The sequence below is a fragment of the Labrus bergylta genome, chromosome 19 (genome assembly GCF_963930695.1).
Source record: "Labrus bergylta chromosome 19, fLabBer1.1, whole genome shotgun sequence".
In the NCBI taxonomy this organism is placed as follows: domain Eukaryota; kingdom Metazoa; phylum Chordata; class Actinopteri; order Labriformes; family Labridae; genus Labrus; species Labrus bergylta.
This window is the reverse complement of record NC_089213.1, coordinates 14963197-15024144: the sequence shown is the minus strand read 5'-3', so window position 1 is coordinate 15024144 and position 60948 is coordinate 14963197. Positions and strand designations below refer to the sequence as shown.

At 39.5% G+C, this 60948-nt stretch overlaps 1 protein-coding gene across 1 annotated transcript; it reads right to left on the bottom strand.

Annotated features, from left to right (window-relative positions):
* Positions 1-1083: 1083 nt before the first annotated feature.
* Positions 1084-45150, bottom strand: LOC136177149 (CUB and sushi domain-containing protein 2-like). The gene is made up of 4 exons (XM_065948457.1): positions 40122-45150; positions 35703-35910; positions 2231-2343; positions 1084-1112 (listed from the first exon to the last, which is right to left on the bottom strand). Exons 1-4 carry the CDS (start codon positions 40354-40356, stop codon positions 1084-1086), a joined length of 585 nt encoding a protein of 194 aa, XP_065804529.1. The 5' UTR covers positions 40357-45150.
* Between the last annotated feature and the right edge of the window lie 15798 nt (positions 45151-60948).

The following is a 60948-nucleotide window of genomic DNA, read 5'->3' as shown; positions in this document are numbered from 1 at the left end:
TTAAACATTTGTGAACATTTCTACATTTTCAGTGACCCAACTTAAAGTACACTTCTATAAACTGACCTACTTTGACTGCTTTATGATGAGGATAAAAACACATATGGAATTTCCCCCTTTGTAGAAAAACAATGTCTTCAATCTCATTAGTTTCTCCCTTGATAAGCAATGGTTTATTAGTTTATTGCACCCGATTAGTAAGAAATCCATTTTCAGTTTGAAGACAGTGTAGACAGCCACAGTTTGTTACTTACACACTGATATCTTGTGGTTGTTGTCCTTGCTGGGCAACATCTTCACACCTCTAGACTTCAGTTCTGTCATCTTCTTAACTGTAGAGGGAACAAGAGCAACAACAACAAAAAACACATTAGATAGCAAAAACTGTGATAATGACACCCACACCCAGTGTCTGCAGCAGATACAGTACACAACATACGTATACTGCACCATGCATCATTACCCACACCCACTCAAGCTATGTTCACAGCAGTTTTGAAACAATAAGACCAAAAGCATTTCTACACTGACAAAAAAGAAAGACCAAACTTTCACTGACAATAAAAGACAACTTTAAAGGCTCTACAACCTTCAAATGCTTTATTTTGGTCCATTAGTGGACTTCATCTAGTTTGTAAAGAAATAAATCATCAATCAAATATATATATATTGTTTTGCAACCCTGTGTGTGGTAGGTGGCAGAAAATAACATTAGTATTAGAAAATTAGGATTTGAAGGCAGGGTATAGAAGATGCTAAATCACTTATTTATATACGAGGAAAATACGAGGATTAAATTGTTAAGTTTTATGATAATTGTGGGGAAAACACAAACAAAGTAATCATAGCAAAGTAAGAGGCTCATCTAAATGCATATTTATTCACCAATTTCAAAAACACCATCAGCATTGTCTGTGCACCCCTTCACACTCATCCTATTTAATTACTTTGGCGCTTCCTGACAATGGAACTTTATTTCTTTTTCACAAATATGTTTAATTCTTTGCTCAGTTTCAGCTGCATTAAAATTCAACCTGAGTCACGTGTAAAAAAAGGCTCTTTTGAATATGTCTGGAAGAAAAGTCACAATAAAGAAGCTCCCTTCAGATAACCTGATCAGAATAAGAGGGTATAATCTTGTTTATAGCATAAAACCTAGCTCTTAGGTTTAGGGTTTTAAGTGAGGGGGCTGCCTGCTGTGCCACAACAAATGAATATAACTATGGAGGAAAATTAAACAAATAGAGCCAAGGAAGATCTCAAATTAACGGACATCTTCTCACTGGAGTCACCATTTTATTGAGTTGAAGTCCCTAGTCTCTCCCTTATAATGTCTCTGAGATATCCAGAGGATATCTGGAGCTGACCCACTTGGAGATCCCCTTTTATTTGTGGTGGAACTTATCATTTTTTCCCTTCACATCCCTTCTCAGAGCTGATTTCTAAAGCTCCAAAAATGGATGGGATGGAAAATGAATGCACAGAGGAGAGAGGGAAAGAGAGTGTGTGCCTAAATGTGTGCTTGTGCACAATATTGTGCCTGCAACAATGTTCCCTTTGTTTTCCAAGAGCAATCACAACTTGTCTGCCCAAAATAGTGGGATAGTTTCATATGGTGCCAGTACAGTTGTGATACTGTCTAAATATTGAAGTAAGGCATATCATAATAATTAGTGATATAAACTAATCTGCACTAGAAGAGAAAGGACAATGTTAGACAATGTCGCTTCTCCATCTCATACTGGACTTCAGACCCTACTGATGGTTTCCATGGTTAGTTTAGTCCGAAAAGAAAATATGGGTACCACTAAGGTCATTCCCATGCCATTCACGTAGGTATTAGTAGGCATACCTATTAGTAGGTATTAATGTGCAAACTGCGAAATGCATTACCAGATATGATTTTGGAACCTCCATGAGAGAACTTGTACAGTGTCCAATAGTGACAGTTCATCCTTTGGGGAGTGTAAATGTGTTTCATTTCATGGCTGAAAGATTTGTGATGTTTCTTGTGTACAGGTGGAAACATAATTCTGATTTTGGCACTAGAGAACAGATCAGTGGGTCAGAACAATGGAGATTCATCCCTGGGGTAACAAGAATATTGAAAAGAAATACCCTTGAGAATTGTCAATTATTTGCTTTTCTTTCTGTGAAGGCTAAAATCTGGTACATAATTCCATTTGTTGTGAAATTCCATTCAAAATAGTCGAAAGTCTTTTTGCATTACCTTGATACTGGGCGCTGAAACCTCTCAGCTTGTGGTTCCCATCCGATGTGAAGTGTAGTCGCAGCCAGTTCTTGCTGCTTATGATGGGTGAGGGGAGGTTGGGGCCAGTAAACCTGTGGACACAGAGAGTAAAGTGGTTCCGATTATTAACATCTCAGCACATTAAAGGTAGCAGCAAATAAAGTGAAGCAATGGATACAATGAGCCAATAGTACAATATGTGCCTGTGTGGGATGATACCCTATGGTATGAATCAGTAGAATTGATGCACACATCATGTGTACATCAATTATGTTTATCTGATGAAACTATTGGATTTCCCATTCATCTTTTAGTCACCGTTTCAATTTACAGCATTGGAAAGAACTGTGCTTTCCTGTGCTCCAGTTTTGTGCCATAAAGCAATTATGTAATCCATCAGATTTCCAATAAAGTCAAGTCCAACGGCTTACACTATATTATAGAGGCTGACAGAACCTGCCAGTCTTCCCGCTGATTGTCTTGTTTGTTTATGGTAATTGTACTAATGTTTCAAAATTAATGTGGCCATGAGTACAGGATGCTAAAATGACTCCCCTTTGAGATCTATTAAAGGGAGGGTCTGGTACTCAGGGGGAAGTTTAATGTTAACGACTCTTAACCAAACTGTGATCCAATAAAAAATGAGAGCTGGAAAGAGCAGCATTGGCATTTACAGGGGGGAAAAAAGAACAATCCGTTTATTGCTTTGAAAATGCAAAAGTGAATTATACTTTGCAAACACTTATATTGCCTCCTGATCTGTATGCTAATGAGGGCTGTTGCTTACTGGGCACTTCTGCAGTTGTTAAAGCCAAAGTCATTTGGGAATGCATTAAGTTTTATCTTGAGACACACTAAAACAAGTGTACTCCCACAGCCATACACACACACCTTTACACTCAAATGTGCATGAATGTGTGATAACATTTCCTAATCATGTCCACCTCATCTCCCACACCTACATATCTGCTGCACTCTATAAATACAGAGGTACTTCACTTCCAACCTCTCATTGGTACCTTTGCAAAATAGAAATGGCAGAAATGGGAAAGAGTGCAAATTAAATAATTGAATCAATGGAAAGAGATGAAAAGGAGTTAAACATACACTGAACTGCAGGACTTATAAGTCCTTGACAGCAAGAACTTTTTTATTATTATTCTATTGCCATGGGAGAAAAGTTCCAAAAAAAACTAAGCTCCAACTATAGAACACAGCTATGTACTATGAAGTGATATTGAGTCTTGTGGGGGTGTTTGGTGGAAATGACTGACGCACCAGAGAGCTCTCTTAGGATCAATTTTTAAAAAGCGTTGTTTTCGGGATGTATACAGAATAGCTTTACTTCTTATGAAAATGTTCAACTGTTCATTTAGTTCTGGCTGCAGTGGGACAACAGCCTCACGATGCGGCTGCTCACCTTCTGAGTTAGTCAGAACACAATTGACCTTAAGGGTCACATAGAGAGACAGAAAGAGTTTTGGGCAGCGGGCTGGATAAAACCACCAAGGAGAAATGAAACAGTAACAAAGACAGATTGAGTATCACATAGTCAGTGATTTTGCCTATTCAGCCACACTGCAAGCAAAGAGCAGAGGAAATAATATGTAACTGCTGAAATTCTATGTTTCCCCTGCCTATTAAAGCTTATTTTTAGTATTGTGGCTGCCATCCTCCCACTTGTAGGACAACAAAACCTTGACCTCAACCCTTGGTTAAGAGATTTCCATTAAAGGAGGATTCTATAATCAAACCAGATATGTGCAAGTCCAAAAAGGTCAGGGGTTAACCCCGTTTCCATAACCAAGCAAAGGAGCTCCTGTAAGACTGTGTCAGCGGCTTCAGTGAAAAAGGTCAGTGCATCGAGTGTGAAGGCGTGTGTCTGTAATGGTCAGTGTTGTGAGAGATTTTCTGCTTCTAATGATTCAAAAACAACTCACTTACCATGCACTATAAATGCACAATGGGCTATAAAGCAGAGAAATTCAGTGACCAGATAGTTTAAAACTACCCTTACCGCAACTGAAAAAAACAACAATACGGTTCTTGAATTCATTTATAATTTACTCTTCTCCTACATCAAACAAATAATGTAATAGCCAGAGATTGGTTGTCACTGTACCAGAATTTAAAAACTAACAATGTAAGTATTGAAAACGAATGCTCTTTCAATAGGAAAGTAAAAAATACCAAGGACACAAAATGTATGTTTTTCAAAAAGACGTGCACATGGTGCAACGGAACTGAACACATACCATCACTTTTGTAATAATACTAGAAGTATTGTAAAGTTTCCTGGAAAACAATGTATATGTCATTCAAATTAATTCAACAAAATCAGGCTCCTTAGCCCTTTGTTGAAAATGTGATTGTTGATAAGTGTTTTTGTTTCTTCGGAAACAGTTCTACATAGTATTATTTTAAACTTGTGGTGTCAAAGAAGGAACCCAAGTGCCCTATGGCCCAATACAATTTTATAAGAAACACTTTTTTTTTTGTCTTTTAATGAGTATTCCCATTTCTCTTCTGAATATATTAGTTATGTCACTGATCAACTGTGTTGCCTAGAAGCTGCATTGGAATATTAAAAGTAAGGCAGAAATGTGAAGCCTCGTGGTGCGACACTGGCCTTCATTTACAAGTGCAGGACTGATAAAGTGAGTTGGCATGCCTCGGGAGATTTTTTTTTTTTTATCACTTAAGAGAAAGGGAAAGATGAAGCATTAGAGAGCCTTTGTTATTGTCTGGCACATGTGCGTTTGGAGCTGTACGATAGGACGAGTGAGGACTAGGACGAGTGCCAGAATCACCTTTGGCTCTAAGTACATAACAAGAAGACAGCTTAAATCCTTGGTAGTAAATCTTGCTCTGACAAATTACAGAATAAGATCCGCTGTAGCAGTACCTTTGTGCACACGCAAGAGCCACAAAACACCAGTGCCAATATGTAAATGCAAACTGCTCAGTTCAGTTGTGTTGACTTACTCCTCTTTCACCACAGGGACAAATTAAAGGGAAATTTGAGCTGAAATCAACATACTTTAGCACACTATAAACACACTATGCACTGACTTAACTGCAGCAGTAGCAGAGGATAAGGGACTGATGGATATTTGCACTAAGAATTAGGCGTTGTACAGTGAATTTACACAACACGGGATGAGGGATGAACAGATCAGCTGAAATACCATATTGACCCAAAGTCACCTCTCCCTTTCCACAATCCTGTGTACACCTCTTTTTTTGCTGAGAAACATTAAAGTTTAAGGATGAAAGTGACCGTGGGGAGCAACAGAAAAAGTCCTGAGCTGGCTGATGGAGGTCTCCTGAAGGGTGTTGAGGCAACTTCTACGGTTCCTTTTTTCACCTCAGCCCTTCTTGCTGTATACCTCTCTCTTTCTCCCTCCGTCTGGCTGACCGTATTACATTTTATGCGGAATTGTCTTGAGAGTGCAGTGTTAAATCAGTTTCCATTTCCAGGCCCCAAAGCTCCCCTCAGTCTGAGTCAGACTTTTGATGATTGTCCAAGAAATGTGTTTTGGCCGAGCCAAGGTGATGGAGGCAGCCAGTTGTGATCTTGACACGGGGGACTGAGCTATAAAGCACACACTGACACGCAGACATATTTTGCACTGCTGCGGATCCTTTCTTTCCATTTACATTGAATATTATCAACTTTAAGAAAAGTTTAGGAATAGTTAATGGTGGCACAACAGCATTGCAGGCATCTATAGTCCAACATGTAAATCCCTATTGCTTATACCGGTCCTTTCACTAACAAATTATGATTGAGGGTCTTAGGAATACACAAAACCAGTCAAAAGTTAAGTTACATAACACCAGCACTGAGATACTTTCCATAATGATGTGTTATGACTCATTAAATTGTGAATGCCCTTCATGATTTTGCACAAAGGTTGTCATCATCAAGTAATTCAGCAACCCTTCCTCAGCAAAACTGATCTTTATCTCCTTTATAGTCATCATTTCATGTCATCTGGTTTTTGTTCAAGGGGCAGGGTTTCAAATTACTTGGTGCATAATCAGTAATGGGCGGGGTTTAGGTGTCAGAGGTGACTGACTCCACATTAGGATCAAACGCTTTAAATTACTGCTCAGCACATGAATTCATTGAGATCCGACATCTGTGTCCACGTGTGGGTGTCTGGGTGCTTGCGGTGGAGAGAGGGCCGATTCTGGACGGAGAATGTTCCGAGTTAATTGCAGCCACTCCGTCGGATCAATCAGAGCACTGCTCTGTATGCAGGTCCATGGTCGGTACAGCAGACCAGAGGTCACAGTGACTTTGCGAAGCCAAACTTTCAGCATGTTAATGAGGATATGTGAATTATAGCAAATGCTTCACCATCCAGATGTACATCCAGACACCCACACATCATCAGCAAACAGTAACAATTACAAACATGCATGCACATATCAGTTACGTCTCTCTTTCTCTCTCTTTCACACACACGCCACATCCTTTTAAGTTTAAACCAATCAGTGTAGAAGACCCTTAAGCCCAGAAAGGGAGTATTAGAGTGCTGGCTGAGCTGTAGCTGTGACCTTCAGATGTAGTTGAGCCCAGACGTACACTGGGGGTTTAAATAAACCACTAAAACACCCCAGCTCCAAACAACATAGAAACCACAACACTTTTCATTAATTTCTTCAAACAACCACCACCTTCGCACTAAAAACCATCAACCTGGCGCTATAAGTTAAGGCCAAAGTAGTAGGGGGGGCCTCAGGGCAGTTATGTCTCCTGGGTCTGTGCTGTACTAGACTGAAGCCCTGAGAACAAAAATGAGGAGTTGCAGAGGAGGTTAAAACCTGCAGACCCATCAGAACCAACATGTCTATTTTTCCCCTTAGACTCCCATGTCCGACAGAGCCAAAATGTCTGTTCTTCCCTCTCTTCCGCCACCATGTATTATTCATGGACAGACCTCTGGCCCCATCAGAAAGCCTTGTTAAATCTTCAGAGAGATTCCTTTCTTCCTCCAACTACAACTTATCTTATGCCCTCACAGAACGTATAATACAGGCACTTATTGAAGCGAATTTCCTTTTGGGAAAAACAACACACTCTCCTTCATCTTGACTTCCTTTCCCTTCTTTAAGCCTATATTAAAGCTTTCTGCAAATATACATGTGTCAGACTCTTCTTTGAAACAGTGAAAGTACACCAGATGTTCAAATCCACCATAAATCTAGAAGTTACAACTTTCATTTTGCTATGTTCCTACACCCTATTACCAGTTGTCAAACACATATTTTCTCCCAGATCTAGAGTCTAGATCTATTTTTCAAAGGTGGGGAAATATGAGAGTGGCTGTGCTACTATGATTGAGGCTTTACTCTACCAATTATAATACCAATGCATATTGAAACTGTTCTTACTGACTACTCTGCCATGCTGTTTGATTTCCTTCACCAAAGATAAATATACAGTAGTACCAACACAGGCACAGGTCTCATTCTGAAAAAGTGTGAGCTGATTTCTCTCACAAGGACATCCTATTCACATATACCGATGTGTCATGTCTGTCAGGGACGTCAGCACAGTTTAGGTCATGGTGAAAATTTGTCAAATTAACTGTGGGAGCAGTGTAAGGAGGAGGACCATCAGGGGAAGAAGAGGTTGAAGTGAGGTCGGCAACAGTACTGGATGGTGTTGATACATATCACTACTTCATCAGATGATTTCCATTGTGGTATTAAAACCACCATAGGATAGTTTAAACAAACCAAATCAAAGTTAAACACAGTTTTATACTGTGACATTGACAAGCTGCATTATCCATTCAAAGTTGACCTAAGGAATAATAAAGTCATGCACAAAATGGGATTTGTTTCCTGCGCCGTGATCCTCCCACTGATTCAACAGTGACACAGACTTTTTGATAACAGTAGAACGGGAAACAGACAAGCAGACAAAATGAGCCAGAAACATAAACACAAGCAGCTCAATTCATGGAAGTAAAGAATTTAGTGCCACTTGTTCCACAATTGATCCCAGTGTCAGTGTGATTTATTACCTTTGTTCAAAAAGTCAAGGTGGATGAAGGCAAAGTCACGGAAAGAGAAGCAACGGGACTGAACTGCTACCAAACAAACAGACTGTGGAACAATGCTGATGAGGACGCTATACAGAGTCTAATGGATGAGATTAGTGAATGTTTGCTTTCAACAAAATGACCCGCACAGACAGACAATATGTGTTTGACTATGATGAAGCGAAAGACAAATACAGACATTATCAAACGAGCTGCTTTTCTCTCCATTTCAGCCATTCTGTTTAATTTATGTTCAATCAAGCTGATGTCCAACATCTTTCCAAAACACACACACACACACACACACACACACACACACACAAAGACCAAACTACACTTATATTCACACCATCAATCACATCACATCTTAAAACTAAAGGTGTGCACTTCTCAATGGGTGTAATCGCCTGCGGGCGTTATTGGATCTGTGGTTAACGGGAGAAAAACAAATGAGTTTCCAAGGTCAATCTTAAAGCGGTAGTGAAAATTGAGGCCTCAATGTAGATCCATCAACACATCAGCAAACAAATGCCAATAATATCCCGGGGCTGATTACAGGGAGAACATCATTCTCTTCTCTAGGAGACTAGGGGAGATATAGACAGACACAAAAAGGCAAGAGAGACACATTTACTATTACAGTGTGAAGGAGAAAAGCCAGCTAGAGAGGAATGACACTACAGTTGAGGGGGATGAAAAAAGTATTTCACTTAAGTGAAACAACAGAAACAATGGGCTTTTGGAGAAACATGAAAGGACTGACAACAATGTCCAACAACCCTGATGCCAACGACGGCAGAGAAACAGAAGCTTCTGCTTAGATGCCACCATCAAAAATGGCCACAACAACTCAAATCATCCAATTATAATCAGTGCCATGTTGTGAAGAAGAACTGAATGAAGTTGAAGCTTTAAAAGACTTTCAAACCTACCAATGATGTATGATTTTCAATATTTCTGCTTTATCGTGTTTATATTCCCTCTTTGAAGGAGAAGTGACATCTTAATGGCTATAAAACAAACAAGAAAAAAACAGAAACATAAGCCCATGTAAAATCACAGCTTGTTTTTTTTTTTGCATTTCCAGATAGTCAGTTTGAGTGAGTCATTGAGCTTTAGAGCTGCTAGCAGATTGTGTTAGCCGAGCTAGTTGTGTATCCTGTTCCTGGCTTTATGTTAGCTATACTCAGTTCATCTAAACTAAGAGTCTGCTGGATTTACATTCATTGTCCACACACAGTACCCCCAAATGTCAGATTGGTAATTGTGGTAATTGTGAACATATTTATAAACCATAATGTACTTTTTAGCTATCAAAGAAAGTTAAATGATGGCATTTTGTCAACAATATTTAGAAGTAGAGATTCAACACAAGATCAACTGTCAGTTTAAAGGACATCCTGATGCTCTCTGGGCAACCTCTCTCAACCCACTGCACTGTCCCCCCCCCCCCCTTGTGGTTTGTTTGTATGAGCTGTTAGTTTTCAGAGTGAGTCTGAGGTGATGCAGTATGCAAGGAGACAGGTGAAACCATGCTAATGATATTGAACCTGGCAACACTGTCAAATCCTTCAAACCCAGCAGGAACAATGTGATCCCTTGATAGCAGCGCATCCAGAAAGAACAACATTGTTTGTGTGTGGAGAGCAGCCTCTGTTGGGTTTTTGAAATCATATCTGTTTATATTTATTTATGTATGGGTGTTTGTGTATATCAATGCAAAGTTTTCACCTGGATGGACATGTGTCAACAGAAAACATATTAAATGTCAAATGCTATTCTTACAAATGACGTTTGCATTGCATCAATGCATCATTGCATCACAATGCATCATTTGTCTTTTGAAAGACTGCTGGTGCATGCATATATATATTATTATTATTATTATTTTTGAGGTTCATGTGGTCTTTAAATGCATGCATGATTTAACAGGAGCCCATTAGTGACAGCATCTTACCAACATCCATAAGGGTAAATGGCATATAACTCTGTGTTGCTATACAATCTGCTCCTGTGCACTTCTTATAATGAAGGCACTGAATATAGTGCAGCATCAGACTCTTCTTTATGAAACAATAAGCCCTGAGGCTCCCACATATTAAAGAGTATTATGGTAAATAAAGGTCAACATAAATGGTTAAGTTAATATCATTCAAGTAGGAAAACAAACAAAGTAAAAAAGATAATTTAAATCCATCAGTGTTTATTTTGAGGGCCAATTTTGAAAGTTTTTGATGTTAATTTACCTCTTTACTCAGTTCGACGATCATCGCAGAAGTATTTTCTTGAAATTGCAGTGAATGAGTGTGAGTAAATAAGACTGGTGGAGAACTCATTACCACACCAAAGTACTTAAAAAATCTTCAATTCCTGTACATCATTTTTGGATTCAAGGGATGCCATCCCACACTTCAGTTGTTCTCAATATAACCCATTAAATTATTTAACAACTATCTTAGGAACAGCATCTTCTTTAATGGTCTTCTTCATCTTTGACTATTATTGTTTAGCAGTAAGTTCAAAGTCAATTCCAACAGCACTTTATTCCTGGCATCTTTTCAAGTGGTCACTGAAGAGGTTTTCTGAACAGAAATAAGCAGAAAGTCTATTTGATGCTGTTAAAAAGCCAACAGCATCAACATGGATTAAAAAAAGCCATAGTTTTCATGCCCATATTTTGTGCCTAAGTCTACTACAGGATACAGATGGTCCCCTTGCACAAGTGGGTGAAGTTGATCACATAGATTTTGGTGATGCAGTTCAAGTGATGTTTCTGGCAAAAACTATTGCTCACAATACCTCCCACTCAGACACAATCATGATTTGTTTGGATGAAATATTCATAACACAAACACCAATTCTCTTCTTTGGCTTGTGGGTTGATTTCATGCCTAAAGCTCTCAAAAAGGAAAAGGAATGCGTTATCTAATTTGAGGGTTTCACTGTGCCTTCCTTCACACAGGTCTGCTGAAACAAAAACAATATGCTCCATGCAGATTAACGTCCTAATGCCTGTTTAATTGTGTTAATGGTTTGCTGCCATCGGTAAGCCGGTTTATGCTTCCTCGGCATACAAACAACATTATCGTAATTTATCTGGATCAAAACACTGCCACGTCACAGCGTTCCAGATGCTATCCGTTCATTTTGCTTGTTTGCATCAAGAAAGTTGAGCGACGAGAGTAGGCCCATTAACTAAACCTACAGCCAGACTATGGGATAAGTCCTGGCTTGTGGTTGGTGCTTGGCGTACAGTTAATCTACATTTGACCTGCATTGCGGACCAACATATAAAAACTTTTTTTAACTGACAACTAAGTCTGGTGCTGACTACCTAGAGCGTTAATCGTTGAGTTGGCTAGTCTCACAAATCCGATACTACTAAGAGCTGTCATCGCCCAGGACTTTAAGAAACCGTCTGCTGCTCTTAAACCAGATGGTAGAAATTTCAGATTTCAGGCTGATCATCTTTCTCAATGTGCGCGTGCTGTATAACGCAGCAGAATCATAACTGTGCTTCTAGTCAGTCAGTTTAAGCATTATCTATAAAAAAATTAAACCTGCAAGCATCTGAAAACTAGCCAATACAAGGATGCTGTCAAGGTAAGGATCTCTGAAGTTAAAAACAATACTTTCTAGATCATCATAATCTTTTAACACAACTGATTGATCAATTTCTATTTCCATGGCACCACCACCAAATCACACTTAACATAACACAGCAGGTCTAGACTTTACTCTTGTTAAATGATTTACAGAGACCCAACACAAAACCACCAAGAGCAAGTTCTTGGCAACAGTCATAAAGAAGGACTTCATTTCAACAGGTAAAAACCTCTGTATTGATCATGTAGCCAAGTGACAGTCCCAAAAAACGCATGAGCAAATGTTGTTGTGCGATACGTAACTCACACTGAGCTCCCAAAGACAACGATCAACCCCTTGTCTATCAGTCGCTTTACTTCAGAGTGACCCTAACAGCCTCTAAAGCTTACCAATTGAAATATATGTGTCATATGTGGGCTGAAGGGGTTGACTGTCTCAACTTCCATCAAGTTCAACTGATTATCCTATCATGATTTAGCCACATGTTTGGCTGTTTTTGCCGTTGTTGTGGAATGATCAACTTCAACAAACTGGGGAGAGATAGAGGGAACATTTCTAGACATTGTCAGGCAACGTCTCCTGGAATTTTCCTGAGATGGTTGTTCAACATGTTCCTCCGAGTAGGATACTGTCCCCTGTGGAAAATGGGGGGAAGTGTGGCGCAGTGGTGAGTGCGCGCGCCCCATGTACTGAGGCTGTCGTCTTCCAAGCGGGCTGCCCAGGTTCAAATCCAACCTGTGGCTCATTCCCCACTCTCCCTGATTTCCAACTCTATCCATGGTCCTTTCTCTCCAATAAAGGCACAAAACGCCCAAAAAGAAATCTTAAAAAAAGGGAGGGAGGGGTCTCAGAAGGTAAAAAATGATTTTAATTTTTTTTTTTTTAAATCAGAAGTTGCTGAAAAAGCAATAGAGCCCAACACTATAGAGCAGTTCCTTTCATAACAATGCCACGTGTAGTTAGACATATTTGTAACACCAACAAAAGAGCAGAGAAGTAAATTCCAGCAGACAGAAAACATAATGAAGCAGTTTCATTAGATGCACAAAGGTCACAACAAATCTGTGCATACAGTTCGTGGACTGCACATGAAAAATTTAAAAATCCCGGTAAATTTAGTAACGTCGGTGTGAAAAACATGCCTGTTTGTGTTCTCACATGCAGCTCAACCTAAAAATGTCAGGAAGTTTTCATTTTTTTGTGCTTGGGTAAAAGCACCATAAGACTCCTTCATGTGGCAATGCTCACTCTTTATGTGTTTATTAGAAAAATAATTTTCCAAAACAAATGTTTATGATAACTAAGCATTTCATTGAGTATCCATGGAAATATACTTTATTATATATTCTCTGAGATATATTGGTTTGGAATGTGGGGGAAGAACTTCCTGGAGGGAGGAGTAGAAGGAAACAGGCAAGAGATGAAAAGCTACAACAGTACATAAGGATGAGTCATCCAGGCACCAAGAACTGCCCAAACTCTGCCACAACCTCTACTTTCAGTGCCTCTTCATCCGAATCGTCCCTGCTGCTGTCCACCCACAGTATCTTTTTTTCCCCAAGAGCCCCATGTATTTGTTTTCTTTTAATTAGTTTGAGGGTTGCTGACAAAGACACTCTATTGTTCATCCGTTCAAAGACTCTTCCAAAAGGCATGAACTGAAAAGTATTGGATGCAAAAAGGACAGAGAAGGCCTTTATTCTATTGTTCTGTTCTCTGGTCCTTTGTCTGCTTTTCACAGTTTCCTTTTTTTTTTTTTTGAGATTAGTGTTTGTTCTCTCTCTTTTTCCATCACTCTGTAATCCTTTACTCTTACTTCAGTGCACTAGGCCTGCATATGGGAGAAAATGCATTGCGAATGGATGTCACATTTTGTATCATCTGCTCTGTCTTTATCTTGAATCAGAAGAAATAAAATATTGGGACGGGACATTTAATGGAAGTAAAGAGTATGCCTGTTATGTCCAAAACTCTTGGTAAAAGAGGTTTAGAAGTAGATGCACCCACAAAGGGTTTGGAGGATTGGCAGATTATGTCAATCCCATATCCAGATGTATGGCACTGCTGAGAGAGGGGTGATGAAAGGAAAGTGTTCTAACTATTTGGAGATGGCTGGTCTTTGAAGTCCTTTCGATTACTTCATTGGTTGTCTTCTTAATCCACATCGAGGAAACCAATAAAGTTTATGCACAGAATCATACCTTAACACAAGCAGGTGTTCTCAAAGTTATCACCAGATATACAAACTTAAACACACATTATACTATTGCACAAAAAAATGGTGGATTGTTCACCCAAATGGCCAATAAGAATCTTAACAATTTCAACCACTAAAAATAGTTAACAGCTACTCTCCCATCAGGGCTTGTGGATGCCTTTCTATAAATCCTTTCCATTTGATCTTTGATACTTCTTCCACATGTTACACTAAACATCAAACAGGCCAGGTAGAATTCAGCCCTATCAGGGAAAAGTGGAATTAGGCCAAATTATCTTCCATCCTGTAGCAGAAAAGCAGAAATAGGCGCCCGAGCTGATAGCGTTTGATCTCTTCTTCCATTAGCCTCTATTGGTCCTTCAGTCTGGAAACATTTAAAGGAGATAAGATGTGCCAATGTACTGTTTTATGGTTATATTCAGCTTAAGGTAATTCATCTACTTTATATGTTTCAGCTTTATTTTTTTCTTTTATTGTTCTGCCTGATGTTGAGAGCTTGAGATCACAGGTAAATATTAAAGTCATCAATCAAGTAAAGTGGAGAGAGAGCGAGAGAGAGAGAGAGGACAACACCTTGAGGTGGAAGAGAAGAGAAAAGAAGAGCTATCTTTTACACGTCACCCATGACCGTGACCGATTTGTCGTAAAACCACCATCCAATTAAAAGAGGTCTCTCCATCTGCTTCCTCCTGAGTCAGCGACCACCTTTCACCCCAAGCCCAACCCCACCTCCACCATAACCGTGATTTATCCATTGCTCCTGCTCACTGCAGGTGTGTGTTACACAAATTAACTTTCCTGAGTGAACATGAACTACAGAGTACAAGAACATGTAACTGTTACTCTGAGTGTGTTTGAGAATAAGTGAGTTATACCCAAAAGCCATAACTTTTGGAAGAGTGCTCTCAGATGGTGTGTAAATATGAGGGTGTTGTTGTACAGCTAATATTAAAAACTATAAAAAGGCTTTGCTTCCTTGTCTTTCAGATTATGAGAACAATATGTGTAGTAAAACCAGAACTGTAAAACATCCATAAAAGATTACTGTGCATCACACTATAGTTGTTTTGCTGTCCTTGACTGGTTAAATATAGCTTCCTATGAGTTAACAGTAATTGCTTACACAGAATTCATATACAAAACTTTGATCATGGGTCACTGCAATATCCCTCAGCAAAATTTTGATGTCATTTTCTTGTTTACATTATCTAACTTCACCAGTCATAAAAAATGCCTTGGGCAAAAACAATAATAACTGCAATTTCAGTTTAGCTGAGGACAGTTGTGTCATTTTTAGCCTTGCAGTGATTTAAAGTAAAAAAAATAAAAAATAAATATGGAGCAAAGTCAGCCTTACATTCCGCCTTCTGCTGTCACTGCTTTTATCAAAGATAAATTACCCACTCTGAGATAAACACAAAATACATGACTGCACATTAGAGGTTACACTTTCAAGAGGTAAACAGAGGGGGCTTATGCAGTAATGCAATGTAAAAATATATATAAATAGTGATGTATCAACAAAGTATTACAAAAAAATAGAAACGATAGAAAAATCCCTGAAACTTTAACTTTGAAAATCAATGCATGTTAGAAACTAAATCATACTTGTGTGTAAAACAATGGGTCATATGATAAAAAATTCCAGATCGCCCCAAATGCAATCCATTCTGCTTAAAATAACGAATTACAAGTTAAAAAAAAAACAATCGTAAATTGCTTAACATGTAGACACAGACTGCTTGTCTTGGCTATTTTTACACTAATTTTTTTAGACTTTGAAAAATAACATTTTTGCATGTATTTGTCATCCTAAAGATGATGATGATGATGATGAAAATGATCATGATTATGTTTATGATAACTAAAATTGCATTTGTTTTATCCTTCACCTCCTGATTCAATCCTTTCTCAGGAGAAACATAATGCTCATTCACTGTCACCGCTGACTTTTTTCTACCTCCGGTAGGATAAATATAAAATATGGGTGGATGGAGGACATTGCAGTGGTTGCAGTATTCAGGCAGAAGCATTACCCCATCCTCATCGCCTTTACCATGCGGATTGATGAAGGATTAATAACCCATGTCATAAGGCTGGTGGCCACTGAAGAGGCTGCAAACCCCTTGAGATTCTGTCATAATAATAATAAACTGTAGGCAGATATATGTGGACAAGAAAAAGCAGTGAGCCCGAGATGCTGACAATATAACTTCTATTCTGCTAGGTCCAAAAGAATGTGATGAGATTTCAGCCAGTCCTAGGGAATATTTGAGGAACCAATCATATCAAGAGTTGCCTGTTCAACCTTGAATTCCATCTGCATCCCCAGGCTGCAAGCAGAGGCTACAAAGCAGTATAAACATGTCTTCATTTTACCAATATTACCATAGAGCCATTAGAGTGGAAATACATGAATCACCCCTCTGACATGTACAGTATAGTTCGATCACATCATCAGCAGACACACACACTCACACACACACACTCACACACACACACACAAACACAAACTTAGTCAATCATGGAGAAAAAGCTGAGCCATGAAGGCATTTAAACACAGTCAGAGACACACTCAGATAAACACTCTCTGTGGAGGTTCTAACTGTTGAATTGTTAAATGACTAGTATTAATCACCATTCTCGGTCTCAGTGGTGATTATGAACACATTAATCAGCAGCATGTCTGCCAGTTGGATATGAGCAAGCCAGGCAGAACGAGGCATGGAGGAGATTGAGTGAAGCGAGAGGAGTAAAGAGGAGGAAAACACTGAGGGGAATAAATTTCCCTTTTTCCTTTTGGTAACATTGAAACAAAGTTAAATGTCAAAGTGTGGAGAAAGCAAAAAAACGACGACGAGCAAAATAAGAGAAACGGTTCAAATATAGAAGGGAGCTGCTTCATTATTCTGAGCACCACACCACACTTCAGTAGCCCTCAGCAAAACGTGTGTTTGAACGCTCACAAATCAAGACGCCGTCTTCCTTCTTCTGAAATATCTCAGTATGTAATACATCTCCTCAAGGGAAAGAGTTTTTCTTTAAGTGTAAACAACATCCAACTTTGCTCAATCAAAAAAGTTGCCAGTAAAGGAGTCGATGAAACAATGAGCTCTTCATTTTTTAAAACCCATAAGAGAAGGCTCCAGGTAGCAAACAATAACAAAAGTTGCTCAAGAAAATAAATAAGAAATAAATCACCTAATGTTTGAAGCAGAATCATTCCCCCATTAAATTAAACACATTAATAAATGCTTGACAAAAATGTCACAATGACGTTAATGTACCTTATTGAAAAAATATTTAAAGGACAAGTGCAGAGAAAGATGACAATCGCAGAAGTAACTTTCAACATACTGCTCACCTCTATAGCGCCAAAGCTAACCAGCGTCTGCATGGGCATTTAAAAAAGGCAAAACTTGCTTGGCTAACATCATCTACAGCTTTTTAAGAAGCCATAAATCATACGATGGCCTAGTGGTTAGGTCACATCTCATGTACCGAGGTTATCATGCTCCAAGCGGGCGGCACAGGTTGAATTCTGCATGTCATTCCCCACTCTCTACCTTGTCACCCACTGTCATATCAAATACTGGCATAAAAACCCAAGCATATATCTTAAAAAAGGAACAGCACAGGTGGTGGAAAATGATAATGCAGATGTTGATTTACAATGCAAAGTGATATTTCGTTGTATGAGTGCACTGCAGAGTCAATGAAGAATCAAACATAGAAAGAGGCAGAATCACTGTTAGAGCAACTAAGTGAAGCAAAGTCAGTTCTTGAGTTGCACATTGAGAATGTAATGTTATTCGGAGTCGCATGATTCCATGAATGTAGAGAGATAAAAAAAAACGACCTTACCAACATAACCAGAACTGTTTATTCAGTCAGTCCTTCACTCTTATCCGCCTTCAACAACTAACATCCTTTTTATTTATAGGAAGATGTGCACAAACACATTGCCCTACTGTAAAAAATGACTCATGGACATACTATCCAAATATGCATAGATCTACATTCACACACAGGTACAGCTATGATTATTTGCACTGCTGTTTGGTGACAGCTGTCTGCTTGCTGTGCACTACATCACTAATTTCTTTTACAGCAAGCTTCTTAGTCGTCACAGCAGTCGTCTGCTCAACAAACAAACTTTATTTTCCTCTCTAAAAATAGCTCCACTGAAAATGCAGAATAATTGATATTCATTTCAGCTCCGACAATCAAAATGGTCAGGTAGTATAATGAGAATGACAGCAGTAACACAAGTTAATTGGGACAGGAGTAACCTGATGGCAGCACAATTGCAGTACTGTCATTAATTTATCTCTCATTAATATTTGAGCTCCAAGCAGGATGCACTTAAGAGGAAATGAATAGGTTGTGTGGGCGTATGCACAGATGGAGTGGCTTTAACAGCAACTAAATCAGTATTCAGGTCATGATTCATTCTATAATATATGAAAAATACACTTCTTTAGAATCAGAAGAAATTTAATTTATGATAGCATGGTCACTTACTGACGCAAAATACTGTATGCATCAGCATATGATGAACAAGTCATGCATAGGAAATGTACTCCACTACACTCTAAATATCTTCATCAGCATTTAAACTCATTGGTATGTGTCAAAGGAACCAGCTAATCTACATTGCCTTCACTTGCGTAGTGGCACGTCACCGCTGACAGATCAGAGTCAAAAGGAAGGCAAAGGCAAAATGAGGTCAAGAACACGTCATGTTATTCTGCCATTAAGCTCTGTTATAAAGACAGCAGTCAAGACTAGAAAGCAGTGTCTAGAGGCGTAGCAACAAAGTGAACATTAAGCATCGCTCAGTGCGTGAAGATATGTTACGGTAAGGTGTCCACTGGACCGAAAACAAGGTCTACCAAAGTGTAGCCACAATAAAACCAATCCAGAACTAGGATCAGAAAAAAAACATATTTATACATTCATATGGATTGAATCAGCTGTTTTTTTTCATCACAACTCAAAACAATAGAAACATCTCGTAGGCATGTTCTTAGCTGTCCTATATCAAGTCTACATAATGGTAAAAAATAGCTTTCATGTGTTTGATACCTCGAGGCCATCAGGGCATCAAAGACTGAGTATGCCTCAGCCTTTCCATGGTGAATGTGATTACAGTTGCTGTGACAGAGACCTTGTGTAAGCTGTCAATCAGCATCAGTCTTTGCCTGACAGAGAGCGCCTGCGGTTTACAGTCACACGGGGTAAAGTAGTGTAGTGTGCTACCCTGAGTGAGAGGGACAAGGCCCTTGGGTAGAACCTTGCCTGGCGCCGTTTTCCTGTAGTGAAACAGGTCAAAGTCAGCAGAGAGTAATTAACAAAGACAAGGGCATTTACAATAGCCCTTTGACAAGTGCCACTAATCTCCCTTGGGAGATGCGGCAAATATTGCAGTGAAGAAGACCAAATGGTCAGGAGAACTTCTCTTTGAGATGGAGGTGCAAAAAAACAGGAGCTTACTCTATTTATTCTATTTAAAAGTGTTTAATGTGTAACATCTGTGCAGAAATATGTCTAATAACAACTACAACGACACTGAATATTTTGATTTTTAATATGAGGGCTGTCAGCATTAACTAGTTAATTGTGATTTATTACTGTCTGGAAGGAATGCATGTATTATTTTTAATTATGATTAATCACATGCTATTTTGTGCTGTGGATAAACCTTGCAGTGTCTCCCTGTAGTCACAGTGATGGAAAAGAAGGACACTGCTGCATCCCCGAATGTCTAATTTCATTTTTGTTTTTGTACTCCCAGAGAGCTAAGCTGACGAGTCAAAAGTGATATCCACCATGAGATCAAATATTTCACTTTTTGACCGTTCCTCTTACCGTAGCTGTTTCCATACCTTTAATCTACCAGAGGGTCCTTACTTATTTTTCCAAATAAAGGCTGGGTTGAATTTAAACAGCAAGTTAGGTACTTTAAGCTGAAGACAGTGGAACATTTCAAAATAAAAGCCTAACAATTTGTATTTTTCAATCATGCGATTACAAATGTGATTAACCGCTATTAACTATTGAAATATAGCGATTAATCGCGATAAAATGTTGAATCATTGAACAGCCCTGGTTAATATATGCCCAACATATTCCACTAAGAGTAATCCATGATATTATTTAAGGCAAAATTGCTTTTAATTTAGATTTCTGTGTTTTGGAAACAAACTAGAAAAAAACCTATGATATGTCAGGGAGAGAGAGATGAAGGAAGTCAGCAGACACTTGAAGTGAACTTGAAGATATGATATTGTCTTTGAGCATGATGCCTGCCTTTGTTAAGTTAGCATTTTAATACCAACTGTGATTATTTAACTAATCGTATGACTTAAACTACCCATCTAAATATTTTCGAGAGACATCCAGTGTACGAGGAAGAAAAAAAACCCCACAAAGGAATGATGTCTGTTGGACAGAAGGCATTTGTGAATACAAAATTTACTGATTTGTTTAATGTTTTTATATCTTCTGGCTTATTTGACTGAAGCTCTTTTTTTCTTACCATAAATCTAGATCAGTGATTCCTAACTGGTTGGTCGAGAACTGTTTTCAGTGGGTTGCAAATATGTGGCAGGAAATAATATTGTGTCAAAAAGTCTATAAAGAGATTTTTATGTTATCAAGAGTGTTTTGTTCCATTTATTTGTTTCCGCCACATGTGTTCTACTGTCTGAGGTCCAAACTGTGCAATTTTCATTAAATAAATGGTATGGGTCGTGGCTTTTCATGAAGGAGCTGGTGGTGGGTCATGAGGCTATACCAGTTGAGAACCACTGTTCTTGATGTTACTTAAGTTAAAAACCTGAGCGCAACAACCCCGCTAACAACTTCACACTAAAAGCCCCTCTGTGAGTCAGAAAACAAGGGAGGGAATAGGGAATACTATCTTTGACAGAGCAGAAACAAGCTTGCTAGTCCACTAATTTCCTAATCCAAAATATTCTTACAGGAACACTCTTTAAATTGCCACCTTTTCCATTTATTGATATTGTGAGTTGCAAAACAAGGGCCATGTCTTTAGATGATGTGTAAAGATAAACACGATGACAATACCACACGTTCGTTTGAAGGTAATCAAAAGGCATTTTATCACTGTGAGCAAAACATGAGCCTTTGAACTGTCAAGACAAAGACTAATGATACATCTCGTAATGAAATGACATCCCAAAGTAATACCCAGCGGAGATCATTAACCACCGATGACAGGTACTGTATTTCAATGGCAAGAATTTTATTTTTGCTCTCAGGTTAAAAATAAAATCATCAACATTCATTTGCCAATGAAGCTGCTTTATAGAGATCTCTTAAAATATGAGACAGTGTTTTAATTTTTTGTAATATATGCCTGTTAAGTTGACACAGGACGTAAAGCTGTAGAGATGGAGGGCTAAAATGCAAACATAACGCTGTTGCTAAGATGTGTTCAGTTAAAGTTTTGTCTTTCTCCGCCCTGTCTTTGCTCATAAAGAAAGTTACAATAACAACAAACAATCCCTCTGGACTCAATTAGCTGCAGCTAAATAAATGGTATGACTTTAATGCCCTGCCTGTGAGCACCCAAATATCCTCCCACAGAATGTATCTGAAATGTGTGTGGCTGTGTGAAGGAGTGCATCCATCTGTGTGACTTTATGTTCACATTTTCGCTGTCTGGGGATCTGCCACAGAGCTCCCTAAGCAGCGGTGTGTGTGCTTGATAATTAGCCTCAAATTCACCACCTCTGTGAGCGCACGCCTGGTTGGTAGAGGGAGGGCTGCCTAAGGGGAAGGTGAATGCTAAGAGTGACTGTCATCCATTACCTGAATCAAGTGACAACTACTGTAGAGCTGGATGTTTTTTTTTTTTTTTTGTAAAAACAATGCAACAGTATCTTATGGAAGTCTACTCTTCCCCTTTTTATCAGAGTTAACTTGGTTTGATCTGTGTTCATAGATGCATGAACAGGCGACAAGTGACCTGGTTTTCACCCACTATAGTTGTTGTTCAGAAGTGTTCTGACAAATCAATCACAAGCCAGGTCTGGTGTGTAGGACAGTCAATTGAGATATTACACTTTACATCCCAGTTTGCTTTCCATTATTTGTCAAATCTATTGGCTGGGTGAATTTAACCATTTTAAGGCTAAATTTGGAATATGTCTGTCTTATGTCAACTAGCTGGGTACTGGTTGATTCAATGTATTATGCTAAATGCTAAGCTAATTTCAGCGATTAACTTTCCCAGAGATCATAAACAGTCCGAGGGTTGTGCCCAAAACTGCAAAGTATTTAAATATTTGTTTTCATAATGTAAATGTACCTTTCCCCGCTCAATTAGATACATTACATAGATTATATTTGTCCTATTATTTCCCTTCAATTCTTGTAATCCCAATGACGAGTGCACCTATAGATGACGCTGAGTAGGCTGGCCTCCTGAGTCTATAGCAGCCACGAGCCAGAGAGGCAGCAGCAGTGGTCCAGTGACACAGAGATAAAGTGAAGTAAGGTGGAAAAGTTTAACTTCTGCAGTCCAGACCTATCCAGTGGTTCTAAAAAGTCATGAAATAAGGAGATTTGTTTTTATTTATGGATCTTGGTATTTAGGCAGCTTGTAACAGGGAGCAGTAGAGTAAACAAAGTTTTGGTAATTAGAGTGCTGGACTCCCTCACATTTGATCTATGATCAGTTAAGAGTTCAGTTTTTATGATTACCCCCACTTCATATTTAAACGGCACGTTTTAGTGAAGAGTAATACAATGATTGGGATGTATAATTGTTGCAATGTTCTGTGCAGGCTGCTGGCTAAGAGGAGACTTAAAGGAGGATCAGTAACGACCTTTATGATCTTACTGGCTTACCGTATATCAGTAGAAGCCAAATCAATGAAAGCTATCTTTCCAGTTAAGGTTCCCATAACCTTAAGATGACAATATTTGTACATAATGATTATTTACAAAGTCAGTTAGCGCATGGACACATTATATAGTTTATTTAAAAAAAAACCAGTAAAGTCAAATGTAACTGATACTATTGTACCTGTGAACCTGGAAGTAAGTGACTGTAGTCTTTCAATACTATGATGATGACTTTTACCCCACAGGATCATTATGTTTTTTATCACTATATATATATTACCCCGCAGGACTTAAGTTAAACTGTTAAATATTAATAATTCATCATCTAAATCTGCTTGGGAGGAAAGATGCACTAACCAAGATTCTGTAACATTTTGTAATCTTTAACCTCTTAATAGCTGTTTTTCGATTATAAAAAAGAAGTTCAAATCATTGACCATGTGACCTTGTTTTGATCCGAATACCCTCTACCCCTTATCTCATGTCTTCTATATTCATTGTCCTAGCTACTGTGTCAAACAGTGCATCAGTCTCAACCCTCCTGTCTCTGGAGTCCTTCATCCTCTAGTTGTCCTGCTCAGCTTTGTTCCATGTCCTCCTATCACCCCTTCCATATCGGTGCCAACATTTGCTGTCCTGTGTCTCTGCTCCTCTGCTGTCCCCCTCCTCTCTCCTTGCACCTTTGATGTCAGGACCACAGCTAAAGCCTGAGCTAATCTGCTGTCGGGCTTCCTGAGCACTAACCAGGCCAAGGGTTGGAAGCTAGTACACAGCACAGGGGCAAAATGAGGCAACGATGGAACAAAATGTGAGAGAAGAAAACTGCTAAATTCACATAAGAATCCCTTTAAATGCATTGAATACAGGAAGAAACCCCTGATTTGAATTGGGGTGTTTTCGTTATTTCAGTGTTAGGCGGGTGACGAGGACAGCAGTGTTTTTCCCGCAGTGCTTTATAATCAAGGTGGCCGCCTTAACATAACGTGCCCTCCACCTTTACTACTGTTGTAGGGGTGGAAATTGTTGGCATCCACCTGTATCTCTATATGAGATCCATCAGCAGCTCCAGATGCTGTTGGATGCTCGGTTTTGATCACGCTTACTTGGTTTGGGCCGCACACGATCTGCAGAAACCCAATTTTTCTCAGTTTCATCTCACTCCATCTGTATTTATTTACCATGCAGGTATCAGCTGCTTATATTATGATTATTTGTATTTCTCATATCCATATTGTAAAATTATAAAATGAAAGACATGCCAGCTACCAACTTAACTGGCAAACTTGCTGCAGGAAACACTGAACAGTAACCATGCACCTAGACAGAGCAATAAGGCATTCCATACAATGGAAGCCACTTTAAACACCTTTAAGAAGTACTAATGAAAGATAAATACTATACAGAGCAGGCCAATTACGGATCCTGAAGAAAGGGTATGCTGCCAGGGGAAGCATTGTAATGAAGAATGAAACAAAGATTAATAACTAGAGAATGGTATGTCCTATAATGAACTGGAAAAAAAGATAAGTAGCACAGAGAAGTCCAAAAGGAAGACTGTCAGCTCACTGTATAAAAAAGAAGGATGCTACAGAGGAACTAAATGTATTAGCTTTGGTGTAGCCAATAGCCAACCCTCACATTCCCTCCCCACGGCTTCCACGCTAAAAGAAGAAAAGGCAGAATAATCCCTCAGCAACACTATTTATCCGCCTCGCTCTGATGGTACTATTTATAGCACAGTCAAGGAGTAAAATGTATTTTTCTTCACCTCTAAAATAAATAGAGATACCCTTCAAAGTTAAAAGCTCTACTAATGGAATCAAGTGATCAAGCAGAGTCAACCAAATTAAAAAAAAGGGGCATAAAGTAAAAGAGAAGAAAGCACAGCTTTAAAAGTCAGGGGTTATCAAACAAACTACTTTGTGTGCTTTATCAGAAAAGGCACATTGAAGTTGAGACCTCAATTTTATTTACAAAGCAAAAATATTTCATAACCATATAAAAAAAGATAGCGAACAGCTCAGAGAGCCTCGCCACTACTTCATGCTGACCTGGCAAATTCATAAAAGGACTCTTCTGATATAAAGCAGCTAGTAATTATTCACAGAGGTATCCTTGTTCTACATGCAAAACATGATGAATGTGTTACTGCTCATCATTTCATCATCTCGGTTTGTGTGAGTCTTTTTTTTTAATTTTGACATATATTTAGACTAAATGCTGTGGATGTTATTTCAAACATAAATATAAGGAAACATTAAAGCCTTAATATCAGTGAACGACAGGACTGAACAGATGTTTGTCAAAAGAAGCATATTTAATCTGGTCCAGATACTCACATGTACAATATTGTGTAATTTACCTCCAACATCTGACACTAGACTGCAAATCAAACATGCAATTTGTACCACAAACCAGCATGAATACAAACCAATAGATCAAACAAAGCACTCCATTATGCAGTATCCTAGACCCAGGGCATGTCAGCTGCAGTTATTAATATGACAGAACAGTCTCTACAGGTTCAAGTGATCGGGGACACCGGCCTGCAGACATGATCACTATGCTTCTCTTCCCCGCCTATAAACCAAACTCAGTTTTGCATGTTTCTGTTTGTTCAAGACAGAAACAACTTTAGACTAGTGATACACTAAAAACCTCTGAAGCCGGCATTCTGTCAAAAGATCAGCTGATTCATATCATCCATGCAAACAGTGAACTAATTAGCCATGCTAAGACAAATCACACCATGTTCCTGGTTCACTGGCTACAGCACCTTGGGTAATCCCTCGTTATCGCACAATTGGGGAGTGAAGCTTGTAACTTGGTGATATTCGTAACACTGATCTATTGGTGATACAGCGGGGCTACACTAGATGTTCATCCTTTACTATCTGTTTCGCAACCCCACTTTACCTCCTTGTTAATGTTCTGTCAAGAGACCTTTTTTTTTTTTTTTTTAAAAAGGGAAAACTAGAGGAGCACTGATTGATTGGCAGGTGACCAGAATCAGAGGATTTAAAAATCTAAGATTCTGAGTCAGTCACAAATTTACACACAAGCTGAGTTTAATGCCACACACACAGTTACACAAACGCCAATGCAACAACCCCACAGAAGTGCAGTGTCCACTTGCTCTGCCCCTCTCGCTCCAGTTTGTGACAAACAGATACACACACCTTGTTGACAAGCACTATTATTACAATGTTAACGTTACCTGATTGGTGATTGAGTATCAGGTAGGTTAATTGTTTTGATATGTGTGGGATAGTACGATCTTAGATTGTAATGGTAAAAAATGTGTCGACAATCTGCAAAAACACAAAAACTCTGGGTCAACATGTTGTCAAATTGTATATATTTGCCTGATGAACACTGAAATAGATTTAACAGAAAGAAAGAGGACATGAGACTGAATCATAACTATAAATTGGTGCATAAAGATTGATTTGAATTCAGGGGAAAAAAAAGGTTTAGATCTGAAAATGTTCTGTGTGAAATGTATTCATGTATAGTGTGTGTATGTATGTGTGTGAGATAGATAATAAGTAAATACAAATGCATTTGAAGGAAAAAGAATGTGAATGATAGGGGAGTATTTTTGTATCAACAGCTAGCGATTGAAAGACTTCAACAACAGAAAAAAAGTTCCAGATTTAGATAACTCCAATTACAAAAAAAACTGCACTACTGTTCAAAGTGCCTTGACACAGCCCTGTCACTACAGATGACACACCAGTATATTCCTATATTCCTCCCCCTCTTTCTGTCTGCCATGAAAGTGGGATTAAGACAGATTGCAGTGCTGTGAGATCAATATGATGCTGACACCTCTCTGGCACTCTCCAAAAATCTCAACCAGACAAAAACCCACTTACACAGGGGTTCTAATGGAACATCTAACATCTAACCACTGTATCACTTTAGCTGAATGGACTCCTGGAGAGCTGCAGCCTTTGATGAAATGATTCATTGTTTTATTCATTTTTTAATTCAGTTCAACCTACAAGACACAAAAAAACAGAAGAGAAGGTAAACAATGTCATTGATAACATTTTGGTTAATTTTAGATTATCATGAACAACTTGATATTTACTGAACTTTTTGGACGAATAAAAGAGATGGCTAAAGTCAATAAGTTAATATATACACAATATTATGGTAATATTACACAAATGATAAATTTGATGAAATTTAAGAATGCATTTGTGGGCTAAAAGTTTGATCTCTTCACTGGATACAACGAAAAATCATTTTTCAGGACATGGTGGGCGGTCTATACAAAGTATTTTGGTTCATACAGTTCTAAAGGTTGTGAATTTGTTCTGGGGCTGAACGATACATCATTTCATCATCGCAATTGCGATGTGTGCATGTTCAAAAGTTATATCACAGAATGTGTGATGCGATGCCAAAAATGTGACCTGAAGCCTGTCATGGTGCCACACTGTGGCATTTTTTTTTCCCCTATCAGAGAACAGTTTTCCTTTTTCGTTTTCCTTGACTATTTTACCACTACATTTATGAATACAATAGAAGTTATTATACTGATATCACCTTTAGTGATATGATCTTTAGTGGGCACAGAGCTGCCCCCACCAGATGAAGACATACAGGAGACACTTTTGCTGTTTCATGCCCCGACATGAAGCTCGAGGCGGACGCTCATTTATGAGATTTGGTTTTAAAATGTATATCTATTTTCTACTACCAGCAGCAGTAGCAGCCACATACAGTATACCTGATGTTACCAGATCGTATGTCCATCTGATTGTTTCCTTTGAGCGGCTACACCTGCATCACATTATGTTGAAGTGAGTCACAGGCAGTCCAAGACGGTGAGCTTTAGTTTAATCAGAAATTACTATTACTGGGCTGATCATAAAAACTCAACATCACTTTGAACATCATTCAAATGGTTGATGACACATGTAACCCAATTGTAAACCAAAAGTTTCTTTGTGAAGTTCATGATGAAATGTTTGGCTTCTCCTGTTCTCTCTCAACAAGTTAATGGTATACTTCTCAGTATAGCGGGAGAGCGTCTATCAGAGGGCTGGACTCAGTGTGCCATCAAAGTATGACGAGGTTTAGTTTTAAAATCAGAAAACGACTTAAAGACCCAAATAATAAAACCGATGATTTTGATAGAAAATACATGAGAATATATCAGAATGTCAGTTTTTCCCTAACATCATTCAGCCCTAATTTCTGCCATAGTCCAAACTATCCCTTAAAAGGTTTTAAATCAAAACACACTGTGTCCCTCTAAGCTGTTTGTTTAGCAGTATTTGTTTAGGCTTTGTACGGTGAGGGCTGCCATTCCCTGTCACCCTTTGCTTCGCGGTGTTTATTTATGTAGTTGAGAAGAGTTTTTATGGCAGCACACTGCTGTGCTGCTGTTGGCCTTTAATTGTCGGTCAAGGCACATTCACCGGGTTCATGAAGGTTCCTCTGTAAATATATTGCAGTTGGCCTAATGTCACCTCATTCAAAAAAAGGCAGCCTCTGTCTGATGAATGAGAAGAGGAGGGGTATTGTACTGCCACATCTCACAACCAGTAACAGGTGAAGACTGAATACATACTGTACAGACTCACAAGTGCCCACACAACCTGTCCTGCTGTCCAAAAGCACATTAAGATATATTACACTATCAAGCAGCAAGCAAGTCCTTGCTTTATTTCACCTTGAGTGTTCCCTTCTCGTGCTCCTCTGATCCCTCTTCTCTTATTTCATTACACTGCACAAACATGAGCTTTCCGACCCATACATACTGTGAAATTATATGAATGATCAGGAATCTGAACGCATGGAGAGGAAAACTGTGCAAGTAGTGTGTCCTTAAATGTGAGAATGACTCAGTCTGTATTGTCTGCTGCGTAATCCTTCAACGCATGTTCCCAAGAGTCAGGAATGAGTCAACCACTGAGACTCAATGAACTCCATTCAAACCTGAATTTATTTCAGGTTTTTGTATTTAAAAAAAAAAAGAGACTCTTTTGTTGTTCTAGTCTTTTGCGTTGATTCTACTGGTTTTATTCAAGAGCAACATCTGCTATTGTGTGCAAACAGCAGATCAATTAACTAACACCACAATAGAGCTTAGAGTTAACAAAAGCAAGCTGGTTTGCATGTGGAATAAGGAGAATTATTTGACGAGTTGATTTTGTCTAGTTAAATTACTTGTCCAGTTTGTGTTTGTGTTTGAGCCCATTGTTTGTATCTGCAAGTATATAAAAAAAAGGGAGGTGATAGGAAGAGGTTGAGTTGTGGTGGAGCATTGACCCAGATCAGACAGTGAAATCTCAGTCCACCCGAGGCAGATGCTCAGGGAGACATGTTCTGCTGTTACTGCAGCATAAACCAACTCCAAAAGAAATGATACACCCTAACATTCACTTTGATTTGCTTTTCAATACATCAGGTTGACATACAAAAAAGTGATGTATTATCATGATTAGGCCTGCAGGCTGTCAGAGAAATATGCAATGTGGGATGATAATTTTGAATTGAATGAATTGAAATAAAAAAATATATATAAATATATGAAAAAGGCATAACACACAGTCTCATGTCTTTCTGCTGTTCCTCAGATTTTACACAATCGTTGTGTTTGTAACATGTCTCTAATTTCCATATTGATGGGATAAATTGAGACTTTTGCAACAAGCTTATTGTGAATGTCATATTGTAATAACAATCACATAACATGTTGTGTAGCCTAATAAAAAATAATGCTCCCATGATTTGATTTCTCTGTCCTTGAATTTCACATCATTATCATCGTTAGTCAACAACTTCTACAAAAAACAAGTAAGCTGTCAAACACAGGTTGACTAAAATATTATTTTTCTATTTTAGGACATAAGCTCATTATGTTAATTCCTGAATGAATGATTAATCGCCTGGTGCGACACAAGTTTGTGAAGTTTAGTGTGATCACCCCAATCATAATATCAAAGAAAGATCAAGGTTAAAGCTATAGAGATCTGGCAGAAAACAGTGATGTTGTCCAAGCAAGGCACTAAAAATTAATTTCCATAAAGCCAGCATTCTCGTTTGATCACACCAGAACATAAATCTCTTGAGCCGGCTTCTTTAAGTTAGCAGCACTTGACCCAGGAAGTAAATTAAGGAATCAAAGGGAGCTGTGAGATTAAGCATTAGTGGAGGCTGCGGAACAAACAGTGTTGAAATATTGTTTTCACAAACACAAGATGATGAAAGACACAGGGAACAAGTGATTGATTATGTTTTTTTACTGCACTGGTCCATGGCCTTAAAGCATCAACAGTTACCGAACACCTCTTGAAATATAATTAAACACGTGATATAAGAGAACAGATGACGCTCTTTAGAAAGAGGACAAACCCATTCCCGTGCTCTAGTGTCCTCAAGGGTATAAATTGGAGTTTAATTCTGTTAGAAAAACAGTAGAAAAACACTTGGATAAGGGGATTATTTCTATGTATTTTCTAATTGACATAAATATACTCCAGAATAGCAGCTTAAAATAAATAGACATGACTTAAGTTTCAAAGTTCTAGCACCATTGTGGGATTGTTAAAGGGGACAGGTTGGATCCCGCTGGTGCACGGCTTAGTAAACACAACTAAAGAGACAGCCAGTCAGGGCATCACGATGTGGGCCATTACCTCTAACCTCTACATGTACTCCGCTCTCACTGGGTTTAGGGGGTGTGGGGGGTTAACACATGACTAGACTTGCTTACTTGCACACTGCTCGCCTCTGGGGGACTCTTTTGTAGCTTAGACTAAATAATGCCCAGTAAACTGCTGCAGCTGCTGTTTATTAACACAAGACAGACGATCAGTTAATGACATGTAATTATCACCTTGAGTAAAAACACTACTGGCTTAAAAGGTTGATAGAACACATTGGTGAGCTTGGGCCCTTTTTCTCTAACCTTGCTCTGTACACTCCATGTCCCTCCTCCTCTCCGGCTCTTAGCTTGAGCAATGTGACAGCTGGAGTAACAAAGTGTGGAGTTGCTGGGGTGAGCCAATCTGCAGCAGGCACCAGGTGTTGGAGATAATGCTCAGCTGGAGTATTTCTTGTAGGGTGGCACAAAGGTTCATCATAACTGAAGTTTTGATCGATGGCACATTGCAGATTGAGCGCTCAACCAAGTGCTGCTGTTAATAAATCCTGACTCAAACAAACACAATTTAAGGGGCCATGGTGGAGAGACTGACTAAGACAGCTATTGATCCACTGGTTGGGCACAGGCTGATAAGCCAAACTATGGCTTCAGGTATATAAAGCTGACACTGCAAAAACAAAGAAGTGAGTGAAGAATGGGAAAGCAGGCCTTAAAAAGCAGCAGAGCTGAGTGTTTTGATAACTATTGGGCAAAGTCAAACTAAATTTGGTAGACCTGGACAAGCAACTAAAAGGTTTTTCTCAATCAAGTATTCAGATGAATCAGTCAGTATTTAGTTTTACACACTATACAGTATGTAGCTACATAAAATGTGTATATACATTATATCCATCCAACAGAAAAGCCAACAGGTCTGAAGTCACCTGCAGGCTGGCTAACACTCAAAGGTAAAGTGGTAGAAGAGTATATAGGGCCTAGGCAGACAAAGACAGGACATGTAAGACCGAAAGAAACAGAGAGGAGACAGCTCTAGATCCAGCAAGATAAGAGGATGTGATAGATGCGACAGCTATATAAACCCCCTCTCAGAATGATAGGGGGGACTTTTATTTTTTTGGTTACCGTCTTTGACGTGATGGCTCCTTGACGCGCGTCAGTGCTTCATTACCATCCCTCACATCAGTCGTATGAGCCTCCTCCATTGCAAAGTTTAGATAGAAGTAAAGTTGTGTAGTTATTTTGCAACAAACAAGCTAACTTCAGTGTTTGTGAATGCACAAATCAAGTCTTCTGCCATGGACATAACTTTGGCTGTGACTCACAATCTTGAATCTGGGAAAACTTCACTTAACACAATAACATAGTTTACTTGTATTTGAGATGATTTGTTTGTGGGTTTTAGGATTGGAGCACAACTTATGGAATAGAGAGAGAAAGGCAGAAAGAGAAAAGGCCAGAGGGTGAAAAACCAAAGAGACAGACCATCCTTAAGGTGACTAGTGTAATGAGTGACGTGATGAGTTACCAGTAAAGCTGCAAAGCAAAAACGTATTCCATTACACGGAGCTGCCAGAAACAGTCTGCTACATGTGATAAAGATAAAAATATGTATTCAGTGTTCACACACGCCCACTCCACCATCACACAGCAGCCATTTATAAAAGCAAGAAATAAGCAAAGCACCCCTGCATGAGCTGCCAATACTCGTTATTCAAAACTTCCTACATACAACTACATTATTTATACAAAAGTATAAATATGCACACTTACATTTTGTGTGCATATGTACACACAAATGAACACAGCTCCAACAATAGACCATCTAAGGTAATTAGAATTGAATCTGAGGAGGCACTAAACTCAAACTTATAACTTCTGAGCCCCAACATGGAAAAAAAAACTTCACAGATCTATTTGATAACATAAACAGAAGATGAGGCATTCATCTCCACAACAATGAAACGCACTCAAGAGTTTGTAACTCCCATCAGAAACAAGAGAAAACAACCCCTGGACTTAAAAAGCTGTTTGGGATACCGTTCACTCAGTCTCTGGTGAGTCAACCTAAGAGTCAATCGATATATATCCAGTGTTCTGCACTCTTCCAACAACTCTTTATCTCTTTCCATCTCACCCCTCAGGTCTGGACAAGATGACACATTTTAGGAGTGCTGAGATAATCCATGTGCTTGGTAAATATCAGTGTCTCTTGTCCATGGGGTAAGGGGTTAAAGAGACGAGAGAGAACGGGAGGATGAGAGGAATCCTAGAGGGATCAAATCTAATCGGGCTATCAGATCTCTAAACAGCAAGACATAAGTTGCATATAGGGAGCTTTGTGTTGTCAGCAAGATATATGAAAAAGACAAGAAGAAAGATAACCCTCATGGGACAGGGAGTTTGCAAAAGTTATCAGAACACAAAATAAGGACTTATGTTTGGAACACTGAAAAATGGTGCAATCACTGAATTGTGATGGAGCAATATTTCTGAATAATGCAATCTTTTGATAGAACTAAGGGACTGTGGCCAAAACACAGACAGACGATTCGGGTGCTTATTTAAAACAATACAGCGAGTAGCATATAGCTGCAAGAGTTGCTTCCACGATCACAAGAGCGCACTCCTCACTGATGAGAATGCATCTGGGTGCTACGCGAAACAATTGGAAGACCAAAGAATATCACAAGTCAAATAACTGTCAGAGCCACTCAGTAGCAAGCGGGTGCATGAGCGTCTTACAATTGACGAGTACCAGGAATTATTTACATTGCCTTTAAATGGATATTGGTTGAGAGGAAAATCAATCAGGATGCAAACAGACAATGGGTGAGTAATGATTTTCCCTGGGCAAAGCAATATTGAAGAAGTCCCTTTAGGTTAATACAAAGTTGACGTTGTATTCAGTTGCCTTTTTCCACAGCCTTTCCCTATTGTTAATACTAACTCAATATTGACAGCAAACCTGAAAATGGGAAACAGCACTTTTTAACCTTGCCATAACTTATCTCTTTAATAAAAAACTCTAATTATATTACATTATAGTCCAATTATCCAATACTGTGAAAGAGAAAGAGACAGCACAGACTTCTAGCCCTACTGAGTAGAGGGCTCACTGAGCCATGCACTGAGAGGATGTGTGCTTTAGGTCAGCACCATTATAGTGCTCTGCCTGACCCCTCTAATTATCCACCAGCTGGGAGGTCAGGTTCCCTCCAGCCATCCATCTAGTTCTTCACTTCCACATGCATCCTCTCCTCCAAAGGTCCTGCCCTCCTTTCCACTGCTCTCCTTTGGTGTCTGCTGGTTCTTACTGTTTGACCCTGTCACTCCCCTTGTCTGTCCTTTCTCCTCCCTGCTAGCCCTAAAATTATGGATACCCAACTACTTAGAGACCTCAGAGATCAAGTTATTGTGTTGAAAAAGGGCTGGTCAGCTGTTGCGCTTTGGAGAAAAACAGCAAGCACTTTTAAAGTCAACACTTTGTCAGTAACACAAGCCAGCATGACCAGAATAAAATAATAACAAACGAGGCGAGACAGCATGTCTGCAATGTGTCCTCCGTCCCCTGCACTGCCTTTCCTTGCAATGTGCATGATCAACTGTGACTTTCACTCTGCATTGCCTGCCAATGGCCCTTTTCCCTTTTTTTCTAGGCACTTATTTTGCACTGTTCTCACTTGTTCTCTAAGACAGTTCAGCCATGCCTCAGGTGCACCAACGTAGGTGCCCCAGGCAACAATTGCTACAAAGACGACAGACTCAGTAGAGATTTAAGTGTCCCACATGACAACAAAGTGCAAATCAAAGTCTAGGACAAGAAGCTGATGACAAATTGTAGAATGTGCTTGAGGTGCATAGTCAGGCTTCCGCCTGTGGCAGTCTGGGAAGCGATCAACGTAGTTGGGAAAGCAGAAATTCGAAGAGACTTTAATATCAAGCTACAGTTTTAAAACTGGTCACAGTCAATCAAAATCTTGTTGACATTTGTTTAGCAAACTCTGGAATGAATGGGTTGAGATGACAAACAAATCTGGGGCCATTACACACACCATGACGACTTTGCATACATTCTTCATGAACATGTTTCTTCTTTCAGCTGTCTTCTGCTCGTCTCCTTCTCTATCTATGCCTAAGGTATCCAAAAGCTGAGCCAGTGCTACCCCAGCCTTGTCCCTTCTTTTCTGCCAACTAAATGTGGCTGTATCTTCAAATTTCCCCTGGATTCTCCTGTTTATCAGTTCTGTCCATCTCTTTCATGATCCTCAAACTGAACCACCATTTTCTATTTCATTTATAGAAAAATAAAAAGCTGTGACCTCTCTGGTGTACAACAGTACAAAGGGTACTGTTTTTACAGGTTCTTTAGCATAAATAAATGTAAGTGTGGCTGAAAGTGTGAAGCACATGTTCATTTGTGCCCATATGGGCTCAACTGTGAATGTGTGTTTGAGTGCATGCGAGCGTGGGTGAAACATCGCTATACTGGTGGTGGTAATCAAGCCCACTAATTACTTCCTGAGTTGAGAGAGTTGTCAGAGAGAGGAGGAGCTGCCACAGATGGTGAGAGACCCACACTGACACCAGGATATCCTACCTCTTCATCATTAGAGCTGAGCGTGTGTTAGTGTGAGACTGAGTTATTGATAGAACGGGAGAGTATATGTGACCAAGATTGAGTGATCAAATTTCCGATTTAAACCACAGACCAAGTGATACTCCTTCAAAGGAAAAAAAAATCAATGAACCAAATCTAAAATATAAACCGTTTTCGCCAGCATTTTACACTTCAATTTTTCAAAGATACTTCAAATAGCAGTCATTATTTGATAACCCTTATGTTTTGATACATGCTGGTTCCTCTGCCTTCCTCCAGAGACATATCAAGCATCCAACTCCACTGGCCCTACCGGACACCTAACCACTCCCATCCATACTTCATCCAGCTCTTTCCTTCATGTGCTAAAGTGCCTGTGGGCAGGTGGTGCACCAGCGGACTCCTCTTCCCTGCCTGCCTTAGCTAAGCTTGCTCTCCAGACAAAACGCTGCAGGCTGAGTACTCACCACTGTGAAGAGCCCTCAGTGCCGCTGACCTCCAGTAGGTCGTAGTCATCCTCCAGCTGAAAGTCAGAGAAAACCAGGGCAATGGTATCTCCTGGCTCGGCGAGCACAGTCCAGGTGCAGTCGGCGTTGTTGTTGTACTCAGCTGGGTAATTGGGAGTTGTGATGACTCCACTCTGGCCCCGCAGTGTTCCACCACACCCATCATCTGCTGCAGGGAGCAAAGAAAAGAGAAGGTTTTCAAAAGCTAAGTAGAAAATGTAAAATAGAAAAAGGTAGTCATAAAGGTGCAGTGCAGAGATAACTAAAAGTGTATAAACATTATGGAAACATGGGGAGAGAAATTATAGAATTTCAAGAGAAAGAAAAAACAGTTGATTGGAATGAACATATTTGTCATTACCTTACTGCATAAAAAAGAAGACCTTATTACAGCTATCAATTAAACCAAATTATTATCTAGATGCTAAACTGCTTGGAAAACAGATTATGGTGACAGGGATGCTGATGACTGACTGATAATCACCATGAGATAGACGTCATGATTTAGCAAGAAACATCTTCCAAAGTGTCATATAAAGTGTTTCAGACCCAACATTTCTGGGGACCTTTAGAGAGGAACTATCAACGAGAGAGTTCCCTGAGACCTTCACACCATGGGGACTGTTTTCTGTCTACATTCACACCACCATAGTGATGACTGATAAGAATCCTAAAGTGACATAAGCCGGCCAACAGCTGCTGGAGCGACGCCACATGCGAGACACAACAAAAAATATGCAGGACGCCATGGTGAGTGAGTGTTTGTTGTGTGAGATTTTTTTAAGAATAAAAAATTAAAATGTAAATTACTTGTATGATCTGCTTTGACAAGTGAAAATTGCAATGTATTATCTCCACCGCATTAACACTCAACAATCCCTGACTTTTATTTCTATTTGAATGGTTTTAGGAAATTATACCAACTTGTATTTACTATTATTTGCTAACGTTTTCAGTTGGGATTTAAAAATGGTGGTCGGTAGTACTGAACTGGCTCTTGTGTTTGAACAATCAACGTACACTGATCTATGGACCTATCGCTATGCACTTACATCCCCAAAGTCCCTATTGTCTACTCTTAAGCAGGAGCTAAAAAGGTTCATTTTAAACAGCGTTATAGGAAGGTGTGGAATCAATAAAAAAAGGGGGAGGGTATCAGGCCTATGAAAAAGTTCCTGACAACACCTTACAGGCTTAACTTAGTGGAAAGTGTTGCCAGGAACCTTTTGTGCTTTGTGGCATAAATATATAAACATATTTGTTTTATGTTTTGCTTTTTTGGTCTTAAATTACGTTCCTGCCACGGGCCAAAGGGCATATTTCCAAATTCATGAAAATATGATACGAGTTAAAACATATTGTTCCTCTGTCTTCTATTTCCCCTACAGGCCAGCGAGACATTACTCATATCATTGTGAATCCCCCCCCCACAGTACTGTTACAGACAGTGTAGAGCAGGGTGGAGTGTGTGATGCAACCTAGAGCAACATATTGTAGGGCGAGGGGGATGATTAAATTTAGATTAATTCAGAATTGTGTTAATCAAAGCATCTCTTCCCTCCTCAACACTGCTTTAAGGAGACCATTAAAAAACAAAGCATGCATTTCATGTGTTGCCAGGATAATTCCCCTGCCTAGCGTCTGATATGTTCATTAGAGCTAAAATAAAAAATACAGCATCATGTGATATAACCAACTGCAATTCCTGTGTTAAAATACAGACTTTAAAATGTTGTGTGTACATCTCGGCAGTACATACTTAGAAAATGAGGGAACGTATGACACATCCACTCTATTATTCTTCATGATATTTTGTGTGTTCATGTGTGCTCGTCTGTGTCAGGGAGGTGTGGGATTCATTAGTGTGCCGCCTGCTAAATGTGTGTATCAAAGAAAGGGTGGAGGAGCTCAGAGGCACCAGGCCCTGTCTATCATCCATCCTACCTGTCACCACTGCAACCCCCCCCCCAAGGGAGGGCAAGGTAGTGTACGGACGAGCGGGAACTTGTGAGGTGTGAACTTGAATAGGAGGGAAACCACGACAGAAGGGCGAGAAGAAGGAGATGAGGAGGATGACAGGTGACAAGTGAGGATGGGAGGGAGAAAGTGCAGAGGGAGGGTGGACAATAAAGAAAGAGAGAGACGGCAACAGGGGTGACAGGTGGGAGTGACAGGAAGTAGACAGCAGACAGAAGAAAGGATGAGGAAGTGCATTGATATTCCACACAAGACGATTTCTTCACACTTGAAGGGAAGTCTCTGGCTCTAAACTCTCCCCTTCACCTTGACTCTCTCCATAGCTCCAGCAATTTTGTGGCTGCTACTGGCAGAGGCAAAGCAGTATACAATAACAGACACAGCTCGATATTTGTGACATGTGCAGAAGCTTGTCACATTTTGACCATCAGTCAATTGTAGATGTCAAGATGCTTCCCATGGTTGAAATGTACATATTTGCATGGGCTGTCACTTAGGCTGTCATGATCATCCATTAAATCTAGAGTGACATGGTAATGAAAAATGGGAAATGCATGAAAGCTACAAGTATGTCCAAGTTCAACATAAACTAAGAATACATGCATATACAAAAAAAATGTGGCAACAGTAAAGCTACAAATATTTGGGATTTTGTATAGGACAACTAAATGTGGCATGGCCATTTTAAATGTGATATGCACACACTAAAGATGAATAGAACTGTGTGCATTGATATGTATACTTTTTCAGAAGTTAACCTTATTTCATGAGCTACAAAAGGAGAGTTGCAAAAGAGCAGAGAAAAATGGATGGTGGAGACTGTGAACGGGTTTAGGTATGGAGAGACTTGGTCACAAACTGAATAGAAGAGTGGTGGTAAATGAAGTATCCCCAGGCGATAATGGCTGGAGAACAAATTGATGAGCATAAGACAGGGAATGTAAAACAGTATTTGCGCCATCAATGGCTGGCTATCATATGTCCCAACAGTGCTGGCACATTTGCCCTCTCCTGAGTCCAGTGACCGTGCCAAAATGTTCTCCCCCACTCTCACAGTACAGCTACAGTTCTGCTTTTACACATTTGGCCAGCCTCTGTAATTGGAGTGACTAACAATACTTGTGAAAGAGCACTCAGGTGTACAGGTTGACTTTTATGTGGCACTAGGAGACCTCAATTAATTCATAGGGGAAATTGCTAGTTTCTAAAACTTGTTGGCGTGTAATTTCTGCTGAAAAGGTAGGATAATCACATCCTTTAGTGCTTGAGCAATTTTTCAGGAGCTGGGCGTGCATGGAGGAGGGGAATGAAAGAGAGACTCCCTCTGCAGAGAATGAGGGAAAAGGGGATGACACTTACATAAACTGTTACAAACTCAGAAAGAGAGATTGGAAGACGCATATTCAATCATTTCTACACAAGATGAGGAGTACAGGCATGTGCATGAGTCTGCATGTGACTAGGTCGGTATGGGCAGTGCTGGCGTCTGGTGCCCAGCCATGTGTGCTCCTATGTGGGCATCCTGACTCCCGGCCTGGTTACAGATGGCACAGTGTCTCAGTGTCCTGCTCAGTAGGAACAGTGACACAAACCATTGGCCACATGGACACACACACACAGGCAGTGCAAATGGATATGAAAAGGGATAGGCAAACTGACTATGACTCGTATTCATTATGGCTTAAATTGCCTCTCATACCAACCATCAAAATGGTTGTACAACAGCCTCACATTTGTCTACAGTGAGTTTTTTTTTGACAAAATTGAGTCAGGATAGGTCAGAAAATGCACACTGGCAGGTGTCGCTGCCGCAGGGAGGCTTGCTAACAGTGACAGAAGGACAACTGGCACAAGAACATGACTGGGCGCTAACACATGAGGTCCTGTCATGGTAAATAAGATATCAATGTAACCACAGAAGTGCTTGTCAGGTCATGTAGGGGCATGAGTAATTTATGCAAATGTGAGTGTGTGTGTGTGTGTGTGTGTGTGTGTACTGTTCACAATTTACAAAAAGGTTTTCAGAGAGCCAGTGCGTTAAAAATATCAAATGGAATTTAATGTCTGAGTTGTAGGAGTCACATTTTTAAAATGTGGGAGGACTATTTTAGGTCCATTGACCAGGTTTGTCATTGACAGAAATCTAGACAAATTAAGCATCACATGAGAAAATAAAACCGCAAGGGTTTGAAGATATTTGAGAACCTCAATATCATTGGTATTCTATAGCAAATAGATATCAAACTTAGTTTTCTGCGTTGTATATCTATCCTGACTGTCAGTCCTCGGGGTTATACTCTTTTTTTTTTTTTAAAGATCTAATAAACTAGATGCCATTTAATGTTTACCTTGAGTAAAAGAAAAACATTTTAAAGACGCCTTTCCACTGTCTATGCTACATACCTCTGCAGTAGGGAAGGGGGAAATCCCAGGCAGCAGTACCCGCTGAAGTGGCAAGGCAAGACAGGGTGGTGTGACCCTCGAGCACATAGCCCGGGCTGCAGCTGTAGCGGATTTTGTCCCCAATGTTGAACGTGGACCCCTGCTGGTGGCCATTGAGCAGCTGTCCAGGATTACCACATGTGTAGCTTGGTAGAGCTGGAGAGAGGAGAGAGAGAGAAAGAACATTATGCATCATCTTAGTACAGTTAAAGGGGCAGAAAATGAGGGGAAAGCACAAGAATTGACCCAAGCAATGACTTATGATTTAGTTCAAAAACATAGAAATCCCTTTTTCTGGTTTTCGAAAAGTGCTGATATCTGAACAGGTTAAGGTAACCTGTAAAGCCATTAAGAGTATTGCAAGAGTATGACCTACACAACATGATGTGAATAGAAAATCAAGAAATTAAAATTGTATTTTTACCCCTTTAGCATTTCATGCTATCATTGCAATCACTTTGTCACTAATGGACGCTGTTTTATCATCATGGCTTGTCCGGTCATGCTCTTGCATGCAAATAAGAGAGATCAGCATTGACAGAACCTTGTCTAATTGTGTGTTATTATGCAAATCAAGTTCAAAGGAAGTTCAGCCAATCTCTCGCTCCTGAGTCTCTTGTTCCAGTATTGTAATAAAAGGCATGATTGCAGCTTTTGTTACCCTTGATGACCGATGTAGAACTGCTAAACATGCAGTACACTGGCTCCAAAACAGACAAGTATCGTTGAGATGCTTCTGATAGCTGCATCTCAAACAATACATCGCACAAGTTTGAAAAAGGTTAGCATGACCAAACACACATATAGACGGACACACAGACACACACTAACATGTGTGCACACGGTCATCCAGCTTACAGTCTCAGTCACCAACACAGTCTCATCCAGTCACACACTCCGACACAGCAGGGGAGCTGGCCAGAGCATGAGCTGGACTTTGGATGAAACTCAGTCTCTCCACAGGAGCTGGGCTGAACTGGCCCATAGGGAACAAAATTGATCTCAAAGCCACACAGTTTTCTGGTGCCTCAACATCACACAAAAAGCACACATGCTTTTCTGTCCCAAGCATCATCATTTCTGACACAATGTTTCAATTCCAATGAGGCCACTTTAGCTGAACAAAAAATAGATTTCTGTATAAATCCATCTACAAATTTAGGTTTAAAAATGTTTCAAATTCAAAATATTTTCATCTGATTGAGATAAAAAGATACACTTAAAATACTCTGCACAAGACTAAATGAAAAGTAAAGTAACTTGTTAGGTGTATGTTTCTTGGGCAATTGTAATGCAATAGTCATTTAAACGTGCCAAACACAAAAATGCTGTCAAGAAGAGTTTAAAAAAGTACTATTATTTTACTTGTCTTGAGACTGTTAATTATCTTTTTTTTTTACTAGCATGTTACTCTAAAGCTTCCATTGATTAAGGTATATCAAGGACAGATTCTTTTTAAAGATTTATTTTTGGGCTTTTCGTGCCTTTAATGCAGAGAGAGGACAGTGAGTAGAGTCGGAAACCAGGGAGAGAGAGCGGGGAATGACATGCGGAAAGGGGCCACGGGTGGAAGCGAGCCCGGGCCTACCGCTTGAGGCGAGAGTCTCAATACATGGGATGCGTGCCCTAACCATTGCGCCACCAGCGCGCCCCCAAGGACAGATACATAATTTTACCCAGCAGTGCAGACGTATTAACAGAGTGGCAAATTAATATATTGTAAACAGTATCTTCTTTCCACCCACAACACATCAACATGAACTCTTTGGGTTTTGAATTTGTGTGCGTGTGTGTGTGTGTGTGTGTGTGTGTGTGTGTGTGTGTGTGTGTGTGTGTGTGTGTGTGTGTGTGTGTGTGTGTGTGTGTCTGTCTCAATAGACAGGATTGAGAGAGATCTGAAGTTGACAGGGATGTGGAAAACAAAGTCCATCTACTGCCATCTCACCAATACACAAAGCAAGTACTCTTGTAAGGAAATGGGTAATGAAGGTAATGAACTTATTCTCTCCATAAAAAAATAGTTTTTTTTCATTCATTAATTCCCTTATTCAAATCATTTTTATATTAAAAATGTATCAAACATGTACTGATTTTAACCCGAATAACCTGAATATTACACAAGCACAAAGTGTGAAGTCAAAAACGTTTTATCAGCATAAACAAAAGCTTAAAAAAAAAAAAAAGACTCAAAATGTGTCAGTGAATCTTTGCAAAAGTGTGAACGTGTTTGCAAGGAACTTCAAAAAGGCTCAAAGGGGATACAATCAGCAATGGCTCACTTAAACAGCTGCTTGTTGCACTTGTAGTTACATCCTGATCAGTGATTTGACAGAAGGTGTTTCCATCATCTGCTGAAGGTAGAACACCTGCTCACACAACAAAGACTTACTTAAATGATGCTGTGCTGACTTATATTTCAAAGTTCTTGGTTAGTACTTGGGATTTATTTCCTTGGCTATAGGCCTGTGCTATTCTCTGATGACAGACTGACTTGTCATTTTTAGGCTCCACTGTGCCATAGCCTTTATTTTGACCAGCCAAGGTCCCCTTATTACAGCTTCCCCTCCATCACAACCACATTAGCATATACACAAGGACTCTGTCTGATTAGCATAATAGCTGCTGGAAGTGAGGATTCAGTGCTGTTGCATGGTCGCAGGGGGCCATGACGACATGCAAGTAACTGTTTTACCCCTGTGTCTGTGACCAATTCCTCTCGTGCCACTGAAGTTGATCTCTAATCAACATTGAAGACATTAAAGGGGTTCAAGTAAAAGCTGAAGGTGAACAGGCAAGTAATTTAATGTAATAGGCTGAGGTAAAGGCATAGATACTGTTACCATCCAACAGACGTGTCCCTCACAACACTGACTGCTTCGATTTTTGGTGTGTCAGTGCCAAGGCCCTGATGCTGGCTTAGTGGAATACTGGCCGGTCCAAAAGTAGATGAGCCACCATTAATGTTATTATTTGTACCTTGGCATTTCCTGCTAAGTCAAACTGTCTGCTGTCAGAGCAGCCTAATTAAGATTTGGAAGAAATATAAGACATGAGAAAAGCAGATATGTGAGAAGAGCTGCATGAAAAGCTCTGTGGATTTCAGGGGAACGTATATGTGTGTACGAGTGATTGAGGGAAAGAGATGAACAGGATGACTGATTTCATTGCATTAGAACTGATTGAGGGCACAGCACTGTCAATGTGCAAATGTGCGAGAATGGGCAAACATGTACGTGTGTGTGTGTGTGTATGTGATAGTGTGTGTGGGTGTGTGCATGTGAGCGATTTTCTCATCACACTCTCCATTTCAGGTTATTAGTTTGGGCAGTAAATTAAGTCTAAAAGTGCCATTACTGGTGCAATCCCAAGAACGGGGCTATGCTGGGAGCACTGAAGTGGCAAATACTTTCTTCTAACCAGCCTCAGAATCCATAAAGTCTTTATTCTCGCAATGTGAATATTCTGTCGCCAATGAACTTCACGAGTAAAAAACACTAATATATGTGATATTATGCACTCACAGAGGACAATACACCTGAAAACAAAACGTTTTTTTCAGACCAAATCAGACTTTAACATGGATAAACCAAACTACAACTCTTGCTAATATATCTCTCTTAATGTTTAATGCAGCAAAAGAACCATGTTTACCTCTAAAGCCAGAATCAGAAAACAAAGGCAGCAGTGTATTAAAAAAAAGAAATCCCTCTTTTTACACTGTGTGCTTTAGAGTCATTTATCACAATCTCTTTCATGTATTCCTGCAGGCTAAAAGAGGTGATGGAGAGGAAGAAATACCAAAAACAGAGACCAAAGAGCCTGAGAGAAATAAGGAGAAAACTATTTTAAATATTTGCAAGGTGACTTTGCATTACTCTTCATTAATCTCCTCTCCAGCACAGACTTTCATACATCAGAATTATTTCCCCAAAATCATTCGACAAGCTTTTACAGTCTTTACAGGAAAATTTAGCTGCACTAAGTGGTTTTTGCTTGAAAACAGAGAGGTTCTGTCCGTCTAAGAGGTCTGGGTTTGAGCATCACGTGGTCTTTTACATCCCAGCCCCCTCCTCAAGACCAAACCCGCAACAAGAGCCCTTGGGTGTTTGTCATGGCAGCTCCATAAGTCACCAGAATGGGAGTCGGTGACATGGCCTGTCCCTGGGGCCTGGATGCTTTAAGCACTTCCACTGCTGAAACGGCAAAGGATGCTCCTCGTCCATCAATGCATCTCCTCTCCGCGGTGCATGCTGGCCAGCAGCCGAAGCGAACAAACACGTTCAAGCACGTACATACACGTTGAGAGGAAGGAGCCCTGCCATTTATCACACAGTCCCCATCATCCGCTCACATTCATTTATTCCTCTCCTCCCTTCTTCATAAGCTCTCATTCCTGGTGACTAGGACAGAGGACAGTCGAGAAGAAAACGGTATGAATTGCGTCTCCTGTGGGATGACCTTTGACCACATTAGGACTGATACTCTCCGTTCCTGGATGTCTTCAATCCTGTTCTTCAATTTGTCATCCTCTCTCAGGAAGAGAGAGTAGTTATATACTGTTGCATACTGTAACACCCCTTTTTCACAAAATGGCCCTCAAAAACCTTGTGCTGTAAAATAACATGATCATGAATTTCTCAGACCCCAGTAGTAAAAAGGGTCTTTTCAGAAAATGTTTTAAAGTTGCTGCAAATGGTAGATGGTGCGAAAGTAAAGGAGAGAATAAAATGTATTCCCACTTTCACTAGCAAATTGGTTCATTGTGTCTCTTAAGTTAGGGAGACTATAGTGGATGGAGGAAACAAATCCCTGATGTAAGTCTTGAGTAATAAAAAACAGGGTAAGAACAAGGAACATGAAAGACAGAGAGAGAAAAGGCCAAACATACAGTACGTGAAATGTGAAGATGACAGTTGGTGAGCTAACATCTCTCTGTACAGATGATGCATCACACATCTGCAGAAGACGCATGATTGACAATGTAACAAAATATTAAGGGTATTTCACACTAATTGTTCTTTGAATGCCCGGTGAAGATGCAGAATAAAATACCGGTACCAGAAAAAGAACATTCTCTGTTTTTGTTGCAGGCCAACATTCATTTTTCATTAAAAAAAAAAAAAAAAAAAAAATATATATATATATATATATATATATATATATATATATATATATATATATATATATATATATATATCTTTTCATATCGGTTTGAATAGTCAAGAGGGAAATGGACCAAATTTTAGATAGCTAGGGATTTAGAGTCGCTTATGTTTTTAAGTAAGAGAAAGAGCATGAGATGGAGATGGAGACAAAGGCAGATGGCAATAAATGAACAGTCAGTCTTGTAATGTAAGTACAGAAACATCAACAGAAAGAAGCTTCATACTGCAGCACCTGGCTCTAAATTAGTCATCAGTAAAAAGGCAGAAGACTGAAATACCAGTTGATCATACAATGACTTTCATTTGGTGTGAGCTGCTAGAGTTAAAAATCTTTAAGAAATGTGTGCTAATGTTCAAATCTTCATATATTCTCAGGATCTCAAATCTCTCTTTACCATCTCTGTTCATTTTCTGCTTTTCTGTCCTCTTCCAGTGTGTCTAGCATCTCTCTGACTTCCTGCTATACATTTGGGAGTGACATTGCGTGATCGATCCCAACACGTAGGTGCATTAGCTCAATAAGCAGTTTCTGCTTTGTCAAGCAGCAACTCAATCAATGCCTGCTGTTCCCCACACATGGGCTGAACAAAGACTCCCTTCACTTCTGCCTAGAGGCTGAGGAATGCAGAAATTAACTCAGTTATATCTGAACCAATTAGATTGCCCGCTTTCATAGCTGAAACACCTGTTGGTTTGCCGTTTGCCTGGCAAAGCGAGGTGCGTCCATAACGGCCTTATGGGGGTGGCTTAAAATTGCCTCCCTTGTCTGGTCAAAACAAAAACAACCCATTCCCCACCACAATTGAAACTTAGGAGGACAAACTAGCTGCTGCATTGTCGACAGAGAAGCCAACACTTCAACATAGCAAGCTTCCTCAATGTCTGATGATAGTAAGGTCAGTTTATGATTCAATTCAGTAGATATCTTTTAGTTACCTGAAGTTGGAGGAGGTTGACTACATGCAATTTCATGAAAAAGGTGAGTAAATTAATGCATTTATTAATTCATTATTTTAATTTTGATTTTAATTTCGTAAGGGAACTTTATTAACATTATCCTTGTGTATAATTTATTTTTCCCCAGTCATGCTGCAGTCTGGAGGAGCATCTCCGGAGCCAGCAGAGTCGGTATCCATACCTCCTCCCTGTTGGACGTCAGAAGAGCAAGATTGACAGCTTCTACATCACCATGGATGAGCATCTCATCCCATGTTGGGCAAACTGCTTCCTCTGGGCATTTGATGAACTTTTCAAAGCACATTTTGTGTTTAACATGTCTTATGATGCAGCGTTAGTGAATTTTTACACATTTTTGAAAAATGTGGAAGTTGTATATTGTACCTTCATTCACAATGTATTGATTTACAGAGAAAATAAAATGTCACTGTTTGAAAATAACTAATAACTTTTTTTTTTTTTTAAATTGAAAATCATTCTTTCTCTAATTTTAACACTTTGCAGTGTAGATAGTCTGACACTTAATGGAGTTAAACTAACACTAGCCAGGTAGTAAAAAAAAAGTGTCGTAGCAGAGTTACTTGTCTAATCCCAATGTGTTATTTTAACTCTGTTTAGCGAGTTGAAAAGGGAACTCTCTCTCTCTCAGTGTTAAATGTTTAACTATTTCAAAAGTGTTGATTTGACTCTAGAAAGTGTGGAGCTATATAAACCCTGAAAAAGGGTCGAAATCAACTCTGTGGGAGTTAATTCAACACTGGTCTTTTTGCTGTGCACTCTTGTATCAAAATCGCTCGTGTCATACAAAACAGGGGCCCACAAAGAAAAAGTTAAACAGTTCAACGAGAGGTCAAAAACATGTCTGATTTCCTTCAAAAGGCATTAGAACAAAGTTCATGGTCTTCATTTAACACAACAAAGCAATTCTCTTTGTTCTCATCATTGTTGAGACATAACTATTTCAAACATTTTGCTCATAACTACTGTGTCCTTGATCGATATAATGTATATAGTGTAGTATCAAACACCAATGAAAACCTATTACTGATTGAAGATGGCTAAATAAAAAGTGAAACCTGAACACTGACTTCTGTGGTATGATATATACTCTTAGGGCTAAACTTGTATTTTCCATATTTGAATAAAAACACAGTCTATAACTGGAGCAGTGAAACATTATTTCAGTATATCTGATTTTGTTTAAATGTGTGTTCATTGGACAGTATGCTGTTGAAAGGGAAAAAAGTAGGATGCATGCACATTGGGGTGTTACCGTCCCTCATTGTTCTCACACTGTGTTTGTCCCTCTGTAACCTCGAGGTGACGTCTACTGTTTTAGGTAGCCTCTTGGTAAACAATTCAGCTTAAACCTCAATGTAAACAGTAGAGGAAGGATAAGTACTGTAGGCATGTTTTTGAGTCTATACAGCCAGAGGCCCAGTGCATAATCAAATCATCCCAAGATTATGACATGCTATATTTGGCTCTTTATGTTTGATTTTTTTTTTTAGTTTTTTCTGTTTTGTTCAGCACTTCTTTCCTGTTTGGCTTACTATCAAAATTCTGATTTTAATGCACTTGAAACAAGCACTTAACCCAGGCTCCTTGAACTTGAATATGCAAGGGAAAAAACCTTATCAAAGTTTCAGAGTGTATCCACATTCAAGTGTGTTTATATCTGTGAAAATGTACCTGTGTGTCTGTGTAATTGTTAATGTTACACTGTGTAGTGCTGCCTGAGTAGTTTAGGGTTAGAGATCCAGCTTTCAAAAGCCTTCTCTGATTTTTGAGCTTAGCTGTGAATAAAGCTTGCCTAACTTGACAACAAGAGAAACTCTGGAGCGAGAATGAGGGTTTGAACCTCTGAAAACACACAATCAAGCATATACACACACACAAAAACAGACTGGAATGAACTCTGCATATCCTCATTTCCAGCACATACAACAGCAGGTGCAGTAAAAGGGCCGGTTGCTGTGTGGGAGGCGCTGAGGTGTGAAAGAAAGCTCATATACAATTGATGGCTGCTGACAGTGTCTCCGAAAAGAAATAATGTGCCATTCAGTAGCCATTCACTATATATGAGACTAAACTAAGAGGGATCTGGGAGCATGACAGACCTCATGGAAAGTCAGAAGATAGACGAGAGGCAGGGCTGTGGGAGTTGGGAGGAGAGATCAACACATCTCAGTACAGCCTTGACTCTGTTTGCCTCGCAGCATCTAAATCCCCCCTGGCTTTCCAGGCTTATCTCTCCACTGACATTACTCTTTCAAACACAAATCACTGAAATCCGTCGGTCACACCTGCAAGCTCAAGTGTACAGATGCACATAGACACAGTTATCCAACATCAAGAAGATTACATGCAAACACTAACTACACTGCTTTAATAGCTTAAAGTCATAATTGTGCCACAGTAGATTCTGACATATGCTCACTTGCATTACAAACAGGAAACAATAAGAAACCTATCAGACTGAACTAGAAAAAATAAAAATGATTTCATTTAAACAATTTGGGGGGGGGGGGCAATTTTAACAGTTTTAAAGAACAAGCTAATTACATTTTGGGAAAGGACTGTTTCTGTTTATACCAGAGTAAAGCTACATCCACCTCAATCACTCACATTCACATTTTAGATTTAAGGAGAAAAAAGTATTGCCATCACTCAGTGCTTCTCTCATTTTGAGAATCAGTGTGCACAGCCAGGCAAAATGCATACAGGTGCAGGACATGACGTTCTCTAACTGCAGAAAATGGGTAAAAGGTCCACACACTGTTCAGGTCCACATGGGCAATTTTATTTTAAACAGGGCAACCCTCAAATTCTACAAAGCCATGAGGCAGATCTTGTACATTGAAACATTGCCATGTTGAAGATAACATATCTGCCCAAAAGTACTGCAAGTTATCAGCACATCATGCTCTGCCTGAGTGTAATCTATCCAACTGAAAGTTAGAGCAATCTTGTCCTTCACTTCAGCATTTGACAATGCATTTTTTTTTTTATTTCTTGTCCTCTCCTGAGTCATGTCTGAGCCCCACCCCCCCGTCCCCCACCCCACAGGTTGCCTTGGAAACAGTAAAGGCCCACGAGGGACGGCCTTTGAGGAAAGGGGAGTGCCGATGCATAAACATTCAGGTTTGTGGGGAAACAAAATGCACCTCCTCTCTGAGAGTGCAGTAAACAGAGAAATTCTTCAATATGTACAATCCTCAAGACCATGTACTTATTACCATCCAGTAGTGTTGTGAAGAGACGTCACAATCTGCATCTGTTCATCCCAAAAAAAAGTTATTTGCATCCCTGTTCAGATTTTTTTTTTTTTACCTTTCTTGCAACAGTTTCATAAAGGTTGAGAACAGACATGATCAAATTAAACTGAGTCATTTTAATTCTGGCAGTGCAGTTGTCGTGCCTTCAAAGCATAAAAAAATAATTTATACAATTCCAAATTCATGTTTTCAGGCTTATCTCTACTATCCAGTATGTTTTTAGAACCTGTGTTGGTATGTTTCTAGTGTCATTTCAAACAGAAGTGAAAAGAATATGGAGCTATAGTCTTCATCACATAAGAAGATAAATATCCTTTGCAGAATTATACAGAGACATCCTTCACCTTGTTTGGTCCAGAGGTCAAATGCCAATTAAGACTGACATCCCGATACCCATGTCTCCATCAATTTATTTAAGTTTCCATCAGTTTAGGTTATCTGACTTGTAAAGAGTATAGCACCGCTGGCCTGATGAGGCAAAGGTATACTGTAATGATTAATCAATACCTTTATTTAACCTTGGCTTTTGCCTTAATCTCTCACTGTCTATCTGTTTCTCACTCTCCCCTGCCATATGCTAAAGTGAAAGGGGAGGGGATCCTATATGTTCATTTGTAACATGTAAAATACCCAAGACACAGAACACCATTTCTCAGGGACTTACAAAGTGTTTACCTTGGAAAATGCAGGTCAGTACTTTTCTGAAGAGCACAACAAAGTGAATGAAACCCAACATCAGTTTGACCAGTCAGGCTTCTTTGATGTTATTGATTCCGATCCCTCTTTAAAAATAATCAACCTTTTACAATTGTACAGCTAGTAAAAAACACCAACAGCCACCTGAGTGCAATAAACAGAAGGGATGGCTTTTCATCTTAACTGTTTTTTTTATATGCTGATTATGTCAAACTCTGTAATTGGTGTCTACCACTTGGTGACTGAAATTTAAAAACAAAAAAATATGAAATTTTATTTTATGTTTTTTCATGCATTCAGTGGTTTCAAAAAACCAACCAGTTGCAAAATTATTCACAAGTCTGACAGACTGACTGACTCACATCTTAATTAAGTTCACTATGTGCTCACGTCTGATGACCTAGGTGGTGACCTTATTTTGCTGCTTGCTAAACAGTGTTACCCCTACACCATTCATGTGGAACGCTAACCCCCGTCCCTCCAAAAGAAAGGCACAAAAAAACTTTTATGCATTTCACTGTCTTGTTCAGCCAATTTAGAAATACTTTTACAGAATGCCAGTACGGTTTTCCAACTTGTGTAGACGACAGTGCAAATTATTAACCATTTCTCTTATTCCCTATGGCCAAACTTACCATGTCCCTACAACAATCAAACATCGACAAAGATATGTCCCTCAAGTCAGCTGAGAGAAAAAAAAAACATTTCTGATATCTAAGATTATTTCTGGTATTAATACTGTGAGTAAAACATTTTTTGTCTGATGTATTTAGTTGACTTAAAATGACGACTGACTTGGACCGTTTTCTACATGCTATTATTTTGCTCCAACTTGTTGGGTGATCTGTTCCAAAGCTCTAATCAAAATTGGCCTTTGTTATCACATTTATAATTTCTTGGTCAAATCAATTATATCTTGGTCCTACAAATCATGTACAGAATACTATTGCTTACTTTCTGATAAAGGTCCTCTTGGAGAAAAGTTCAAGTGAGCATCATATGCACAAGTGCAGCCTCTTTCCTCCATGCAGTTGTGTTTTTGGCTCAACTCTAACTCGCAGCGCTGCCTTTAGTCTGTACCCTATGCTTCACTACTTAAGTCATCCTGTCATCCTTATATCTTATGCTTGCAATTTTTTGGACCCAGTGCCTCATCTGCCTGATGACAGCTGGCAATGTATTACAGCTTATTTTTTAATAGAGTGGGAGCTTCAGTCGCCTTGGCGAGCACATGAGAAAATAAGTAGACGTGTAAACTAAATCAGCAAAGAATAATGAGCTGTAAAAGACCTCCAAGATAAAAGCTAGTGAATATGAAGTTAGTTTTTGAAAACCTTGAATATAAAGAATATATTGTGCCTGCAGTAATTTGGTTTGACTGGTTTCATTAAGATCATCAGTTGTATGGCTAATGAATCTTTTCTCTTCAGCCTCATTGTTATCATTAAATAATCCACATTTGTTTTTTGAGCCACAACAACAGGCAACATCTGGCCAATAATTGACCCTTAGTAACATGCAATTTATCAAATCAAAAAATCTATTTCTTTATAAAGTCAAAAGTCGCATTATAGAGTTATTTACTTTTACATGATAATCTTGGTACATAATCTGTAGCGTACCATTCTTCCTCTACCCTCTCAAGCTCAAAAAGATACAGAGACACTTGATGTGGAAGAACTTCAAAAAATCCATTTTTTTCTGCTTCCCTTTCCCTTTCAAATCTCACCCTGTAATCCAAAACCAATAGCTCCTCTTTTGATTCCAGATCTACAGTACGGATATACTGTAGTTCCCTCAGGATTTACTATTCGATAGTAAATGTTACTTCAGCCTTTTTTTTTTTCCCTTTCAATTTAAGGATGACAAAGGCAGACATTTATCTTGTAACAGACACCAACATTGGATCTTGAAGGAAAGATTATGATCAAATACATTTTAAGACACATATCTGATGATAACATGAACACTGATCAAATCCATACAGTATATACCATTCTGGTAAAGTGTATAGAAAGCCCTGAGCTCAGTGCTGTGGTTAAATCAAGTAGAATCTGGAGGTTTTCCAAGTAAATCCCATAAATAAACCATGGCATCATGTCATTGTCACTCAAACCCAATTGTTCAGGAGCTGCACACCAACACATACCGAGTATAAAAAAATTGAAGCAGAATTCCTCTCTGAACTCACACAAAAGATGCCAATTATATCTCCCGCCCACTCTAAGAGGAATTGCTCGCCCTGAAAAATCCCCCCTTTGACACAACACCTCTGCTTGTTCCCACTTTTTGCCTCATTACTCTGATTTGCAACTGTGAATTAAGGCCTCAAATAGAGCACGTAGCAATGCCAAATGATGGGTGAGAGACAAACACAAAACAAACAGGTGTGCCTTCACTTTACGCTTCAGCAACGGCGTGTTTGCGATGAGAGCTCGAGTCAGGCACACACAGAGGCAGACATTGAGACATACTCAGAGATCAACACAAGGGTAAACACAAATCAGCCAAAAAGCACCGATTTGATGTGACTTGGGAAGATATTTGTTGATTTCCAAGCTGTATGTGGAGAAGAGTTTATTTCTCCATGACACCTCCCTCTTCACTCTTCTTTGAGTAAATCAACCCTTAATGGTCTGAGCGGTTTCTTCTCTGTTGGCATCAAAGCAGTGGGAATTCAACCGAGTAACACACACATTGGTTGTTGAGAAAGAAGTAGAGCAAACACAGTTGAAACAAGTGAAGTGTTGTGGGAGTGAAATTATCCATAGTCAGTTTATCTATGTATGGACGTATTTTATCCTGGCTAACGTGTCTGTATGTGGGATGATTAATGATTGTGCACAGTGATTTATCACAGTACAGACCAAATTATTCACAGTACTATACAGAACAATCAGCTATTTTATAACAAGTCAGCAATCATGACTGCAATCAAGTGTTAACAGTCTGGATTTCAATTAAATCTGCTAATTCGATTTAATTTGCAGACAGATAAATGTGTTAATTTACACTGAAAATCAGATCCATACTCCAGCTCATAGCAGGTAAGTCGGACCTTCAACAAATATACTAGACCTTGCATTTGACCTTTGACATGAAGGTGGCTAACAAGTGAATACTCCACAGGCGATGAGGCCGAAAGGGATGAGTGAGGGAGGAATTGGCAATGGTTGATCAATAAGTCCGGCCTGATGAATTGCTGTGCATTCTAGCAGCCTAGTAAACAGAGAAATGATTAAACACAGATGCCAAGCAGCAGCCGCTTGGTTGATATCAATTAGAGCAATGAGAGAGAATGCACTGGTTACTGTTCATAACCATTACTGGGTATTTCATCATAGATGGTTATGTGTATACAGGGCAATCTTTATGATGTATTAGATTACACAGCTGCTTAATAATAAATGTGGGTATATTGAAGTCTGCTATACTGGAGTCTGCAGTATATACAAACTAACACTATTAAAAGTTTATTTTCCAATCAAACTAATTGGAAAGACGCAATCGAGGGGAACCAAAAAGACTGCACAAAATACCTGACACAACAGATAGGATGATTATATACTGTCTTCCCGAATAACTTTTTAACTCCAACAGCTGAGCATTTTCTGGATCAATACACTGTCACACCAATTTACCTGCGAGAGAAGAGAGTAAATAAGCCGCTAAATACTAAAGTGTCACAAACAATATGGGAGAGGCCCAATTTGAAATTGCCTGGAATTTCTTGGTCATCTCGATAGATATAACGTATCTCCACACCTCCTCTGCCTCCCACCTGCTGAGCGTCTCTGTCACACTGAGCAGAACGCAGATTCCCCACAATGCGATCAATACAGATACCTCCTCTAATAGTTTTATCATGTCTCCTACCCCCTGCCCTCTCTGCTCTCTCTGTTTTTGATGATTGACTGAATATGACATGAAAACACCTGTCATCTTCCACCAATCTCAAGTGCTTACCTCCTCTGCCATAGACTTAAATTACCAAAGCCTTGGACACTCATCTGCTACAAGTTCCAAGCTTTTTCAGCCATATTGCTTACACCTAACACCTACCTACTCTTGCATTGGCACTTGGCAGCGAAGAAGCCGAATGCCAATTAGATAAACAAGAAAAGTGCACAGAAGTCACAGAGCTTTTCTTGTCAGGCACTAAACCGTTTTTTTTTTAACTTTGTGCTGCTGGCTTGTCTGAAAAAAAAAAAACACCATGAACAAAAGGAGGTTCATCTATTCGATCTCAAAAGTGAATACACTTTGTTCTGAAGCACATTTCTATCTCATCAAAGCTCAGAAACAATAACGGTCTAATCTTAGGACAATGTGGGCAATAATCCACACAAAACAGGGATTGTAGAGAGAGACAAATGTGGGAGTGAGAGAGAAGAAGGGCTAACAAGCTAACAAGCGAAGGCGACTAATCCTGATGAGAGATAGAGGGCTGAAGAGATACAAATTACTGTTGGAAAGGGCACTACAGATGGAGCAAAAGATAGAGCAGGCAAATGGATGGATAAAGGCGTGTTGAGGTAGGTCAATTTTACATGTATGAGGATAAAAACTAAACTGCAACATACAAGTATGCACAAATTGTGTAGCACGAGCACCAGACAGTGTATTTAGAGTTAAGTCCAAGTAAAGTTAAACCCTTTAAAAGAAACAAAGTGGGCGTCTCTTTCATTTAAAGGGGATACAACGTCATTGTCATGGACTTTTGTTCTATTGAATTCATTTGCTTACAAACTGTGTTATCAAACTTCTGTCAAAGAAGTGTAATTTCACTGTAAACTGAAACATATTAAGATGAAAAAACCCAAAAAGATGAAATCATTGCTAAAGCTAGTTAAAATCCAGATGACCTTAATTTAATGTTTTAACCAACAAACAGAAGGCTCAAAGTATCTTATTGTTATTAGTTTTCAAAAGGTTTCGCAGGTGAAAACAGAAGACTGTTGTTATTGGAACAGCTGAGCTTATCAGCTTCCTACATAGAACTTGATTTATTCTAACAGTCCTCATTGAACAGGGGGCACAGTTTCAAAAGGTGAGCTATAACCCGAACTTAGCCAGGTGGCCGCTGAGGGTTATCTCAGGCCCGTATTAATCACATCAAAGTCTACGATCCACAGGGCTGAGCAGATGACATTTACAAGAGGCCAAGTGAGGCGCTTCATTACACACTTTCATAAAGTGGCAAAATTAGTGAGCCAGACTGGTGCCACACATCAACAGTGGAGGAACAACAACACTGGCAACCTTTTGGAGACGTCAACCCAAACAAGTAAAGGGGGAAGAAAGGTTTGGGGGTGACATTAAATGTGGTCAAACCTCTTATAATCAGGTCGCATGATGTCAAAGAAGAAGTGAGAGCAGTTTGGGCGCCTGCTGCTTTTTGAGGAGATGAGCTCACAAACTAAAATATGCATGGCTGCAGAGAAGGGTGAGCGCAGTGCATGAGTAACAGTGCAGCAAATGTGCCGTGTGGTGTTCTTTGTGTTCATCTGACCTGCTTTTTGCAATGATGAATCTCCAACAGGGTGGAGCATGATGATTCTCCCATAGCTTCACACATTACTTCACAACTGAGTCATTCTTATCTCTCAACCTTTTTTTTTTAAATTTTTTCTAATCCTATTTTTATTCTTCACCCTTTTTGTAGGCTCCACTTTTCGATCTCCCTTGGCTATAGCTAACCTTTTAACTAGTTGAAGTCTCTGTGTCTCCTGTGTGTCCCCCTCATCTTCCTCACCTCCCCCTCTCGTTGTTAACATTCAAAGTGCAGGCCCTGTCAGTGTGGAAACAGCACAGCAAAGAGAGCCTTTCACAGTCGCCAAAATAAGATGGGCATGCACCTCGGTGTTCACTCTTCCTGACTGCACAGCCGACAGCCTTGTATGTACTATGTGTGCTGCATAGAAACACACAATCACATGCCTTCACACACATAACACAACTGACACATCCTGCCTACTACCCTCGTAATCACCGCCGACTGTCTGTCACTTTGTGCCAGTCTCACACTGCTCACACCTCAGTTGCTTCCCATAGGGAGAGAGCAATACAGCAACATGTGTTAGCCATTAAAAAGTCACACAAACGCACTTCCATACAAGCACTTAGATCATTTCATGAATTGATTTCAACAATTTTGTTTTATTTACGATGTAATTATATCAAAAAAACAGCTAAGGAGCAAAGTCAAGTGATTAAAATCTTAAACAATTGCTTCTTTCTTAGTTCTTAAATCTATAGATGTCAATTTACCTATACAGAGAGGCCTTTACAATTCTAAATAAAAAACATACAACAAGTACTTGATTTTGATGCAGCCATTTAAATATTAATAATGTAAATATGTACGAATATTTTTTAGCATGCTCCTACCTCTGATGATAAATACATTAGTCGACCATTCAGGCCCTTATGGAGCACTGGTGTTACAGATGGACATATGCACAATTCTTCAGCCGCATGAAGCGCTACAAACAAACTCAGCCAAAGCCAAGAGTTCACATGGGAAGGATGACCTTTCTCTACATGCTCCACTGCACCGTGGATGCATCATGCTATGTTTCAGTGTGCACTCCTTGTGTGATTGGGTGCACTTGACCATCTTCTGTGTTGGTGTGTCCGCGTGCAACTATGGTGTAGTTGTGTTCTAACCCTTATTTGGAGAGCAAAACAACAACTTGTCCTGACCACAGACTAGACTTTATATTGCCGGGCCACTCACCCAGAAAACAAATAGAGGGCAAGAAGGGACGACGGGAAGAGCCCTAAAAATGAGTGTGTCTTGCAGTGCTGTGCTGAGCGAACTTCTTGCAATGACTTGTGGGGCAATGGGAACTGTCAAGAGCTCTCTTAGCTTGTGTCAGTTCTATAAAAAGATAAATAAAAAATATATAAAATAATCCCAGAATTGCTCAGATGTGGGATTCAGTATCAAATATTAACATAATATGAAGTAGGGAAAGAGACGGCTGAAAGGATTTCAACAACATCACATCAACTGAACCGCACCAGTCCTAGCAGATGAAGACCAATATTATACATCATGCAGCAACATTAAACTGTCTCTACAGAGGAAAGATACAAAGACCCAAAGCCAGACAAAAAAAGTTGGCTCGTAATCATCTTAAACTATTGGAAAGAAAAATATTAAACGATTTAGTGGTAAAAACAAATTACTCAATAAATATACTAATGCACCATGGTCAAAACAAATTTAATCACCACTTTTTGAACGTTGTCTGAATTTTTCTGCTGCACAAGAGTATTGATTTAGAGTGTGTGTTAGTGAAAGTCATTGTGCATGCCGGGCATACGCGAGTGTTTATGTAAGCACGTTTGTGTGTGTCTGCAAAAGAGAGCTGAAACAGTCTTCATTAGGCTGAAGGAGAACTGCCACACAACAAAGAGCCATTAATTAAGTGTCAGGAGCATTTAACGGTCAGACACGCTGCCGGCCGATTCCCATGCCAGACACTAATAACAGCTACAATCTGCCAGATGGGAAGCCCTGCTTTCCCAGTGAGCCAGACAGCCCACATTTTACAAGAAATCTAGTCAATGCACTCACATAATCACATGAATGATTGCGAGCTAGCAAGGTGTCCATTTAGCATTGACTACATTTAACCTATTTAAAGTCATTCCAAGAGGAAGCACTTTTTTTTTTTGCCCTTTCTGGTCCAAGTCCAGCTGTGGCTGTAGTCTAGCCTAGAATTCACCCTGTAGCAAAAGCTCCAACAATGTATCAAGAAATCAGCTGTTACAAGAATCACTGTTTGGTGTCTGTAGTAACTCCACAGGACAGCAACTTCAATATCATTTTTAGCTCAAAAGTCGTAAATAAGAAGGTGTTTTATAGATAATTACAACAACATAAAAAGGCTCAGAAATAAATAATAAATGTGCATAATGCAAAAAATTACAAAGGAAATACTTTTTGTTAGAGGGCTTAATAAAAGACTTTCAAGGTTGCACTGTTCAAATTATTCTCAAAACAAATTATAAAGGGAGTTTATGAAAAAACATCAAAAGGCCCAGGTGTTGCCTTGTATAAAGCACACACAAAAAATAAAAACATGATCAACATCTTCTGGACCTAGCTAGTCACTTAGTACAAGAGAATGCATCCAGGAAAATGCACACTAGTTTTGTTAGAAGAAAACTGTAATTTCAGTCAGCTGAAAATCCAGGTGAGGATTTAAACCATATGGTCCCAAAGAAATAACAGCCATTAAACACATCTTGTGTGAGAGAAGACATCAATAAACAAGAACTGAATAGCAATTTTTTATGAAAACACCAAAAGAAATCGACTGCAGCCAAGTCTATCTCGTACAAAGTTTACATTGACTATCCAGAGCCTTAAGTGATGCCTAGTCTTTACTTTGCTGTTTGAATTTAACCCTGCTTTTATTTTGAAATAAAGTAAGGACCTTCAGGTAGATGGAAGGATAAAATGAACTGTTACAGATCAAAAACTCAATGAAAACAGCTCAAAAGAATGGTAAGTAAAATGTTTGATTTGTTTTCCATCACTGCATCTACAGGGAGATGCACCTAAAAAAGACATAGCATGTGAGTGACTGCGATCAAAAAAAAGAAAATGTATCGATTTCATAACTTAATTTATTTTGATTATGTTGTTGTTGTCTTTTGTTGTTGTTTTTTTAACATAGAAAGCAAAGGCATGCTTATATAATAGGGCTTTCACACCTGCAGAAATCTCCTGTACAACTCAGGATATTTCCATCGAGGAGCTGTGTATGTGAACGCAAACAGCCACATTTTTCACTTAGACTTCACCCGGAGTTTCTCCTGCCTGACCCCTAGTATTTTTTCCGCAGGAAGTCAGAGTGGGCTGATGTGAGAACGCAGCAGGATATTCTCCAGAGAATTCACCTCGAGCCAATAGGAGAGGGAGTGACGTTTCTATGCAGTACTGCTGCACGATGCATAGACTGTATGCATGGGACGCTATACGATCTCCGTGCACGTATTTAAATGGATGCATTATATTTTCTGTTCACCAGTATGTTGTTCTTCGCTTTTTTATTGATATTGTCATTCCGTTGGACTACACGTCGCGTTGAAAGGCTAATATTGTCATTATAGCGTTGTGTGGCGGATTCTGTAGCTTTGTCCGCTACTTCCGCGTTGTTTTTTTATGTCACATCATACCTCAGGAGACCCCCCCACCCCTCTCCCGTTTTACAGGGTTAGTCTCCAGCTGTGAGGAGCATATGTGAACAGCCAGGTCAGGAGAATCTCCGGAGCAGTCTTCCTGAAATTAATCCTGAGATATTATCCAGAGTGCATATATGAATACGGCTTGTGTTAAACAACCTTGCTTGAGGAAGAATACATTCCTAGTGTTAAGACCCTTTTCATGGTGGACTCTGATGTGACTTAAACCTTTAATAAAAGGCTACATAACCTACAGGTGTTTAACATAGTCACTGTATCTACAGCATGATCAGCACCACCACAGGGACTGACACAGGATAACTCTCCATTCTCTTCTGCCATCACACTTTTATTTGGCCAACTCCCAGACTTAAAGGGATGAGCCTCATTTTTCAATTAGGCACAAGATCCACTCACGCCTCACTGGTTTCTCATCACCCTCATCTATTCTGGCTCCTCCTTCCTCTCTGTCATGCTAATACGAAGGAGGGCGATTGGGGAGGGGGGTTAGATAGAGACACAATTGTAGATCAGCTCTGATGGATGCAGGAGGAGGCTGTGTTGCAGAAAGGACTCCCTCTGCTGCCACTTTACGACTTTATTGTTTAGATTTGCCTTTTAATGTGACTTCTCTGTCATGCTGTACTGCAATGCAATGTTCTCTCTTTGATATACAGGATGTAGTCAATCTACATGAATGTGAGCAAGTCTTGCTTATAACAGCATACTTAATTACTCCACAAAATGATGAGTGAAGGTCTTTTCATCCTATTTCAGACACCTGCAGGGAATTAATGCTGAGGAGGCAGACTGCTTAAGTCGTGCGGCAGGGCTGGCTGCATTTTTTTTTCCTCAGATGACCCAGTTGGGAGGCGCATTGAATATGTAACTAAAACACAGACAGAAGAGAAACTTGGCGACACATGACTGAATATCATCATCATACTTTATGCAATAGAATGAAGGAGAAGGAGAGTAAACATAAGGAGGCATCAAAATACAGTGAAGGTTTATTCCTTTTTTGAGCTTAAGTTCTAGGATTGATTCGGTCAGGATCAATGTTCTTCCACGAATGCTCTACCTTTTTCAGTGCCTACCAGTCAAAATACCTCCTAAACAGTTTTCAGAATGGGACAGGTTAATATCAAGATATATATGGTAGGGGAAAAAGGCCAGGATTAAATATAAGACCCTTCAACTAAAAAAAGAAAAAGGTGGAATGGGTCTCCCCTGCCTACAAGAACATTACTACTCAGCCCAGCTGAGACCTTTAGTTTGTTTATGTTCATCAACCTATACGGCAGGTTGGAAGGATGTAGAAGGCACAACGGTAAAAAAACATACCAATACCAGCTCTATTAGCAGATAACAAATTACAGGGTGAACTGTTGGTTTCAGATGATCCCATGCAGGACATTTTTCTGAAATCCTGGCAGGAAATAGTAAAAATTTGCAGAGTAGGAGAGTCATCTAAACTTCTTAGGTGGTGTG

Excerpts from the sequence above, each read along its gene's own strand:
- LOC136177149 (XM_065948457.1), bottom strand. The coding sequence starts at position 40,356 with ATGATGCATAATGTTCTTTCTCTCTCTCTCCTCTCTCCAGCTCTACCA. Across the intron at positions 2,344-35,702 it reads ACTGAGGGCTCTTCACAGTG|GTTTACTGGCCCCAACCTCC; the intron begins GTGAGTACTCAG and ends CTGTGTCCACAG. Across the intron at positions 1,113-2,230 it reads TTTCAGCGCCCAGTATCAAG|GTTATCTGAAGGGAGCTTCT; the intron begins GTAATGCAAAAA and ends TATTCTGATCAG.